Below are 69,660 nucleotides of genomic sequence, written 5' to 3'. Positions count from 1 at the left end.
GCAGGGAGCAACGGAGCTTTGGTGGAAGGGCTTAGTCTGGTTAATTATTCAATGATTTAAATGAAATAGCAAAGGGCATTTTATTGATTTGCATATAAAAGTTATGAAGCCCAATATATCCCAAACATGGGTAAATTAGTGGGCCGTAAAAGCCCAAGCATGCTGATTTCTAGGTGGCCAGGAGTTCTGGGCTGGGTAAAGGTCAGCAGGGAAGAAGGATGGACGCAGTCTGTTAATGGCCCGGAGACAGTGTGTGTAAAAATTTATCCCTTCCCATGCAGTGATCACTCCTCTCTGGTGGCATCTTAAACGAGCTCCTGTGTGTATAACGTTAATTTAGTCATAAAATAGAGGCGGCAGTTCAGGGGCCACCGAGCATTAAATCCACAGCATTGGAAGTACTTGCCGGTCTGCTTGCCGGGTCGGGGAAGAGAGGGGACATTCAGGCTGGGACTAGCCATTGTAACTGAGTAGAGCTCTGGGAACCTTCTGCTCGCCTACACAGTCACTGGTCCTGGGCACCACCTTGGGACCACTTTAAGGCTAAGTGCCTGAGGGTGAAGACTCTGCACATGAGGACACTCTGAGCAAGACAGCGCAGCCTGGACTGGCAAATTCTCAGTCTAGCCTTGTGTGTGATGGGTACAGGTGATGTCTCCTGGCTGGGTTATGAAGCACCCACAGCATGCTGGGAGAGAAAAGCTGGGAGCTTCCTGCCCTGTCCCACCTACAGCCCTGACTTGGGGAGATGGCTGGGACAGAGAAACAGGAAGGCAGAGGCACCCTTCACAGTACAAACTTGTTTCTCTAGGGGTGTGGTGCCTCATGAAGTCCTACAGCTGTCTGGGTGAGCAGAGCCCTTTATGCTGCAGGGGAGAGCCAGCCCGGAAGTTCTCTCCTGGTCCCCCGCACCCAGCTAGGTCCAGTGGGAATCTCCAGAGGCTCCTCGGTGCTGGATGTTATGGACCTGTGTGGGTTGGGCTCTTCCCTGACATAGCTGCCCTTCATGGATCCCTGGTGCTGTCACCTGGCTTCCCTGCCAGGGTGTGTGTGTGTGTGTGTGTGTGTGTGTGTGTGTGTGTGTGTGTGTGTGTATGCACCTCACCAGGCTCTACACGGCTGACATTGAGGACAGACAGCTGGGACTCTGTCTGATGTGGCCTGTCATTATGCTGAGGCCACTTCAGGAGGTTTCCCAGGGGCCTCGTGAGGGGAGCAGGGCTCCTGTGCAGAAAGACCCAGAAAACTCCTTCTGACTCTGGTGTGGGGACACAGAACCACCTGTTGCCCGTAGGTCTCACACGTCCAGCCTGGAGAGCTGAGATGTGTGTCCCTGGCTCAAGCCTTGAGGCAGCTGGAATGGGACCAACAGGCAGGATTGGGCCGGAAAGAGAGGGTAGATCTGGAGAGAATGGGGTACAGCTGGGTCAGCATGAAGAATTCTGGTAGGGTCCTTGGGTCCCAAGGGCAACAATTATAGGTCCACTCTGCCTAGCTGGCTGGAGTTCCTCCTTCTGGGCTGGAGACTTCCTACCCTCTGGTGCTGGTGTAGGTCATGTTACCTCATCCATCTAACCTTAGTTTCCTCTCTGTACCATGGAGATGAGGACCATCGGGACTATTGTGGACTTGGTGGGAGCTGTCTACTTCTCTGTCCAGCTGAGTGGGGGGGGCATGGTGGGCAGCTTGAGCTGGGGACATGGTACCGGCTTTTGTTCACCCAGAGAAGGATGCTGGCCAGTGGTTCATTCCAGGTCTTGGGAGGATGGGCAGAATGGGGTTAGTTCCTGTCCAGTCTGTAATTTGGGTACATATTATGGGGGAGATGAAGCCATGGTACCCCGTCTACTTTCAGGGCCCAGGCGCTTACCACGGCGTGGCTGAATAGGCAGAAGGAACGTGGACAGGGCTCCTGGTCGGCCATTCTCATCTCCCTCTACGCCCCAGCCCTATGCAGGACAACCTAGGCCAGAGGCTGGCCAGGGCTGGATCTCGGCCAGGCGGGCTCCCCTGGCTTCCTGAAGAGCCCGATGGGACAATTTGCAGCGGTGACTTTTCACCTGACGGCTGATGGATGTTGTCTATTACAGTCATTTAATCAGTGCCAGGGTCCCCAGAGCCTCTAACAGGCTGTGTGCGAGAAGATGAATTGGGCTGAATTTGTCAGGAACAGGGCAGGGGCTGGGGTGGGGGCCCTAAGCAGGGCCCTGCCAGCTGCAGTGGGAGGGGGACAGGCTGAGTCTGGGAGTCTGGGGGAAGGCTGTGTCCACCATGTAGAGGGGGACACATGAGGCGGCCGCAGGAGCCCAGGCCTTTCTGTAGCCGGCTCTGGAGCGGGGCTCTTTTGCACTGTGGGTCTTTCTTTTTGGCTCCCGAGGGCCCAGCACCACTTCAGCCTGTGTTTTGCTCTGGCTCTTGTGTTCTCAACTGTGGGCACCTCACCTCCAAGACAGGAACTGTTCCTGGGGGAATCACACACACTTCGTATGTGGATGAAATCGGATGTAGGGAAACTGGCAGGTTCATGAGACAGAGCCAGCCCAGGTGGCAGACCCACTGTGGGGCTCTGCACTGGAAGAGACTGTTAAATGCAACTCAGAAACGCAGCAAGGGATGCCCCAGTGCCTGAATACCCAGGGCACAGGCAAGGTGGGCACTTCGCCTTTTTCTTTTGTGGCCTCTCCCTGTCAAGCAGGACTACTTCACCCTGTGGACCCCCACCCCCACCCCTGGGATCATGCAGGAGTCTGGATCCACACACAAATTGCCTCTGGTGCCCCGAGGCTATGGAGGAAGGTGGGCACTGTCAGCGCTTTCCCGCAGAGGGTTTAGGGGATGAGAAAACCTGATCTCCCATGTGTGAACAAGACAAAGCCTCCGCATACTGCTCAGAAAATGTGCAGAGTTGGCTCCTACACAGCCCCTCTGTGGTCTCCTCAGCCCCTCCTGGGAGCCACCCAGGGACTGCCTCAGCAGCCAGAAGCTGACAGCTTTGGGGAAGGTGTCTTCTGTCCACAAAGGGTAGGCAACCACATTTGTCACCTGCCTTTCCTGATCTATGTTTGGCAAGGATTAAAAAGGGGTCAGTGGTGGTAAGAGCCCCAGGTGGGCTGGGCGATGGCGCACGCCTTTAATCGCAGCACTTGGGAGGCAGAGCCAGGTGGATCTCTGTGAGTTCGAGGCCAGCCTGGTCTACAGAGGAGATCCAGGACAGGCACCAAAACTACATGGAGAAGCCTTGTCTTGAAAAGCCAAGAGCCCCAGGAGGGTTTGGACACAATGAGTCTGACTCACTCTCCTGCCTGGGTCATGTGACTTTTCTTTTTAAGTCAACCTTTATAGAAACTCTTTACACATCCTAGATTCTAATTATTAGTCACATGCACACTGTATTAGTGGTATATTTTTGGCATTCAGGCATGTTGTAGTTTAGGTGAGACACATTCATCATGCTCCTTCTTCACTGCTGGAGGATTCTGTGGCTGAAGATATTGCTCTTCCAAGATGTCGAAAGCGAGTTCTCCTGTGCTTTCTTCTGCAGGTGGTGACGCTGTGGCTTTCTGGAAGTTCTTTACTCCATGTGAGGCTTGATACTCCACTTTCCTAAATGCAAAGAACATGCCAAGGCCATTCACTAAACAGAGTAACTTTGTTCCTGCTCTGTGCAACACCAGACTCACGGGCCACCTGCAGTTAAGTTTAAATTAATTTAATTAAGTACAATGTAAAATTCCACATCCGGAATCGGGCCAGTCATGTTTCAAGTCACGCAAATGATTACAACAATAGGTAAGGACAGGAACGACAGGGAAGCACAATTAGCCTGTTCAGCGGAATGGCGACATGGGTGGCCGCCTCAATTAGAGCAGGCAGGGAACAGTTGGAGAAATTTGCCACATGTCAAAAACACCAACTGTGGTTCATGGGGTAGGGGCACCTCTCATCAAACTCCAGTGAACATAGGAGCCACAGAGCAAGGTAATAACAGAACCCACAGGTGTGAATGAACAAGCCTGTGTAAGCAGTAGTGATCAAAGAGCTAGCCACACAGGAAGCTCACGAAGGCCTGGGCTGCTGAGCAGAAGCTGCTAGTTCAAGCATCGCTGTGGCAGATTTGGATGGAGTGGGTGGGGCGAGGTCTCCTGTACTATTACTTCTTGAGAGTGCAGTTTTGGTCAGCTGTCCCTCTGATGGACTCTGTCCACTGTGTCCCCATTTCTGCTGATACCTTATGGTCCCCTTGCTTCTCCTTCATGGGCTTATGCTAGTGGTATTTTCCCGCTTCTCGACTTGGATTCTGGACTTGAGATCGTCAGCAATGTATCCTCTACTGGATGTACCTCCCCATGGGAGGCCTTGCTTTCTTGTGGGGGGAAAAGAGGGGCTGGTGGGTGGGAGAGGATGAGAGGGCGGGAGGAAGGAAAAGGGGGATCTTTGATTGGTGTGTAAAATGAATGAAAAAATTTCTTAATAAAAAAATAAAACAACAGCGTGGCCCTGAAGCACATCGTAGGGTGCAGAGCAGTGAAAGGAGCGTGTGCTGACACATGTGCCTGGGAATTCTGCTACAGGATGATGTGTCTAAAGTGGCTTTGTTGTGGAATAGTAAAGATATGTTACATTCTTTTATTCTGTGGAATATTTGTTTAATGATGCAAAGATGTGTTGCATTATTTTATGTTGCATTTGTTTAACTCTGTAAAGCTATATGACTGTGCCTGTCTAAAACACCTGATGGTCCAATAAAGAGCTGAATGGCTAACAGCAAGTCAGGAGAGAAATAGGTGGAGCTTGCAGGCAGGGAGAATAAGTAGGAGGAGAAGGGAGAAGAGGGAGAGGAGGACACCAACAGCCAGCTACACAGTAACACAGCCAGCAATGGGGTAAGAAGGAGAGAAAGAAATATAGAATAGAAAAAGCTGAAAGCCCAGAGGCAAAAGGTAGATGGGGTAATTTAAGTTTAAAAAAAGATCACTAGAAACAAGCCAAGCTAAGGCCAGGCATTCATAAGAAAGAAAAGGCTCTATGTATTTATTTGGGAGCTGGGTGGTGAACCCCCAAAGAACAAAGAGCAAAGAGTAAAAGAAAAAAAACAACTACACAGCTTCTATTGGACTAGACCACTCCTACAGGTAGGTTCCTGAAGCAAGGCTATCACAGAGTAGACCATGGCTTAGCTGTTGTCTCTGGTGAGGATTTGGGGTGCCTGGCATTATAAGCAGCTGTCAAGGGGTGCTGTCTGCACTCAGTCATCTCAGTGGAGAGATGAACTTGCATAGAGTATATTGGGACGGGCACACAGTCACTGATGCAGACACACAGATCAACACGTGTGACGGGGGAGGGCCAATGAGATGGGTGGATTGTGCCAGTGTCTTCTATGTAGGATTTCCCCCAGCATGACGGGGTAAAGGGGTGTCTGCTCTCCTGTGTGTTTCTTTGCAACTTCCTGTGAATCCATGATGATTGAAAAATAAAGAGTGAAAACGTGTGGACACTGTCACACGCACAGATACATAGGCTCATACAGTCTTTGTGCTGAGTCAAGCTGCTGACCCTTCCAGTACTAACTGTTACGTGCTTCAGGCTCAACTCAGTCACAGGCTTCTGGTGTCACTGCATAAGTTTGTCACATGCCAGCCCCCACTGCTTCCTCCACAGAGGCCCCAAGAAGGTGTAGAGACCCTGAAGACAGTCCTACCTTGCAGCTTTCATTTCCAGTGTTTTTCTATTTTTGTGTATTTGTTTTGATGTTAACTTGTGTGTTCCATTAAAAACAACAACAACAACAACAACAACAACGATGACGACAAAACAACAACCTTTTGGTGATCTGTTAGTAATTCATTAAATTTGCAAGTCAAAGTAGTGGCTGGAGAGAAGGCTCAGCATTTAAGAGCACCCGGCCGCTCACACAAAGGAGTGCGTTCTGTGTTTTCAACTCCAGTTTCAGGGAATCCAATGCCCTCTTCTGGCCTCCGAGGCACTAGGGATGCATTTGGTGCACAGACACACATGCAGGCTGAACACTCATAAGCATAAAATAACAATAAATAAATCTTAAAGTAAAAGTCAAAGTAAATGGAACCAGCATCTCTAGGGTGCTTTTGTGGTAGCTAGTTTTTCAGGGGGACATTTTAAGGGTTTCTTCCTGTGCAATTGCTGTGTTTCTTTTCAAAAAAATTGATTCCTAAGCATTCCCCCTGCTTCATGGTTCTTTGGGATCTTCTGAAACATTGCTAGTGCTTTCTTTTCGAAGACTGCTGGCTTCTGGGCATTAATTCACACACTCACACCTCACGCACAGCCTGGGAGTGTGGAGCCCTTGCTGGCCCTGATCTCAGAGGCAGTGGGGGCATAGCCCGGCTATTAAGATACAGGCTCTGGGACGGTGTCTGCTGTCCCGTGGCATCTCCCTTTCCTTGTTTGTTTCTTATAGACAGATGCAAGTCAAGAAAGTGTCTGTAGATTCTTCTTTTCAGGATGTCTTCCTTTCTCACCAAAGATACTGAAACCATTGAGAGTTAGGTAGCATTCCCCTGGGAAACTGTCCTAGCCTGGTGCAATTTTGGTGGGAAAATTCCTTGAACTCTTTGTTCATTCTGTTTGTGTCTTGTCTCTTATTATTGGGTTGGTTTGGGTATAGGTATTTTCCTAGGAATTTTTCTCTTTGGTAACAAAGTACCATATACTGAATGATGTAGAGCATTGTGTGTCTCTGCAGTGAGTACTGAGCAATAATTCTCTATTTCTTGGGCCTCAAGGTGATGGGCCTCCCATAATGGCTTTCATCTTCTCTTTCCCCCAACCACCCTTATTCAGCTCCTGTTCCCTTTAAGATGGGGTAGTTGCCTGAGTCATGCCTTTTTGCTTTCTCTCTCTCTCTCTCTCTCTCTCTCTCTCTCTCTCTCTCTCTCTCTCTCTCTCTCTCCCTCTCTCTGTTGTTTCCCAGATAGGAATTCTATCTCTGTCTCTGCCCAGGTAGTGGCTTCTGCCTGGTTATGTCCTTCTCCCTGGCCCAGCAGAGCCACAAAGCCTCTGGTCTCTTCTGTGACCCTTGATATTTTCTTGTGATATTTTGGCTTCAGATCCTTTTGTGTGTGAGGTCAGCTCATCTCAGGATTATTCCCCAAAACCTGCATTGCCTGTGGCTGCAGGTGGGTGGTTTGGCCCTGGCAGCTGCTGGGAACTGGGGGAGTTGGGATTGAGGCCTTCGTACAGGACGCAGGATCGGGACATATAGCTAGCTCCCTTTGTGTGACTCTGTGACAGAGGCCGCGGGAGATGGGGAGAGGGATAGACGAGGACAGGCTGAGAGCTTCTAGGTGTCCAAAGAGGCGTGCTCCTAGTGGACTCTGCAGCTGCTGCCCTCACAGCTCTGAGGTCCAGATTCAAGGGAGACTTATGACAGATGTCATGGGTGTATGTAATCCTCACAGCGTGGCAGAGCATGGGGCCGTCTGCATAAATATTGCTTGCAAAAAGCAATTAACAGTTTAGTTACATGTGGGGAGGTTCTCATTTTCACTTTTCAGGGACAATTTCTTTGCCCATGTGCACAGATCCGATGTCTTGCAACTGACTGTCCTAGAGCAAGGCATTATAGTTTATGATTTAAAATATTTTTGGTTCCACTTTTGTTTCCTTAGATTTGGGAATTTTTTTTTTAAAAAAAGGAACAAAAGTAACCAAAATTAATTATATACATGTATGAAGTTAAATAATAATGATGATGATGATGATGATAATAATAATAATAATAGTACAGCAGGATGTGTGTGAGGTACAGGCTCATGATCCAAACACTCAGGAGACCATGGTAGGAGGACTGTAAGTTAGAGGTCAGCTTGGTATACATGGAGACCTCTCCAAAAGAAAGAAAAAGGAAAGGAGAATGAGAAGAGAAGGAGGAAGGAGAGAAGAAGGGAAGGGGAGGAAGAGGTGGAGAAGGGGAAGAGGAGTGGAGGGAGAGGAGGGGGGAGTCATTTCTTTGAGGGCAGAGCTTCTCCTAACTTGCATCCCTTTTCCCCCTTTCTCGGTCGCAGAGGAAGCTCATCCTATGGGAAAGCCCAGTGTTGGGGATCGAAAAGGCTTGGCTCAGAGCCCAGAGAATGAGGATGAGGGAGCCTTGCTCACAGTTCAGCTTCTCCACTCCAGGGCTGAGATTCATACCTGGGACAGGGCCGTGCTGGGCATGGGGGTTTCCTGACCCAATCAATAATGAAGGCAAATGGCTAATACAGATCTTCAGGTCCCTGTTGGGAGCGTGGGACTCTCCCAGGGCCACCAGTCCCACTGCTGTTTGCTTCTTTGAAGTTTGGGTTGAGCCATGTTATAGTTTCTGACAGAACATTTCTCTATGACCACCATGCCACATGCAGAGCTGACTGAAGGCAGAGAAGGGACAGGCAGGACATGAAGACAAAGACGCCAAGCCTTCTCATCCCATTCTAGTCACCTGTTGGACACTGTGGCAGTTTGAATGTAATTGGCCCCCATAATCTCATAGGGAGTGGCACTATTAGGAGGTGTGGCTTTGTTGGAGTGTGTACGACCTTGTTGGAGGAAGTGTGTCATTGTGGGGGCAGGCTCTGAGGATTCCTATGCTCAGCATACTGCCCAGTGTCTCAGTCAACTTCCTGTTACCTACAAGATGTAGGACTCTCAGCCATTCCTCCAGCACCACCTCTGCCTGCATGCCTCCATGCTCCCCACCATGATGATAATGGGCTGAACCTCTGGAACTGTAAGCTGCCACTTCAATTAAATGCTTTCCTTTATAAGAGTTGCCATGGTCATGGTGTCTCTTGACAGCAATAGAAACCTTAACTAAGACAGAGGACCTTCAGACAAAAACAGCCTTCAGGTCCCTGTAGAATAGCCTGGGCAACTTACCACAGCCTCGGTGAGATGCGTTCGCATGTGGGTGGTGCAGCTGTACCATCTTCAAGTCGGCTGAGAGCAAGGGAGCTGGAGCACTGGTTCAGGTTTCTGCTCTGGAACACTCCAAGTAACAGGAGTTCTTCACCTAGAGACAGTTCCCTGTCCTTTCTTCTGCCTCAGAGTTCTGACCGTCACAGGTGAGGCCACCTGGGCCCTGAGTGGAGAGGGCCACACTTGGTATGGGGGCTCCCTGGGTCAAGCAGCATGCTCAGGGGATTAAAGCCCAAGTTGAGCTCCTCCCAGTGAGGGTGGGTTGGGCCGATTTTCACACCCCTCAGCCCTGCAATCCCTGCCCCACCTCCCCTTCCTGACCGTGTTCAAGTCCCACACCTCCTAAAAGGCCTTTCTGTACAGGGCCACTGTGGTCATGGGCTGTCACCTGAATGTATTTACGTGAAGATTTTCTCAGGGGAGGTGGTGGGTCATACCTGTGCATGATGCTCTCCTCCCTGCTTGGGTCAGGTGAACAGGATCTGTTCAGGGGTGTTCTGTATGGTCCAGAGGATGATCTACAGTAGCTTTTGGATATGAATGGGTGAGTTTATTAAGTATATAGCAAGTAAAAGGATAGCTACCAAGTGATAGATAGAAAAACATCAAACTATGGACTCAAAACACCCAGTGGAAGTCTCCTGGGGAAGCCCTGTGGAGGCAGACGGCTGGAGATCCTGATTGAGTCCCAAGCAGCGTCATGTCCCCTCAGGTCAGGCTTCCAAGTAAAAGGACAAATAGCAACAAATAGAGATGATGTCATCAAATCGGATGCTCACAATATCCAGCACAAACCAAGTGGGGGTGTTGAGGCAATCAGCAGGAGTTTTTTCTTTCTTTCTTTCTTTTTTTTTTTTGTTTCGTTTTTCGAGACAGAGTTTCTCTGTGTAGTTTTGGTGCCTGTCCTGGAATTCGCTCTGTAGACCAGGCTGGCCTCGAACTCACAGAGATCCGCCTGGCTCTATCTCCCAAATGCTGGGATTAAAGGCGTGGGCCAGCCGGGCAGCAGGAGTTTTTGATTGAGTTTTCTCTCCATGGATACATTTTCCGCAGCTGAACTGGCTTCTTTCTTCCTGTGGGGAGTTTATATCATAAGATAAATAGTAGCAACTGCTTTTGGATGTTTCACCTTCCAGCTGTTCTCAGAGACACATTGTGTAGACTCTTGTGCTGTTTTATTGTTCTCTACTCCTTGTCACAGAGTTGGGGGGCAGCCATGCCCAGACAAAGAGCCTTGGAGGACACTTGACATGAGTATGCTTGGATTTGAAGTATGGGGGAGCAACCTTGCTATCACAGACAAATTCTCAGTGAGTTCAAACATCTCCCAAGTTTACCAGTGATAGACACCCTCTGAGAGGGTGACTTTCAGCTGAGTGGTGCTCAGCTACTGAGCAAAGTTCACATAGAAGAAGAAAGGCGGAGATCCCAGCAGGAGAAACAGGAGCAGAATCATGGAGCCACTGAGAACAAAGCAAGTGTGATTCAGTCCCCAGACTGAAGTGAGGCAGTTGGTGTCTCTGCTGGTGAGAGGGCTGGGGGCACAAAAGTCAAGAAGGGGCTGAAAAGATGGCTCAGCAGCAAGCAGTGCCTGCCGCTCTCCAGAGGATGAGTTTGGGTTTCAGAACCCGTGTCTTGTAACTCACAACTGCCTGTGACTCCAGATCCAGCGCCTCTATCAGGCCTCTATGGGCACCTGCATACGTGCGGCATATACTCATCTTATGCTATACATAAATAAAAATAGAATAAATCAAATTTAAAAAGCCTAAAAGAACAGAACATAAAGCCCTTCACAGGTGGGCTGGGGCAGAGTGGACAGACACATGGAGGGGCAAGCTGGAGACGGTGCCAGCATCCCAGTAGGAATGTGGCCCAGAGAACAAAGCGTTTGGGAATGCCACAGGCCTGCTGAAATGCAGAGGGTGATTTGAGCAATCCCCAGGCCCTTGAGACAAGGGCAAGGAGGAAGAGAAAATGGTACAAACAAGTTTTTATAGATTTTTCTCCAGAAAAAAAAAAAAAAAAAGCCTATGTGTCTGTCCCGCTGTCTCTATCCCCTGTTTCTGTCCCTCTGTCTCTGTCTATCTCTGTGTGTTTATCTCGTCTCTCCTGGCATGTGAATCCTTCTTCCACATTGTCATGTGGCAAGGAGGCCCTCACCAGAGGCAGCTGTTCAACACTGAACTTCATAGCGTCCCGAACTGTGAAAACTAAGTTTCCGCTGACTGGATTCCCAGCCGGTGTCTTCTGTTATAGCAGCAGAACTCTGTAAGCCTCACCACAGTGCTGAGGGCCAGGTGCTCCTCAGGGTTCTGAGATGAGGAGCCAGCACAGCGGTGTTTGTGCACTGCTGGACTAACACAGGCATTCACACGAAGGGTGTTAATCTACGACCAAGGATGTCTGCACCCGTCACCTTGACACTTTAGATAGCTTTGTGACAGACAGTCCTCTGTGCTCACTCCCTGCCTCTCAGTAGTGCATGATTCCCGTCCTAAGGATGGCCAGAATCTCTCCAGCCTCCTGGTTCTGGAACAGTCTAGCAATTTCCATTACTGGCTGCAACAAATGGAATAAACATCCGTGCTCATATGTTTCTACAAAATGGAGCTTACACGGGCAAGGTGGCCCCTCAGAGAGGCACAGGCAGGTCAAGGGAAGGCCTTCCAGCCCAGACTGTCAGTTTATCTCCAGACCATCTTGCTGGCCATGCCTAAGAGCCCCAGCTTCCTCAGGCTGGGATTGGACAGGGCCACCCTTGCACAGCGGCTTTTGTGTGCACGTCTCAATTGAACCAGAACAGACGCCTTTTGTATTCCAGGATGCACACTCGTTCCTCTCCCTTATCAACTTGCAGAACACACTGCACAGTCGAGTGATGGGACCGCCTGTTCAGACAAGTGTGTTTTCTCTCCGCCTATTGTTCATCCTCTGCTTCTAATCATAACGTATTCCATTTTACCACAGAGGGCTCAGGATTCTGTAGAGCCTAATCTTTTTGTCTTTTACTTTATGGCTCTTGGTTTTGCGTCTTGTGCGGCAGGGTCACCCACGTGTGACTTTACAAAGTGGTCCCATGACGTGTGAAATCTCATGGATGTCACTGGGTACACCAGACACCGGAACATACGAAGTTCATGCTTGTGGGTCTGAGTGGGGCAGCAGATACAGTTACGTGACTGACTGGGCTGCAGTTTCCTGATGTTTGGATAACATGATTCCAGCCAAGTCCAAGGCTGCTCCTGATGAGGAGAGCAGTGGATGAAGCCACATTCAGGCCCTGACTGATTTCCAATTCAAAAGTCTACTCCCCCACCTTGTTCCCGTGGCAGTGGCTGGTCTCGGTTACCCGGGTCTGTACACGGTGTGCCTCCCTCAGCCTGTCCAAATGTTTTTGGTGACTGTTGTTCCTCCAGGCCCCCATGCTACAGCCTGTTTCATAGCACCATCCCAAATCGGGTTTCTAGGAAACACCTGACTGATGTTTGTGGGCAGGGGAATTTGGGGTTGGACCAATGCTGGCGGGTCAGCTGGCAGGGCTACCTCCCTGGTGACAGAGTGACACTCTCAAATGCAATGAGACACAGCCATCACCTAATCAGGGACAAAAGACAGTTTCCATTTTAATGTCTGATAGTCCAGTTTCTGACTTTCATAGGGACCTCAGGTGGCAATGGCCAAATGCCCCCGGTGGCTGGTATGGATGAGTTCCTCAGAGAATGATTTCTTGGGATTGCTGCAGGTTAAGCAGCCTTTGTCTCCATTTGTCAGCTTCCACGGCCCTCAGACGGATCCCTCCCATTCACATGTCCCACAGCTTTGTGCGGGTTCTTTCATTTTTCATTTAAAAGTCTTTCCTGGTTCATGCAGTTCACAGGCAAAGTATTCCCTGATTATCAAGTTTCCTGCACGGGTTGTTATGAAGACCTCCGATGCCGTGCTCAGTCATGGATTTCCTCTTCTTTGGCATTTAAGGTCAGACTTGTCTTCATTGCTTCTATTTGCTCTCCCTGCTCTTTCCAAACTGTCCTGCTGAATCAGAGGTGAGTGTGGAGGATGCCATCCACATGTCTTCCTCCCTTATGGAGGCAAGTTCTTTCTGGGCAGATAGCTGAGGCTCAGTTGCGTGTCTTACTGTCCATCAAGACCATACAACTGCCATCGTAGCCTGCTTACTTACCATCCTGTCCCATACATGCCACTCTCAGATCTTGCGGTACATTTTCTAGTTAATTAGGCACTGAGGGAATGTCCCAACACTCACATGGCCATCGAGGAAGCATGCCACTCCATGAAGCACGGAAGAGGGTCCCCCAGAGTTTCTCTTCCTGGACATTCTACCTGCAGATGGGGCAGCCTCAGTGGCATGTCCCATAGGAGGGACAGTGCTACTACCGTGACAGCAGGAAAGCATGTCATTCCATGCCACATAGGGAAGGATGGTCACATCCCTTTCCATGGATGCTTAATCTTTGACAGCTTAGCTTCAGTTACATGTCACATCACTCATGGCAGGGACAGTGTGACTACTCCTTCCAATTCATTTATTTGGTTCTGTCAATCTCCATTGGGTGCCAAGTGTTTTGTGACTTTTCCTGGGGAGTCTGTTTCTATTCATGCCAGAGAGCAATAGACCAAAGAAGTGGTCTGCCCAAGTGTTGTTGGGGGTTTTTACTCTTTTTTACTTTTTTTGGGGGGGCCTGCCACCCAGCTCCCAAATAAACCACACATGGAGGCTTTTTCTTACTTATGAATGCCCAACCTTAGCTTGGCTTAGTTTCTATCCAGCTTTCCTTAATTAAATTATTCCGACTGCCTTTTACCTCTGGGCTTTTCTGTTTCTTTTACTTCTATGTATCTTACTCTTACTCCGTGGCTTGCTGTGAAGTTGGGTGGCTGGCCCCTGGAGTCATCTTCCTTTTCTGGCTGCTAGATCTCAGATCCCACCTCCCAGTTTTCTCCTTCTATATTTTCTCTCTGCCTGCTAGCCCTGTGTATCCTTTCTCCTGCCTTGCTATTGGCCAGTTCTTTATTAGACTATCAGGAGTTTTAGACAGGCACATTAATGCAGCTTTACAAATGCAACTATATGAAAGTAGCACACCTTAAAATAATATTCTGCTATACCCAAGTCCAACTTGATGAAGCCGTGAGTTTAATTGGGGTTACTTAGAGGAAGAATTGTTAATCACTTGCATATCCTTGGGGAGTGTAGAGAACTCTGAGTCTCCTAAGCCCATGAGCCTTCACTTTCCATGAGAGGATGTTAGCAGAATCAATCTTGGAAGAGTCATGTGCAGGTGATCACGATCAGTCTGATCCACAATGGCAATAGCCCTGAGAAGACAGAGCTCCCAAATGCCTCTCAGTGATTGAATCCACCAGTTTAGAACCAAGCCTTCAATATATGAGCCTTTTGGGAATACTTTATATTCAAACTGTATGGGGCCTTTGTAGATGTGACTGAGGTAAGGGCACTGAAAGGCCAAGGGTGGGGTATAGTAGGAGAGCATTGCCTGGCTCTGTAAGAAAACCTAGGGACTTTGAGGGTGGGAAACATCCTGGTGAACCCAATGTCGGCACAGACCACCTTTTCACCTGTAGAGGACCACCGAGGTGAGCCCAAGAGGGACCTGAGCAGGCATTGCTGGCTTCGAAGATGGAACTAGAGGGTCAGGGACCAAGTATCTAGAAATTGGAAAAGGTGAGGAAAATCCTCCCTTAAAACCCCCAGAAGGGAAGCATAACCCAGAGTTTCAATTCTGCACCTCCAGAGTATAAGAGAATAAGTCTGTGTTGTTCAAGATACTCAGTGTGTCATAATTTGTGGTGATAAAAAAAATGCATATTACTATCTCTGAGGAGCTTGGGAAACAGAGTCTACCCTATGGGAGGTAGAAATACCAGAATGGCCCAGACTGGGGATGAGGGGCCGAGGGCTCAGACACAGGATGTGCAATGGCTTTTGGGACATCCAACTGAAGCCTGTGTCCCACCAGGGTGGCTGCAGAGGCTCTGCTTACCAGAGCTGTGTGGCTACACCACAGAAAGATATCTGTGGTTGATATATTGTGCACCCCAATAAACTTATCTGGGGGTCAGAGAACAGAACAGCCACTAGATAGACACAGGGGCGAGGTGAGGTTAGCTGTGGCTTGTTCTGCTTCTCTGATCTTTCAGTATTCACCCCAAAACCTGGCTCCAGCTTTGTTTTTATTAATAAGATCTTTTCAGATTCGTGTTACAGACACCTGCACCACTGAGAAGCCCAATGGCTCCCCCTGTAGGTGCATGGTGGCAGCACTCAATTCTCAGATACAAAGTGGGCTCAGGTATCCCTAGGAGATAGAGTGTGAGAGGAGAGTCAGAATGAGAGAGAGCACAGAGAATAATGGAAACGGTCTGCCCAGCAGCATCTCTAACATGGCTACGGTCCCTCCATCCTCCTTATACAGGAGGAGCAGGATGATTCTGAGTGCAGACATTGTGACTTCTCATTTCTGGACATGAGCCAGCTTCAACCCAGAACCATGGGCTGGAGACAGGGAAGGACCAAAGAGGAAGGAGTGTGCCTGTTGAAGCTACCTCACAATGGATCCCTCCGGCCAGGTCTGCACTATGCACCACCACCACGTTGCTGCTTGTGACCTCTCAGTCTGTTTCCCAGGAAACACGACTCACTCGCTCATTTAGAGAAAGGCTATTGAATTTTTATGTTTGTCTTGTGTCCAAGCATCTTACAAAGTCTTCTTGGAAATTCTAATTATTGTAGTAGAGTAGCTTGAGAGTTCTTGGTGTAAAGTCACATGATCTTCCAATAAAGATAATTTCACTCGTTTCCATGGATACACTATGAATCTTATTTTCTTGTCTCCGTTCACTAGATAGATCCATCAAACAAATGGTCAACAATAGCTGTGACAATGAGCATTCCTGTCTTGTTTTTTATCTGAACAGGTACAAGCTTGATGTCTTAACGACAGACTATCATATCCTGGTACTTTCCTTCTGTTTTCACACAGGATTGAAGAATTGGAAAGGGATACTCAGTGGTACACAAGAGCTTTCCGATATGCCTTGACACAGAATGTAGGCCTTTCTCTTTACTTGTTGACAAACCTCCTACAGCTTAGCTCTTCTTGTATCTGTAGGATAAATTTTACTTATCCATATTTTCTTATTAACACATTGAGTTGAATTCAATTTACTTTTTTTTTTCAAATTGGCATCAAGATTTGTAAATGCAATTTACTATTACTTTATTTCCCACAGGGTTCTGATGAAGTTTTTCCAATAAAATAATATTGGCTTTACAAATGAATTGTGAGGGCTGGGTATGGTGGTGCCACATCTTTAATAATAGCACTCAGAAAGCAGAGGCAGATGGTCTCTATAAGTTCAAGAACAGTCTTGTCTACATAATGAGTTTTAGGCCATATAGGGAAACATAAAGAGACCCTATGTCAAAAAAAAAGAAAGAAAAGAAAAGAAAAAGAAAGAAAGAAAGGAGAATTGTAAAGTTTTCCATAGTTTCTATAGATTGAAACTATTTCAGTAATACGATGGTTGATTTTATAGATTAACTTAGTTGGACAAGACGCCCCGATATGTGGTTAAACATTATTCTGGAAGTTTTTGTGGGAATAGTTTTGGATAAAACTAACATTTAAATCAATTGTGTAGAGTCATTTTCCCTCCATGCTGTGAGTGGTCCTCATTATCAGTTAAAGGCCCGTATAGAACAAACCCGGTCTATTCGGGGCAAGAGGGAATTCTGAATCAGAATGACCTTGAACTTGAACCAAAGCATCAGCTCTCATCTTGGTCCCCAGTTTGACAGACAATCCTGCAAATTGTGAGCTTGCCAGTTTTCACAGCCATGTGAAATAATTCCTAAAATAGCACCCCTGCTCTGTCTTTGTCTCTGACGAAATAGGATACACATACATTGGCACCATATTGCACACATTTGTGCATATGTGCACCCTGTTGATCCTGTTGGCTCTGTCTCTCTGGAGAATCTGGACTGATACAAATATTAAGGGAATCTCTGATTTTTTTAAAATTAAAATTTTATTATTTTATTTTATGTGCCTATGTATTTTTGTCTGCACCTATGTCTGTGCGACACTTGTATGTTTTCTGGTGCTTGCAGAGGCTAGAAGATGATACCTGATCTTCTGGAGCTGGAGTCAGAGATGACTCCACCAAATCCCAGTGGGAGTTGGGAATTGAACCTGGGTCCTCTGGAAGAGCAACCGGTGCTCTTAATTACTGGACATCTCTCCAGCCCTGATTTTTTTTTAAAGTTTAAATGGAACTCATATCTGAGTGTCAGAGCTGCCCCTTTGGATGCTGCTATTTAATCATCCCTCTCATTTAATCGGTTTCCTTCTCAGTTGCCAGGGTCTTTTTATTTTGACCAAAGCCTTCAAGTACTTATGAATGGATAGGATTTCCACATGTGTTCAGGTTGGGGCAGGCTGAACTTCCCAAATGTTCCCTCTGGTTTGGATTGGAGGACGTCACGGTGGAAGAAACCCTGGATGAATTCTCTGAGAAAAGGGTAGCTGCTACAGACCTTGTGCCTGGTCTTGCTTATATGTACTCACGAGATTGCAAAATGAAATTTCTATGTGCAGAAGTGGATAACAAATGATAGTGAGTGTAAGGAGATATTTGACCTCCCAGTGATAAGCAGAAGACAAGTTACAAATCGATGAGCCGTCTTTCCCGTGTAAAACTAATCAAGTGGAAAGCCTTGCTTGGGAGAAGGGTCTGCAATGTGGGTATGTGGACTACAATACTGCCAGAGATGAGTTTGGTGATTCCTGCCAACACCACTTCAAAGGTTCATACCTCACAACCTAGCTATTCCTCTTCTAAGAGTTCCTTAGAGACTTGTGTATTGCCGGCATGCCACACAAACACAGACACCAGGATGTCACACAGCAGAGCTGGAAACAGCAAACCCTGCAGACACTCAGTGTCCCCCCAGAGAGGCATAGTCACACACATTATGGAATGTTACACAGTTGCTTGTGCAGACAGGGAATAATGCCTACTGCGCATGGTTGGATGAACAAATCACCTGTGGACACTGGCATAGAGTGAAGCTTTTTTAAAAAAATTGTGTGTGCTGGTGTGCAAAACGTCTGGATAAGCAGACATCACATTGTCATGAGTGGTGACGGTGTGGCAGGGTGGAGGGAAGAGGAGGGAACTTGGTATCTTTATATTACACATATTTCTTATTGAAGTGTAAACCAAGTGCATATTACTTTAGCAGTAAAACAAAAAGAATTTTTTAGTGCCTGTAGCCAAGAAGAAAAAAATGCTGATGTAATCTATATCCAGAAGGAGGGCTCTAGGTCTTGTTCATTCTGGGAATTGGACTAACGGTTACTTGGTCTTAAGGGAAACTAGAAAAGTCATTAATTCTATTAATTAATGCACCAGCAGTTCCATGTCAGCAAAGAGGTCTTAATGAGGTGCTCAGGGCAACCATTATTTATCTTACAAACACAGACTGGAGGGTCCCACTGTGGGGTTGAGGGCATGGCTCTCAGAGCACAGACAGCTCACAGGCCCACTCCAGCCAGAAATACCTGGACCATCCCTGCTTTCTGTCTCCATTCCTATTGACCTGCGTCTTTCGCTCTTCACCTCCTCCATACTCTTCACAAAGGCCTTGACAAAGAAGTCACCGCAGTCTGGACTGCATATTCGGCTCCACCCCTCTCCTCCTTAGCTACTAACTGCTGGTACCCTTACTGACAGAGTCGGGTCTCCCCAAGCTGACTTAGAGATGGTCATATCCTTGCCACGTTCCCATAGCACATCTCCATCTAGGCAGTCTGGCCTTGTCCAGTTTAGCGGGCAGCCAGCCTACGGGAGCTGTCCGCGGTGCTGACCGCAGGCGCGCCCCACGCTCGGCCGGTGCGCACGCGTCTGCGCGCAACGCCGGAGACCCGCGGGCGCCGTCACTGCGCAGCCTCCCACGCGGTTCGGGCCAGGCCTGTGCGGCGCCGGCGACTCGCGGCCCGGCTCCCGGCGCGGTCTCGTTCCCCGCGGCCTCCCTGGCCGCTCCTCACATCCTGGCACCGCCATGGCGCTCAACAATTTTCTCTTCGCGCAGTGCGTCTGCTACTTCCTGGCCTTTCTGTTCAGCTTCGTGGTGGTTGTGCCGCTGTCCGAGAACGGCCACGACTTTCGCGGCCGCTGCCTGCTCTTTACCGAGGGTATGTGGCTGAGCGCCAACATGACGATGCAGGGGCGGGAGCGCTTCACCGTGCAGGAGTGGGGTCCGCCGGCAGCCTGCCGCTTCAGCCTGCTCGCCAGCCTCCTGTCGCTGCTGCTGGCCGCTGCGCACGCATGGCGCACGCTCTTCTTCCTCTGCAAGGGACACGAGGGGTAAGTGGAGGCCTCTCAGCAGACCAGCACAGACAGACACAGCACTCATGCGCCTCGTGGCACCCTACCAGGCCTTCCCCTCCCGGGGGACATGAGTCCCTCCACCTCTCCTGCTGCAGAGGCCTGCAAGTGTCAACACTGAGCCTCACCACTTCCAAGCAGACTGCCCTTTGTCTACACACAGGCCCAGGGGCCATGAGGCTGTCTGTCCAACCCACATGACCTTCTTCTGTTCCTAGAGCGAGCATCACTCCAGCTTCCCGGCCCTGACCCCTTGGGGTACAGATGTTGCACTGTCATGGCCACAGGCCCGGGCTCTGTGACTCAGCTAGGCCACACTCGCTGGGAACCTGGGACCACTTGCAACAGTCTGGGGCCTACATCCCTCTCCTGTGGATGGGGGAAGAGACCACACTTTGGAAAGAGGGGGTAGTCTTCTATTCCTGCCACCCTATCTTGGGAAAAGATAACAGAGGATGTCTGGAGAGTTCCTTAAGCTCACACCTGGTACTCTGGCCTTGGCTGAAGGCATGGACAATGTGTGTGTGTGTGTGTGTGTGTGTGTGTGTGTGTGTGTGTGTGTGTAGGGGATGTGGGTGAGGATGGTCCTACTTTATGGTCCCAGTACTTCCAGATTTTCTCCATCCTTTCCTGCTTTGTCATTCTGCTGGAGTCAGTGGAATGTGGTTCACCTGGTGTCCTCAGCCAGCAGCAACCAAGAGTCCACTCTCTGTCCCTGCCTGAGGCTTCTTGGGCCCTGGAGTAACAGTGCTCCTGCATGCAGAGGGAATCCCCAGATCCAGCCCTTCCCACCTCACGCGTGTTTTTAGTAGCTCCCCTGCACCTTGCAGGGAGGTAGGTGATGAGCATAGGTGTCTGAGGATGGATGTGAGGGTGCAGGAGGTTGGGTGAAGGGGACTCTGGCAAGTACCACAGATAAGGAACTTGAAACAGTTACGTTCTCACCATACCAGAGGCTGGGAGTCTAGTATCAAAGTGTCGTGAGAGTTGGTGTGCAGATGTCCTTCCTACACGTCTACTCCTGGTGGCCCCAGCTCCGTGTGTTCCTCAGCATGGGGCTGGATCATTCCAGTCTCTGCCTCTGTCCTTGAATAAACTCTTGCCTCTTTCTCCTGAGGCAGCTATGTCTACGGGTACCAAGGTTAGGACTTCGGTGTGGCTTTGAGGTGATAGTTCAACTCACTATGCTAAGGTCTTTTCATGGGAGTCTACTGGAAACCAGGGTCCTAGGAGCCTCCAAGTGATGTGGACCAAACTCCTGCCTGTGAGGCTGGGCTTCTGTCTAGGGTGAGCCCATGTCAGCTGGAGCACAGAGCCCTGTCCCTCTTCAGGACCCCTCCTTGGCCCTCAGTCTTTCATAGTCCAGATGAACTTGAGAGCTCTTGTCACCAAACTGGGAGTCACCCCACTGTGTGCAGATTGGAGCAGGTGGTGGCACCATGAGACAGGAGACATGGCAGTGGTTGATGGGAAAATGGGGCCATGATTTGATGGCTCAGATGCATCCTCTGGCCTTCTGGGTTTCCTTGCAAGAGAGGCAGCCTCATGGTGCGTATCTTCTAGCCAGGTGGACCCGAGGGCAGCTCTCTAGAGAGGATGCAGATGTGTGGTCTGTGTGTGGGACAGTCAGAGGCTGAGATGAGGAAGTGAAGACCCTCGGGCTTGCAGGTTGGAATCTTGGTTACACAGGGTAGACTGTTCTGTACCAATTAGGCTGCAGACCCAGGACCACCAGGTTCTTCCTTTGTCACTGTAGGTGACATCTGCCCAGTGAGTGGCCATCGCAAACCCATCTTAGAGACGCAAAAGTGAGGCCTGGAGTTTCCAGCTCTCCAGGGCTCCTTCATTATGCTTGCCTTCCTGAGGAATGCCTCAGGCTGACTGATGTACCAGCAGATGCCGTGGCCTTCAGTCACACCCTCAGCTGAGGCCTGTGGCAGGATTTAGGGGACTGTAGGTGATGTGGCACACCATAACACTTTGGAGAGAACTAGCATGGTCTTGACCCACACCAGAGGCCAGGTCTGGGCCGTTCACACTCCCTCTTGTGGAACCATTGGGGTCCCTTGTCCTCTGCTTCAGTTCTTGGTGCTCACCTGTTTTTAACCAGGCATGACCTCTGTTCAGGCTTCTATAGACTAGCATGACTATGTCTAGCCTTGTCTTCTCCCGGGACATCTGACATATACAGTCCTGCTTGGCTACCAGGCATTATTGGCAAGGGCCATGTGGCAGTCTGGCACTGTCCTTCCCTGTCCCCTGTGCAATCCAGGTGGCAGTCAACCCCTGTGCTGTCAGTGCTCACCAGAGTCCAGTCTGTGGGACTAGGGGCACACACAGCTCTGGCGAGCCGTCCCAGGCCGTGTATACCCACCACACCCAGGGCGGTGAGGTAACTGCAGCACACCGTCTTAGTCTGTCCTCAGGCCAGCACAGAGCCTGGGCTGTCGGAGTTACCGCACAGTGGAGAGGAACAGAAAAACGTCTGGACCACGAGGCTTGCCATTTTGTGGCCACACTACCAGCCCTACCTATGATTATAGACTCACGGCCTGGCCAAGAGTTGAGTCAACCCTTCAGTTCCTCAGGAGGTTGGGTCTGCAGAGGCTGGCAATGGGTAAGGTGCCCCATGGAGAGAGAGTGGTGATTTCAGCACAACTACCAGTCAGACTGTGTAATGGCAGGTCGTTGGAGGGGACTCAGGAGACTCAAGGAGGCAGGGCAGGCACTAAGCTCATGTGGTAGACAGTGGCTTATAGGGCCACTGGATATACAGCCTGTGGAGGATAGATACAAGGCTTGCCGGTCCCTGGATTTAGAGGGCTTGTTTGGTTATGTTCCAGACACTCTCTGATTTTGAAATTAGGTGCCAGCCCCAAAGGCCACTGAGGTACCTCCCAGTCAGTTCTGAGGTGGAGTTTTTGCCCTGTAGCCTCTTCAGGGACTCTCTTGGTCGGTGCTGAGCATATGGGCCAGATGCTATGGCAGAGGAACCAGCCTTTCCTTACACAGGGTATGTCTGCCGTGCTAGGCAGGCTCTGGCTGCTCACGTATAGGGGTGGAGAGAGGCAGGGTCCAGGGTAGCATTGCAGAGGGTAGTGTACCATTTCAGTGAATGATCCCTAGCACCTGTGGTTTCAGTGATGGTCCCTCGGGGAGATGGGAGGGCCCAGGTGAGCTGTGTGCCTAAGGCTCTGCTCAAGAGCACCCTTTGAGCTGGGGTTGGTAACAGTCTGTGAGTGACGGACTGGGGAGCACTGCCTTAACATAACCCGTCTGCCTGCTCACACCTGTCGCTCAGCCTTCAAATTGCTCCCAGGGCTTCCCAGGATAGCTGTCGCCATGGAGACAGCACATCCAAGGCTGGGCACACTGAGATGCAGAGAGAGGAAGATGAGTTAACCCTGTGTGCGCTGTGCCTTTCCACCCACTGTCCTGTGTGGGCCTGTCCTTGGTGTGTGTGTTCAGGGACAGGGAAGGGTGGCATTCTAAATCCAGGAAACAGGACCCGGGTATGGCTTTGGGCACATCAAGTTCTTCAAATACCAAAAGGTCCAGCATGTTACATCAAAAACCAAAAACCAAACCAAACCTAGAAGAGCTAGAGACTTCTGGCTGGTGGTGACCCCGCTTGGTGGGCTGGCAGCTGGGCTCAGAGCTCCTGTGTCTCAGATGTGCTGTGCTAGTCTCACATCAAGGACATGGGCTAGCCAGATGCTGCAAGGTGTGCATGCCCTGCACTATCTAGAAATCTCAGAACTCTGCCTTACCCGCTGAGACGGACAGGACATGATGCAGGTTGTGGTCGGTCTCACCTTACTGCCCACACCGTGGCCAGCTCAGCCCTCAGAAAGGCCAGTGGGGGGGGCAACAGTTGGGAAGCAGCAATGTCAGGCACTGAGGACACTAATGATGAACAGGGACCGTGGGAAGACTGCAGGAGGCTGCAGGGGGAGGGACAGATGTTCCCTAAGAGGGATGCTGTCCAAAGTCCTCAGTTCTCAGCTGTCCCATGAGATGGATTTCTGTGCATGGACAGGCTTGTGTCCTTGCTTCTGCCCATGGGAGCTTGGCTCTGGCTGCCTTTGATCACCTTATTTTCCTTGGTGGGGGCAGCACAGCCACAGTGGGCCCTGGGGGAACACCTACTATCTTCTGCTCAGGCTACTGGAAGGGAGAGTTCCGTGGCTGAGGTGTCCTTTTCTCTTTGTGGGTGGGCATGGAAGTACCCCAGCTTCAGTCTCTAGGTATCTAGTTCCCCACTCTGTACACCCTAAGTTCCTGGCAATAATATCAACTTTGTGCCTGGGTACAGCTGCAGATGAGCTCATTGAGGGTCTGGGAGGGCAATGGGTCCTTCTCAGCCCAGTCTAGTCCAGGTCTGTCCTGGGACAGGATGGGGTGGCCAGTGAGCACTTCAGAGTGTATGGGCTGCTTGCTCACAATCCTTCACCTGCATGAGCTCCCCCAGTTTCCACAGTGATCCACAGGAGGGGGATCGTAGTACCCAACTCAGGGGGAGAAAGCAAGGCTCAGAGGAACAGGTTTATTTCATTTTACAGCTTTTAGTTCACCCATCATGAAGGCAAATAGGAACATGGAGGCAGAAACTGAAACAAAGGCAGAATGGAAGAACACTACTTATTGGCCTGGTACCCATGGCTTGCTCCATCTGATTTTTATACAACCCAGGACCATCTCCCCAGAGGTGGCATCATCCAGAGTAGGCTGAGATTCCTCTATCAATCATTAATCAAGAAATGCCGCACAGATTTGCCCACAGGCCAATTTGGTGGAGCCGTTTTCTCAACTGAGGTGCCCTCTTCCCAGATGACCCTAGCTTGGGTCAAGTTAACTAAAAACAAAATAACAACAACAACAACCCCTCCCCCCACAAAACTAGGCATCACAGGACCACAGTGACCTTGTCACTACTCCTGGTCAGGGGGACCTAGGGATCCTGGAGAAAGGGTCAGCCTTTTTTTTTTTTTTTCAGGGACACGCTAGCCTGAAGCTTCCCCTAGAAACTATCCCCCTTCCATTCTCCCCTGGAGCAAAGTGTATTGAGTCTTTGCTCTGATCCGTGCTGGGAGAGGAAGGCACCAAGTCCCTGCTCTGGTCCACACGAGAGCAGTGGACGTCAGGTCCTGCTGTGGTTCCTGGGTCAGACTTTGGGGAAGGATAGGGGGCAGCTAAAAGGAACACCAGTGTAGGTGTGGGGTGGGCAGGGCCAAGAACTGCCATGTGTGCCAGGAGGATCCATGGACAGGCACAGCGAATGAGCCCGGGGTAGGAGGCAGTGCACGTAGCTGCTCACAGGCAGTGGGGGTGCCACACAGGTCTTTGCCCACTGACACTTGATCTTCAGGGCCCTGGGTTGCGTAGCGACAGCAGGGATTCACTCCTTGCCTGCCCTTGATGCTGTGACTACCCTATAGTCATGTCTGGGGTTTGTTGCTGTCAGCCCAATAGTCACCAAGACTGGGTGTCCTTCACAGGAAGCCCCGTGTGATCCCGGGAGACATCAGGTGGGTCCACCTGCTGACAGCTGGGTGTCACCGGTGGTGAGTTGGTGACGTGACCTGAGTTACTCTTAGCTTATTAATCTTGAGTAGTCAGGGTTACACTGTTCCTATGCCTTGGCCCTCCACGTCCAGCACAGGGTTGGCATATGGTGAAGGAGGCTTGTGGAACGATGCATCAGTGAACAAGCCCGTCAGCAGCTCACATGGATGTCAGGCCAGAGCAGCTGCTCCTTACCATCTCATCTGCTGGTTTCCCACTGTGAGGCCACTTTGTCACTTAGTTTAGAATCTAAGCACAGCTGGCCTGCACCTAGTATCACGCCTACCACAGGCTGGAGGCATTGCAGTAAAGGGCAGGGTCCTGTACTGGCTGCTCTGCTCTGTGCTGTGGACCTTCCACAGTTTGGGTGACTCTGGAGAGTATGGTGGGGTGATACCTCCCACATGCCCTCTTTCTCTGGGTTAACAAGTGACTTGGAGTCAGGCTACTGCTGGCCCCCAGGCAGCAGAGGGGAAGGGAGGAGGGGTCTTCTCATCTTCTTGTACCCTTCTCTGCTTAGGCTTAGGGGCCTGGTGCTCATGCCTTGGGGTTTGGGGTTTCAAGCTATGTATTTGAGGGGACACAAACCCACAGCTGTGAGTGACTGTGTGAGTGGGTAGCCTTAGAAGGGGGTCTTGTGTTTTCAGTGTGTGTGCTGGCTCCTAGGCTTTGGGACTCATGATCTTGGGTTGTTGGCGTGGCCCTGATTTCCCAGGACAGCAGTGGTGTCGAGGCCCCGACTCTGGGTCTGTCAGAGAACAAGATGAGCCGCTTAGCATCGGGACATTTGCTGGGAAGTCGGTGGAGGAGAGGAGCAGGCCCTTGGAGCCCCACTGCCTCCCATCAGGGCCCCAGGTGCTCGCTAGCAGACCTGGGAATGTGTCCCCTTCCTGTGTCAAGGGGAGCTTCTGGGGTGGGACCCTGAGTGGCTTGCTTAGCACCCCTCTCTTGGTCTCACTGCAGCTCCTTCTTCTACGCCTTCCTGAACCTCCTGGTCAGTGCCTTTGTGGTCTTCCTGGTCTTCATTGCCAGCACCATCGTGAGTGTGGGCTTCACCATGTGGTGTGACACCATCACAGAGAAGGGCACCATTCACCGCAGGTATGCCTGGGCCCTGCTTTCTCAGCCACCTCCCTAGAAGACCTACCCCTTACCAGGATCCCAAGATGCTTTTCTCCCTGAATCCCATTCTGAGCCTGAGGCTTTGCCCACCTGTGACCCCCACCTGTTGCTCTGTCCCTAAGACCCGCCCGCTCAGCATCAAGCTCCTCTTTCTCTGGCCTGGTAGCCTACAGCATCACACATGGAAGGTCCCTGTGGGCCAGGAGGCATCATGCAGGACTTTGTAGTTGACATGGCCTGCTTCAGCTCCTGTTGCCGCTGTGTGGCAGTGGCAGTCTGTGGTTGGTGAGAAGAGGCTGCCCTCATGGTGCCCCATGACACTTGTGCAGGACCACTGTGCAGTGTGGCTCAGGGACATCACTTCCATCTTAGACTGGGGAACTGAGGGACTAGGCAGAGCAGCAGTGACCCCCGAGTGCCAGGCAGACAGTGACAAGGAAAGCTGAGGCTGCCTCCTGTGTTCAGGGCCAGTTGGAAAGATTTGCAGCTCCCCTTCCTGGAAGCCGTTGTTCCACCCAGTGAGGGGTCAAAGCTGACTCTCAGTGGAGTTTCTAAAGACATCTGTTTCTAGTCCCCTTTGGGGACTGCTCCCTCTGTCTTAGGGTCACTATTGCTGTGGTGAAACAAAGCAACTTGGGGAGGAAAGGGTTTATTCAGTTTACATTTCCACATCACAGTTCATCATCCAAGGAAGTCAGGACAGGAACTCAAACAAAGCAGGGACCTAAAGGCAGGAGCTGTTGCAGAGACCGTGGAGGGATGCTGCTTACTGGCTTGCTTTATTATAGAACCCAGGACCACCAGCCCAGGGATGGCACCACCCACAATGGGCTGGGCCCTCCTCCATCAATCACTAATTAAGAAAATGTCTTATAGGCCTGCCTGCAGCCTGATCTTATGGAAACATTTTCTCAATTGAGGTTCCCTCCTCTCAGATGACTAGCTTGTGTCAAGTTGACATGGTACACCCCTCACTGTTTGGGGGAAGTATTCTCTGCTCCCCAGCTAGCTGCTTGCTGCCTTTTGGCTCAGGGGCTTACAAGTCACCAGCCACTTGGCATCATGCTATTTTAGCTGCGAGAAGTTCCAGGACGTGGACTTGGAGCTCAACGTGGACAACTCTGCCTTCTACCATCAGTTTGCTATTGCCCAGGTAGGTGGTGTTCTAGGCAGGAAGAGAAGTGGCCATGTTGGGGATGGGGGTGGGGACCACAACAGAGAGAACCGACTCCTGATCCCAGGCAAGGAAATCCCAGATTCAGCTATGGTGGGGCCATTAGGGGAGGTGCAGGCTGGGGGAGCAGCAGGAGATCCCCCCCACTTCAGGGTGGGCTGGGAGAGCTGGATCTCTGAGCAGGGGTTGTAGGGGGTGGGCAAGAGAAGGCATGCGCAGACACGCAGAGTGAGCTCAGGAGCCAGAGGGTGGGAAGTGCTGAGTGGGTGGGAGGAAAGAGGGGGGCATGGGAGGGCAGGAGGTGCAGGAAATGGGGCATAGGGTCTGGGGTTGCCAGCAGGACAGGGTTTGGATTCTGGTGTGGCTCCAAGTGTTCAGAGAATGCTGGAGGGTCCCTGAGCCCCCTGGTGCTGTGTCTGAGGGTGAAATGAGAGACCTGCCCTAGGAAGATCTTGATCCCATCCTGTCCTCCCTTTCATGTGACTTTTAGACTATGGGGACACATTGGTCGTTGAGGGCCCTGGGGAAAGCTTTAGGATTTCCCTCTCCCCTGATTTCTACATTTGTGCCCCAGACAGGTAGTGCAGGCTAGGGGCACCTAGGTGGGGCTGAGCATGGACACCTGTCCTCTCCCACGCTGCATGGCGCTTTCCCCCTCCGTGGCTTCCTTCCATGCCCCAGTCTGGCTTCCGGAGGCTCTGCTTTGTCAAAGGCTGGACTGAGATGATTCTTGCCACTGATAAAAGCCTGTGGAAGTCCCAAAGTTCTTTGCTGAGATGAGCTGAAACGGTCAGAGAGACCTTCACGCAACTTTAGCTTAAGATGTTTTAGAACTAATTTGGACCAATTAGACAGAGGCATGCACAGTGTGAGGACAAACACGCTCAGATGAGAATCAGTTTGATGCAGTGCAGACCTGGAGTTGATTTCATTGTTTCTCCTTCAGCTGTTTGGAAACAGCTGATAAAGGTCAATTTATTCCCCTGACTGGAGGGGCTCCCTGATCTATAGGCACTCCATAGAGCCCAGTGGGTCGGGGTGGGAAGAGAGCATTGCCCGGGTCCCGCTTCTCCTCAGGGAACCTCATCAGTGCAGGTGAGAATGGCTGAGCACCACCAGCCTCTGCGCAAACCTGGGTTCTTGTGGGCAATGGACCTAACAGCCACTGCAGAGAGTAAGCCAAAGGAGGGTGTGCATGGGCTCGTACGTGCATGACCCCCTCTGGCCTTAGTGTGCCCTTCCCTTCCCTGCAGAGCTAGAGCTAGGAGGTGGGTACAGAGCACACTGGACAATGAGCCACCCACCACCACCACCACCACCACCACCACCACTGATGCTGCTCTATCTTCTCTGCAGTTTGGCCTGTGGGCCTCGTGGCTGGCCTGGCTGGCGATCACCACCCTGGCGTTCCTGAAGGTTTACCACAACTACCGCCAGGAAGACCTGTTGGACAGCCTGGTTCACGAGAAGGAGCTGCTGCTGGCCAGGCCAGCATCCCGCACCTCCTTCCAGGGGGAGAAGAGTGCTGTCATCTAGGCTGTGCGAGGGTGGCCCCCTTTCCCGAGGCCTGCCCCGAGGGGTGGCTGGGGCCCCACCCAGGCTGGCCAACGCAGTCCGCATGTGTCTCTTGGCTCTGCCCTCCATGAGCAGAGCGCTCGTGTTCCCGTGGAGAGCCCGACAGTGGTGGCACAGAGACCAGAGACTTGGGGATGGGGTGTCTTCTGGCTTCCTGTCCCGGCCTGGTTAGTGTGATCCATGCTCTGCCTCTGAGTGACCATTGGCCCATCCATGTGTGTAGATGGGAGTGTGACTGCAGAGCAGAGGTGATGATGCTGGGTTGGTGGCCTCGGCACTGCCACAGGCTCCGGCACACCCGAGTCCCTGCCCCTTCTGGAGGGGCTCTCTTTCCATCCCATAGCATCTTCAGCTAAGGCTCCTTAGAAGGTAATGTCACCCCTCCCCCAAAGCAGCAGGTGGAGGATCCTGGTAAGAACGTGGGACCCTGGGCTGGGCTCTGTCTCCTGCTCTGTGAGGATATCTGGGGCTGCTTGGCTGTGGCAGGAGAGCCCCACCCTCCGCCCTTTGAGGCTTTCTAGGTGGCATGGTTCTCTGTGTTCCAGGGGTGGGGCCCCCATGGTGGAAGAGGCCCAGCCCATCTGGATCTCAGTGAGTGCACTCAGTGTTCCTGGCCCTAGTCTGAAGTTGTGCTCCAACACTGTTCCTCCATTCCCAGGCAAGGCGATCCTGACCTGAGTCAGCTCACTGTCCACCATCGGTGGCTGGTGTGTTCCCACGTGGAAGGTGCTGGCTCCATAAAGATGTGGCCTCGGCTCCCTGTGAGGGCCTGAGGGGGATCACTTGGGCCCTAAGAACTGAAGCCAGCTAGCAAGGATGGTCAGGATGCTGTGTAAGGGGGTGCCTATCTAGGGAGGTCAGGGCCAGGCAGACTGACATTCCAGCCTTCTCTGGGGGCTTTGGCTTGTGGCCTGGCTGAGGTCTCCAGCCTTACCTGGTCTCCCCTCCAGACCCTCACACCAGCCCTAATCTGTGGGACACGGAACTCTGTCTAGCCCTGAGTCCCCTCTTTTGTCTCCCTAGGATTGGCTCCTTCCTCATCTTCTGCCCCACATCCCTACTAAGGCTGTAGCCACTTAGGACCCGGAGGAACAGGAGGCAGGCTGGGGCCCCTGGGACCTAGGGTCTGCCTCAGGTGTGGGCCTGACCTTGGCAGCTGTCTCTTGGGGATTGGGACCTGGCCAAGTCTGGAGAGGCCTTCATTCACCTAAAGATGCCTAGACTTTGCCAGATGTCAATGTCCCAGGGACTCCTGGGGAAGGGCCTCAGGCCTAGGAGCTCTGGCAGGACCTGTTGGCTGTAGCCATGGGCAGGGGTGTCTGTCCAGGAGAGGCCTCTCTGGATATATGGCAAAGAGGCAGGCAGAGGATGCAGCGTGGTCCCCAGGATGCCCCTGTTCCTCTCCAGCTTGTTTCAGGGCAACCCTTGTTTCTATCTTCCTGGTAAAGCTGATAGTGGTGAGTCTAAGCCTCCACGTGTCTGATTCTCAAGTCAAAATATCAAAATAAAGATGAAACATCCAAGATGCTGTGTGGATGAGCTGTTTGTGGCTTTGCCAACCAGCCAGTCCAGTCCGGGCCTCACTTCCCACCCCCTGACTCTCAGGCTTTAGCTGTTTGTTTATAATTTAAACGGTCTTGTCCTGTTTGGTTCCAGGTGCTCACGGGGCGGTCCTTCATGCCTGGGCGTTTAAGGAGTTTGACTCTTGTAGCCCCTCCTCCATTCCTACACCATCCCTCAGACATGAGTTTGGGGTTTGGTGACATCTCTTAGGCACATGTATCTCTGTGTATGTCTTTGAACATTTATTCTGGAACAAAATAGGAGTGGGGATGTAACACGGTGGCAGACCGTTTGCCTAGTGGTGCTGGGTTTGCACTGTGAAAGGAAACAAAGCAAACCGAAAACCCAGTTTAGCTAGGGCAGGGTTCTGTGGCCCCTACAGAGCTGGGCATGGTTTTTCTGTGGTGGGAAGCCCTGGTTCTCTGTTGTAAAACATGGGGTGACCAATCCCCTTCCTAGAGGGTATTCACTCTCAGAAGCAGGGACGGAAGGGTGACCTCAAGGTCTTCCATCTCATCTCTTAGTGTCTGTTTCCATCGCTGGAATAACAGGCCAGTAATGAGCCTGCCTTTTACCAGAGTGGGATGAGATGAGCGGGTCCTGGGGCAGCTGGGCTGGTGCAGGCAACAGTAGCCATGGTGATGGCTGATCCTGGTGAGTGGCTTCCCAGGCTGGTCCTCTCTAGACCACTCCTGGAAGCAGGGTTTCTCTCCACTGGCCCCCTCCCTGACTGTGCCCTCAAACTTTATAGCTGGAGACCACTGTGTGGAGTACCTGAAGGCCAGAGAGGGGCAGATGGCATCCCAGTGAGCTAGAAATCTGTGCACATCTTTCTGGGGAGGATGTGGTCCTGGAGGCATGGTGGGTTCCCCAAATTCTCATGAATGACAGCTGCAAAGGACCTGTGGGTTGTAGGTGTGGGTGGAGGGTATGCTCTGGTGTCTAGATGAGCATGCTTGGCCCTGAAGGGATTCCACAACAACTGTGTTACATCCCTCATTTCTGTAATAATCCTGAGGTGAAGAGGGTGTGGGTGTTTTAATATGGAATCTGTTCCTGCCCACATAAGTAGGGAGACACCTTAAGAGGACAACCACAAGCCTCCCTCTGGCTCCCAAACCCTGATCAGAAGTTTATTCCAGGGTGGTGCAGGGTCCCCCTGGTGGATCCTCCTGGTGTCTGACTGAGCCTCCTCTCTGTGTTCAGGGCTCCCCCTCCAGGCAGGTCTAGGGGGTCCTGAAGTTCAGTAAGATGTGCTTGTTTCCCTTGACCTTGCAATATGCACGACAGAACTATGTCTCCATGGGTTCAGGAGACAAGGCAGGCCTGATGGCCTTGGACTCGTCTGTGGCCCTGGGAAGTGGGACTGTTCTGAGATCTGCTGCCTGCAGAGTTGAACTCTGCCCTCACACCACAGATCTTGGTGTGAAGTGGTGGAGTCAGACCCAGCCTCAGATACCCACAGGGCTCCCGTGAACTGCAGAGGTTGGCCCCTGAGATCGTCTCCTGATGTATGACAGAAGCCCAGGCTAGCCTTCAAAGCAGCAGGAGTTTGGGGTTCGTCTTCCCAAACTGCCCCTCAGATGCAGGTGACCCTTACCCTCAAAGTTGTATGGCATGCGTGACAGCATCCAGACGTGACAGCATCCAGATGTGACAGCATCCAGGCGTGACAGCATCCAGGCCAGGGATCCCAAGACAAAGGACTGGCCGGAGCACAGGAGTTTCCAACCACGATGGCTGAGTTCTTTCTCTGGTACAACCGTAAAGCCCCAAGGTCCCAGCCTGTGCTGACTGGAGTAGGGGGTACTTGTAGCGTCAAGCCAGAGGCACCCCCTTTCCCACTTAATCCACTACAGCAGCCTTTGGAGCTCCTGGGTTTGTCAAGCACTGGCTAGCGGAGCTCTGTCTTGGGGCTAGTCTTAGTGCCTGGGCTACACCACCATGGCCCCCAAACCACCCTACCCGCCGCCCCCCCAACATCACCCTCCGGCGATGGTCAGAGGTGTAATTGCCGTTCAGCCACGTGTCAGAGCCGCAGGAGGCAGTGCCAACAGGCAAGGACTACATGCCACAGGCGCAAGACGAGGAGGAGGAGCCAGCCCCAGAGGTCCTCCAGGGCTACTGTGACACGATGGGCCTGGCCACAGTACAGGCCTAACACCACTCCAAGCAGAACACACAGAGTCAGCCACAGGAATAGGGAGCCACTGCAGGACGCTGGCTGCAGTAGAGAGCCACCGCGGGAAGCTGGTCGGCTGGGCACTGTAGGAGGGCTGTAGGTCAGTCCAGGCAGCTCCCCAGTGAGGCCCTGCAAGGCTCTCTCTCTCTCTGCTGGTGGGGCTGGTATGGAGGGAGACTTATGTCGCCCAGCTGTTGACCTGTGCTTGGCCATCAGGATGATGGTCAGGTAGGGTCCTGGTGTGAGTCTCATGGAATCTGTGGGGCATGGGCTCTTGTCCTTGCCTGCCTAAGGAAAACTGCACCCATTTAGGGATGCTGCTGCTCACTGACATGTCAGGGATCTGGGGAGTGGCCCTGTGGGGATGGGGTCACTTCTAGGGCGATCAGGGGAGACAGAGTCAGCATCTAGAGTGACTCGGGATGTGGGGACAGGGGTGTGGTTGAGGCTGTGTCTGGTTCTGCCCTGTGGAGGTGGAGGCCCAGGACCTGCTGGCAGATGGGGCCTCCTTCTCAGAACTCACCCTTGACGGCAGCTGTGGTGTCCTTGCGGGCAATGTCTGGGAAGGAGACCATGATGGTTTAGTTAGGAAAATGTCCTCAAGCTCTCCCACCCCACCATACAAAGGTACCGAGACAAGCCTCACTGGCCTGGCCTGTGAGATGAAATATCTAGAACCCAACCTAGAGAGAGGAGGTGATGGTCACAACGGCATTCTCCCCTGCTGGCTGCTGTCCCACTGACCATGGCTGAGCCTCATGACCCCATATTACAGGTTTACTGGGGCTCTGTCTGGGAGGACAGAATAAGGACCGGCTTTTCTTGATGGTCCCAGACCACGCCAGAGTTGCAAGAGCACCTGCCCACCCCACCCCACCCCACCCAGACCCTCGCACCAAAGCCCCTGGAGGCCCCTCTTACAGTGGACAGCCACCTCCAAGGGCTCTCGGAACCGCACGTGCCTTGAAGTTCTCTGTGGCTCAGCCCCATAGCACCCACATTCCTGCCGTCTGGGTCTCAGGATAGAGGGAGGGCACTTCCTGTCACCACCCTAGGGTGGGGATGGAGAACAAATGGTTGTGAGCCCTTTCCGTTCAAGCCTGGCACCCTGGGCTGTGGTGTGTGCTGATTCTTCTGTGCTTAATGGAGAGGACCTACTGTGGAGGACCAGAGAAGGACAAGGAGACCTCAGGACCAGCTATCCACCTTGCCCAGCTCCTCCAGTGTTGCTTCATGGAATGAAGCCTCAACAGTCATGAGTGGGTGAGCTCAGTGCCTGGAAGGCCCATGCTTCTTCCCAGGCTGTGCCCCCTGCCAATCCCAGGGGTTCTGAGGGAAATTCTTCACACCCGGAGGAATGGCAGCAGTAGACAAGGGTGCCAAGGATAACCCCACCAACTGAGGACGGCCTGTACAAAATCACACGATCCCTGGGAACACTGTCAGAGGCGGAGAGACTCAGGCACCGAGAGCCCAGTGGCCAGGGAGCGTGACTGGCAAGGGTTGGGTGCAGAGCCTGACAACTTCCCTGAACCATGTGCTTGGCTTGAGACACCCTGGGCTTCTGACACAGTTCCCTGGATAGGCGTTGCCAGAAAACTCAGACCTGGCTTTGCAGCCTCAGAGGTTGCTGGGCCCTCTTCTCTGAGAGAAAGTGTACCAGGCAATTGTTCAGACCCCTGTAGGGATTGTTAGGGGGAACCTGAGACATGGGGGAGGGTCCTTGGTTTAGAGGGCCAAGTCTGTACACTCCGTAGAGTGGGGCCCCAGCCAAGGTTGATTGATAGCTGTGGTCAGCTGGCAGGCTAAGGTCTGTCCTGTATGAATCTCCCCTGCCTTCCCTTAGGATGCACTTCAGGGTGTCTGGCAGGTGGAGGAAGGCAGCACTCGCATGCTGCACACCCAGAGGCTACCTTCCTGGCCTGCTCCAGTCACCCTGTGAACCTCAGCGGCTTCATCCATGACACGGGACAGCAGGCTGTTTGTGGGACAGCGCAGGGAAGCCAGGGCTGTTTCTAAGTTGTCCGTGGCAGGATACTGGACTCTGCACAGCTTGATGAGAAGCCCTGGGGGGCTGCCCTGCTCCACCCACAGCTGCCCGTGCTAAGGTTGGCCTGGCGTATCTCTGCCTCTTCCTTGGCCTGGCAGCAAGCGTCCCCGGTCTGGGCCCCTCCCGCTTGGAACCCCCTCTTGGGAGCCTCTTCCCTCTCTTGTTTACTCCTGGACGGGGCTGTGTCTCCACCCCTTCTCTTGCTCAGACATCCTTCACTAGCCAGCTCTGTAGGCAGCCATGGCTCTCTCCCCCTCCCCATCATCTCCACCCACCATCCTTCCCTGTCCCTCCAGCTTCTTCACTGATTGTCATACCTCCCTGTCCGTGCATGCTGATCCCATGCTGTGACCCCTGGACAGGCGCAGAGCAGAGCCCCCCCCCCCCAGACCTGTGTGATCCTCTTTGTGCCCTTGGCTGTGCTACACCACACCCGGTGTTTTGGCTAAACCAAACCTTTCACGATGGAGCCGTTTCCCTGTCTCCCACCAAGCTCCTGGTCATATGGCTTCCAGAGTTCCAGGGACAGAGGATCTCTTGAGAGCAAGGACAGGGACCCTGTCTGCCCTCCCGGCCCCTGCCTCTCTCCCAACTCACAGCAGCAGCCCGTATCTCTAGAGCTAGTGTTTCAGGCGGCATCGTGGCTTTACCCTCTCAGTCCGGGGAGGTTGTGAGCCCCACGTGGCCCCCTCATTCTCTCTGGTTGGTTGGCGTGTCCGCGGGTGGGAATCAGGGCGCAAGACTTGAGCTGCAGACCTCATTTACTGGAACATGGCCCTATGATAAGACAGACGTTATTTATTGCACAAGCCATGCTTATAGAGATAGAGATAAAGGGATGAGACAATTCCTCCTTGGAAACCAGGCTGTCTTCCTCAGCCCCCACCGTTCTCACAGACCCGCAAACACCAGCTTCCTTTGCAGGGATCGCAGTGCAGATAAATCCTGTGCCCCGCCAGCTGCAAAGCCTTACTGTCAGCAATTTCCTCTGCGAGCATAGTCTTCATAATTATCACCTTTGATGGCTGTGTAATATTCCTTTGGGTGCTGATGCCCTGAGATTTACAGCTGCCCACCCACCCACTGTCACGGGCTGCTCAGGAAGATGGTAGTTTATTGCAGGAGTTTGTAGTGCTCTGAGATCACGGATAAGGCTACATACAGTAAACGCTTCTGGCTTCTGTCAATTCGCTAAGCCCCCATCGCAGACACTGGGAGTGGATGACAATAGGGGCTTCTCATTGTCAGGGATCCCTCAGCAAGGAAAGGCTTTTCTGGAAGGTGTGCTGCCTCTTTGTGTTGGGAGGGATGGGGTACAATCCGGCCCAGCCCGTTTGTCTCTGTCCTTCTCTTTGTCTCCATATCTCTGCTCCTATTTGTCTCTGACTGTCTCTGCATGTGGGTTATTCTCAGCCTGTCTCCCTGCCAGTCTCCCTGTCTGCTGCTCTTTCTCTGATTCCATCTTTCTCCTGTCACATCTCACGTTTGGGTGTAGGGGTGTCCCTCTGCCTGTGGAGCCGGGCCCCTTGTCACACACACACACACACACACACACACACACACACACACACACACCCCACTCCCTACAACAGCCCACTGTGTGATTATTTTCCATAGCTTCAGCCATGCCTTCTGAGTCCTCTGGTCCTGTTTGGGTGCAGACCCTGATTGGAGCCTCGGGGTGGGGGATGGTTGGGGGAGCTAAGAGACTGCCATCCTCCTTCTCGGTAGGTAGAGACACTGAGGTCAGAGAGAAAGGACGTGTTCCTGGGCTACTGGCAGGGTGGTTCTCCTTCCTTTCCCCAGCTGGAAGGGACAGTGTGAGGCAACTTTCTTTCTCCATCCCACCTAGATTCTCCCGATCTCTGCCCTGGAGATGGGGGCAGATGCCTGTTTTCATGAGCTGTGGCTCTGGCTTTCATAGACTCCAGGGGCCTTGCCCTTGAGGACTGAGAGTCGATAAGAGTTAGGAGCTTGCCCTGACTCCAAGGAGGACCCCCTCAAGGTCTCCCCAGGAATGGCTGCTTTGAAGGTTGACCCAGGGGCCTCCATACAGTCTTCCATAGGAGATAATGGAGCAGCCGAGTCTTTATGCTCAGCGGGCGTAAGTACGGCAGGTGGCTGAAGCCCTGTTAATGTCTACCTGGATGTGTTTGCATGGCTCAATTACTTCAGAAGGGAGCACATTCTCCTATCACAGCATCAGATTTTATTGCAATAGGGTAGAGAAGGGGCTGGCCACAGGGAGCAGAGAAAAGAGGGAGGGGAAGGGAGGGGAGAGGAAGGGAGGGGAGGGGAGGGGAGGGGAGGGGAGGGGAGGGGAGTTCCTTAGGCTCCAGGCTCACTTTCAGGGAAGGGGCCCCTACTGTACCTTTCTGCCAGCACTCACTTTTTGGTCCTCTGCGGCCAGGTTCTGCTAGGGGATTGTGAGACAATATGTGTCAGTGTTTTTTAAAGGTTTACTTCACTTACTTTATGTGTGTGAGTGTTTTGCCTGTGTGTATGTATGTGTACCATGTATGTGCAGGTTGCCCACTGAAATCAGAGGAGGGTGTCAGATCCTAAGGATGGTGGTAAACCACCACATGGGTGCTGGGAACTGAATCCCTGCCCCCTGCAAGAGCAACAGATGCTCTTAACTACTGAGCCATCTCTCTAGACACACGTGTGTGTTTGTATACACATAACAGCATGTATGTTTGTGGGTGTGCATGTGCGTACATGGGGTTGTATGACATGAGTAGACACTTGTTTGTGTGAGCATGTGAATATTGACCTGTGGAGAATCCGTGTGTACACGTAAAAATGTAACTGTGTGGCTATTGTGTGCTAGCATGTGAGAATATGCATATGCATGTGATTTGTGTATACACAGGTATGTTTGCACATGCATGAATGTTCCTGAACCACATATGTGTGCATGTGTGTATGTGTGAGTGTGTTAGTATGTGGTGTGTGTGTGTGTGTTAGTATGTGGTGTGTGTTTGTGTATGAGTATGTGTTGTGTGTGCTGTATGAGTGTGTGTGTATGTGAATGTGTATAGGGTTTGTGTGTGTGGTGTGTTTCTGAGTGTGTGTGAGAGTGTATGTGTGGTATTGTGTGAGTGTGTGTGTGATGTATATGTGAGTGTGTGTGTGGTATGTGTGAATGTGTGTGGTGTGTGTGTGTGTGAGTGTGAGTGTTTGGTATATGTATGAGTATGGTGTGTGAATGTGTGAGTGTGGTGTGGTGTGTATGTGTGTGTGTGTGTGTGTGTGTGTATTTGGCTTGGATCCTTATCTCTGTGACCTCAATCAAATAGAGAGCTCTCAGGCTTTCACACTCCCATCAAGAGTCCAGAGGGGAGCATCTCTGGCTCACGTAGTGGACATAGTGGACACAGGCAAGCCTGCTGGTATCCCCTCCCGCTGGCCCCAGAGCAGAGGCCTTGGCCCCAGCAGGGACAGGCCGTAGCTCGTAACTTGAGTGCATTTGCTCAGAGGCTGGCTCGTGACAGATGGGTGATAAAGGGTGGAAAATAGTACCAGGAGCCTGGGGCCCGTGGAGTGCCATGGCTGTACCATGCTGGTTGGGGAGGGTTCGTATCTGGAGCTCTGTCCTTCGCTCAGGGAAACAACCCAGCAGCTGTCCCCTTAGAGTCAAGGCCCAGTTCCTCCAGTCCAGGGACAAGCATGGGAGCATGGTGCCCCTAAGAGTGGGGAATTCTGACCCAGGTAAAGAATGCCACCAGACAGGCTCAGAGCCAAGCTTGGACACTGCACCCTCGAGTCCAGGCAGGTGAACATGGTGTTTGCAGACAGCTGGAGCACAGTCACAGAGAGATGGGCTGCGTCCCAAAGTCAGCCCTGGTGGCCTGAACCAGAGGCTCTGGAGCTCCTGGTTCTTTACTAGCCCCAAATCTAGACAGTCTTCCAGGCTCTATCCAAAGGCCCCTCCTCCCTCTCCTTATCCTGGAGATTTGGGGAGTCAGCAGTGGCCCCACGCCCCATCCCTCTCTCCAGCCTGGGTATCTGTGCTTTGCGCCTGTCATCCCTTCACACACCTCCTCGGTCTGTGATGTGTTTTGGAGTCTCTGGAGGTGGGCAGTGTGCCGAGTGCAAGAGCTGGCACATGGGCAATTTCAGTGCCCTACCAGCCCTGCCATCCCCCCACAGGAAGGTCCTTCCTCACATCTGACCAGTGGCTGGCACTACGCTTGGCAGCCATGGCTGCCCTCTGCCCACCCTCACACTTTTGCTATGCTCGAGACCTGAAGAAGGGACAGGGTGTCCCCACCTCTGAGCAGAGCTTGATTTCCTGCTGTCTTGCTGCAAAATCACCTCTCTGGAGATTCCCCAGAGGGACTGGAGGTGGCCTGGCCTGCTGGGAAGCCCGAGCCTCTGGGGGGCTTTCCTTGCATGCACACAGACACAGGGGCTGTGTGCACTAATACACACACACACGCACACCCCCCCCACACACCACACACACCCCCACACACACACCGCGCACCACACACACTCTCACACTCACGCACACCAAGGCCTGCCCCACTTGGGTTCCTATGGCACTGTATTTGTCTTGTGTGTGGTGGCTCACCTGCCTTGTCCTGCGATCTGCTGCCGATCAGAGCCCACAGGAGGCAGGAACTGGAGCTGTTGCTCACAGAGCAGCTGAGAAGTTTCCATTACAGAGACATGGGGGCAGTGGCCTCAGCAGTCTTGAGGGCTGGCGGCCTGCTGGCCTCTAGTCAGCGGATCTCTAGCAGGGTTGTTATACTCAGGGCCTAGTGGCTCCCAAAAGAGTTGAATGCCATCCCAGGCACCTCAGCAGCTTGCCCACAGGTCTATGAAGGGGCACGGACAAGGCAGGGGTTGCTGTCTGCTGTTCCTCTTCCCAGCTAGAAAGGAAACAGGAAGCTGTGGACACCCCTGCCCCTTCACCTCCCTTTTGCAGGGCAGGAGGCAGAGTGCAGGCCAGGCAGGCGATGGGGTCCCTGGAAGGGCTGGTGTTACTAATCTGGTGCTCCAGCCAGGAATAGTCTGGAAGCTCTCCAGATACCAAACATTCCTAACTTAAGTGAAAGAGAGAGTTCTAAGGAAGGCTCCCAGCTAGGCTGGTCTCTGCTGGCTTTGCTCACGCACCCTTGGCCCGGAACCAAGGAGTAGGAGCAGGCACTGGACTCATGTCCCCCGAGGCCTTGTTCACGTGAGCTGTGGGGTCTGCACGGCTCAGTAGCATTTGGCTCATGAGGTTACCGAAGCACAGGTGATGGTGGTGTGTTGACGAGGTTAGGGGGAGCCTCAGAGTGAAGCAGGGTTGGTCTAGGCCCTGAGAGCCTCTGGTAGACAGTGTGGGACTCTCCCCTAAGCAGGGCCTAAACTGAGATGAGCCCTGGGGGCTGCGAGCCATGTGCCAGCTGCCTGGGTACCGGGCAAGTGAGAGACAGGCTCTGCAGCAGTGCCCAACAGAAGAGGTCATTGTTCTAAAGAGATGTGCCCATGCAGGGAGGCCTGACTGGCATGCTGACTCAGCCCCTGATGCCCTGGGAGCAGGCCCTGGTTCTGTGCGCTGTCTGATGCAGCACTTACTATCCTGTGTGGCTAGAGGACAGTGCTCCAGCATTTAGGTTTAAACAGGTCACCTCCCTACTCCTCCCAAAGATGGCCTGGCCTTGGTCAGGGGATGGGCTTGGGGCTACTGTGGCCCTAGGGCCAGGTGTAGCCGCCCAGAGCCTTGGAGCACCAAGTGCCTGGGTGTGAGGTACCTGGTGACTGAGCCTTCCCTCTGCTCCCTATGCATACAAGGACATATGACGTTCTGGGATTCCCAGCTGCTGTGTTTTGTCTGCAATGGTCCCCACTTTAGGAAGCCCCTCAGACCTTGCGGAAGGGAATGGTGGCCGCCCTGGAGTGTCCATGGTGACTTGTGTGATCTCTGCCCAGACCGCCTTTATCCCGTTGCCCACCACAGTTGGCTCCTTGCCTACATCTGTTGCTGGAAATCTTGATCCCAAGTGGGAAAGTCACACAGACCTGGTCCCCAGAGCTGGTTACTTACCTGGCTGCCTCCTGGGTCCACGAGGGCCAGAAATGACCATGCTCTGCAGGACGACTGTGGGGCGCAGTCCAGTAAGGACCTGGTGGGTTTCAGTCAGTAGTACTCCCTGTCCCCTCAAGAGGGAGGCCCTGGACAGTACCTGTAGGTCACATTGGTCTCCACAGAATTCCTTCTGATGGGGCTGCTTAACTGTATGCAGGGTGCAGTTATTGCGGGTCTGTGTTGCCTATCTGGGCCCTCATGCTGAACCGCAGAGCCATCCAGATAGCAAGGGCTGAGCTATGACTGCCTCCCCCTTTGACAGAAATTGCGACAACCCCGCAGAGCGGCCACTGGCTCCAGATCTGGGAGGTGCCATTTCCCAGGGCCCCAGTGGACAGCAGTCCAGGCCAGTAGACAAGGCCAGGGGTCAGCACCACTTGTCCTGCCCATCTTGGCCCCATTTGTTCCCATCAGGTCAATTCCAGGACTGTGAATCTCTTGAAAAACCTATATTGTGGAGTTAAGGGTAGTGTGGATGTGTGAGGGTGACATGGGGGCTGTGGAAATGTGGGGTGACTGTAGAATCCAGCCCCTGATAGGCTTTTACAGCAGAGCTTTGAGGTGGAGATGGGTCCTAGCCTGTCCCAGGCCTCCTGCTTCGTAAGGTGTCCTGCCCTGGGAGTACAGGGCCCAAGTTACAGATGGCAGGCATGTTGGCTAAACCCCAGTGGTATCCTGAGATGAAGGGCTAGCATTAGGCCAGAGAGGGGCATCTGGGGTGAGGGACTGCTTTTCCTAGGGTCTATCCTGGCCTGGCATAAAGGGCTCTCTGCTGCATCTGCCCTGGCTCACAGATGTTGAGCTTATCCCTCATTTGTGCATGAGAGACGTGGCTGTAAGGGATAAAACAATCTGCCCAAAACCACATAGCCAGGAGATGGTGGGCTGGCTCCGATGTGGTGGCCCCTGCTGAAGCCCCTATCAGCTCATGAATGGCTCTTAGATGGAATGAGAGGGAGGCCCTGGGACCAGAGTCTTTGAGTGTGCAGGCCTCTGCTGGGTTGAGGACTATCTGAGGTGTCTCCACCTTGTGTGGTTGCCTGTCAACCATGGCCTCTCTTCTGAAGGTGGGAATGACCAGACTCATGCACCGGACTGTCTCCCTGTGTTCACAGGCAGTGAACACTGAGAAGGATCCGGTGCTGCCTTCCTGGGAGGGCTTTGAAAGTCTCCAGCAGGAGGTGACCCATGAGACCAAGGTCGTGGGGGCTTTATAGTTTCAGCTCCTCTGGCCACACAGTAAGGCCTGTGACTACCACGGTGACCTTTGTTTTATCAGCCCTTGGCGGTGTTCCGGTCCTGCGCACTGCTGTGCCATGCTGGCCCAGCTGCCAAGGCTTTCTTGTGCAGATGGAAGGCAAAGGTCCCTTCCAGGAAGGCAGGGCAGGCGGAAAGAGCACAGGCCTTGGATAGCCACATGCTGGTTCCTGGGATGGGCAGCAGGTAGTGGTGATGGCAGTGTGGGACTCAAGGTGACAGGAGTTAGCCCATAGGTCTGGGGCAGGGTTGGGGGTGGGGCACAGGACCCTATCTGCTACAGCAGCGGAAGGGTCTCCCAGGTAGGAAATTTCCCACTGCCTCAGTCTAGTGGGTAGAGCTGGAGCCTGGAAGCCATTGCTGGTGCTAAGACACAGCCTGGGGATGCTGTCAGTGAAGTCAGGCTTCTATAGCTCCATAGCTTTGGGATTTGGTTCGGAGGTGCTCTCTGTTCCACTAGACTGCTGGGGTGAGGGGTTGTGACTCTGGACTACAGGGCCACTGGTGTCCCAGGACTTTCTGTTTGTAAGGGCAATGTTGTCTGTTACTTAATCACCCTCAGGGCTTCTGAAAGACTCTGAGGTGGCGTTTGTGCGCAAATGGTCTGTGGATAGGTGTGAGCATCAGGAAGCAGGACAGAGAGGCAAAGGATTGGGAGTGGCCCTCTTCAGGGAGGTGGGTGAGAAGGGATATTGACTGATTAGGTTTGATGGATCCCTCACTGGATACAGGGAAGAGCTTGGGTAGGAAGAGGTCAGGGCAGAGTTGACTCATGGGCTGGCTTGTTCCTATAGGGAAATGTGGGTGGGGGCACATGAGGAAGCAGGAGGGCTCCTGCTGAAGGCAGATGGTCCAAGGGGCTGACTGAGGATGAGACAGGGTGATGGTGCCTGCAGGACTTCTGGGTCAGACATTTATTGGCTAGGTATGTGAGCAGGCATGCCACGGTGTTCCTATTGCAACTAGAACAAATGCCGCTGATGAATTAGCCCTTCTTCCTTACTTCAGAGTTGAGCTGTGGGCTGAGAGCAAGATGCAGCAGGACCAGTACCTTCAAGGCTCTGGGGAAGGTCCCTCTATGTCCTTTCCCAGCTTGTAGAGATCCCTGCAGACCTGCTTGTGTCTTTCTCCCCAGCTTGGAAGCCAGGAATAGAAGAGGTCATCTGAACCACTTCATCCTTCTCATGGGTAAGGACCCACTGAAGCCTCTCCCCCAACATTCACGCCAGTCTCTTGATCTTAAAAACCCCAAGTCTCCAACAAGGCCAGTCCTGTCTGTAACCTTTGTTTTCTATCATCCAATAACCACATGTTCTGTACCTGTCTGGAGAATGAGCTGTTATAGCCATGAGTGAATGACTTCATTAAACATGTAGTAGGCAAAAGGCAAGTAACAGCAGGCGGCAGACAGAAGCAGCCAATAGGCAGCAAAGAATGGTCAAATCAGGACTTTACTGATTTGATTGAGAGAGTGAATGAAGATAAAAATCATTAAATCAGAGCTTACAACAGCCAGCGGAAGTTGACTGGAGAAACTGAGGCAGTTACCTGCTCTTTCCCACTGCAGGTGTTTCTGTACACTGTAATAAACAATGGTAGCCTCCTTGAAATATTTCACCTTCTAGCTGTTTGCTGTTTTTCCTCACTCATTCCCGATCCAGAGTCCAGGCTGACCCAGAACAGGGGGCTTTGGAAGAGACAAGAGAGAGACTACTCGCTCCCAGGTCCTCGTTAAACAAACTTAAACTGCACCTGGCAATACTAATACACTGTATGTTACACTGAGAATGTCTGGGCTCTGGGGAGTGAGGATGGAGATGTCTTTGGGACATTATTCCACTTTCTACAGGTTATACATGACGTTTCCACAGGCGCGAGATGAGTGAGTTTGGGATGTCCTAGGGATTAGAAAATGAGATCTGGGTAGAGACGGATGGAGGGTTGGGAGGCCGTGTACATGTATTGGGATTTTCATGGTATCCAAATGGAGGTGAGTTTGGGGTTACTCTGTGTGACAAGCTGAACAGTGGTACCCCAAAAAGATCTATGTGAGGTTTCTGGAGTCTATGAATGCAGCTCATCTGGGAGAGTTTTTGCAAGTATGCTGAGATAAGGACCTTGAGATGGGAAGGGGACATGGGACTGTGTATCCTGTGGACACTGAAGGTCATCACATAAGTCCTAAGAGGCAGGGGTCAGGGGTCAGATGCAGAAGAGGAGATGGGTGCAGACTGATGGCAGAGTCACAGGCCATGAATGTCAGTGGCCACCAGAAACCAAAGATGCAGGAAGGTCTTCCCATCGCTGGAAGCCCCTGAGCTACCATGGCCTGCCAACACCCTGGGTTTGGACATTCCCTTAGGTCTGAGGCTACATTGCTTGTTCTGTTGCATTGATGGAACCTGGATGCTCAGAGATAGAGGCACATGGAGATCCCGTGGGGTCCTGGGTGCTGTCGTATGAGGGGGTCAGGCTGGTGAGAAGAAACCAGAGATAGAGTTGACTACTGCATGTGGTATGCTGGGGCTCCAAGGCCAGACGGAGACTGGACGTGGCTGAGTGGGTAACAGGGGGGCTTGGCGCGGACTCGTCGGTAGATGGTGGGTGTGAGGTATGAGGGTAGGGACCACAGTGGAGAGAAGAAAAGATGACAAGGTGGGGTGAGAACAGGCTGTGGAATGCTAGGGCTGACACAGAACTCCAGTGAATATGGTAGTAGCCTGGGCTGGGTTCACAGGCCCAGGGGTCTTGTGGGGGCAGACTGGGGTAATTTTTCTAGACAACTGTCTGAGGGAAGAACTTCCAACAGTGAGACAGTGAGTCCTCCATCACTGGAGGTAAGCAAAGGTGCTTCTTGCCTCTTGCACTTCTCAAGGGTCTCACAGGCCTTTGGGACAGCATATTGTAGGGAGAGTGAGCAGTGGCAGAGAAAGCGTGTGCCACGTGGCATTCTGATGTCATGTGGGAGTGATGCTTCTCTGTCTTGCCAGAGTCACAGCCTTGCTATGGGGTTGACACATGCTAGTCTCTGGCTGAAGCAGGGACCTCTGACAGATAAACCTGGCCACCCTTCACGAGCCTAGACCCTCAGTAAGATGAGGATGCTGGGCAGTGTCCCTGGCCCCCAACAGGATGGGCTCCTGGGTGTCAGAGGCTGGTCCCCTTCAGTGGGACACTCGGAATGACCAGCCACAATGCCACCCGCAGCCGGGTAATGGGAACCTCTGGGCCCAATTGTACACTAACAAAAGCACCCTGGTTCCATTTTCCTAAATTATTCATGACCTCCAAGAGGCCGTAAAAGTCCTCAGCTCTCTCCAGGAACCATAATTACAATGATAAATTTTATTTATAAAGTCAGTCCGTCCCCACAAGCCTGCCGCCTGGGGTGCTGTACATAAGCCGTAACGGAGACAGGGACTGCCCAAAGCCGCTGTGACAGCTGTTTCTCCAGCAGAGACTTGGGGGCTGGCTGGAGTGGGCCCAGGGATGTTGGAGGGGCAGAGGCCTCAGTCTGCCACCTCCAGCCTGCTGAGGGTATAAGGCTCAGGAAGGGCAGTCTCAGGGTGTTCCAGCTGTCACGGCCATTGCAGAGCCAGGCTCCTTCCTGCCCACAGCCTGTTAGACGGGGTCCTGTGTGGGCTTTGCTGGCTTTCCATCCCCAAGGACCCATGGCAGGAAGATGGCTGTGCCTGTCCCAGGCAGAACCTTCACACGCAGTACATGTACTTCAAGTCTCGTACAGGGACATGAGCAGGTGCGCGTCCACACGTGAGCCATACTGTCCATCACAGAAGTCCTTGTGGGCGGGATAGAAACTGGGCCTTTGCATGTTTTCTCAGAGCCCCACTGAGCTCCAGCGGTGGCCGCACTGGCTGACAAAGACGAGGACTCTGAGGAGGTGGTGTCATGCTCAAGGCACAGCTGTGGCATCTGGCACAGCCACATCAGACCACACAGCTGCTGGAACAAGATATCGTAGAGCAGCGGTTGTCAATCTGTGGGTCTTGACCCCTTGGGGGATCTAAAGACCCTTTCACAGGGGTCCCCTAACACCATCAGAAAACACAGATTTTGCATTATAACCCATAACAGTAACAAAGTTACAGTTATGAAATAGCAATGAAAAGTTTTATGGTTGGGGGTCACCACTACATGAGGAACTGTATTAAAGGGTCATAGTGTTGGAAAGGTTGAGAACCGCTGGCCCAGAGCCTGGGGCGGGGCCCAAGATCACCTCTACTTTATTGTGTCGTGAGGTAGTCAATGCCCAGTGAGCTCAGCCGACCTTCCTCTGTGGGAACGCTTGCTTTGCTGCATATGGTACACGCTGAAATCCAGGAGGGGTGGGCAAATGGGCACCCAGTCTGTGCTACCATCACGGCAGCAGCCAAAAGCTCAGGATGGGATCTCTGGTGGCTCAGATGTGCCTTCTATGTGTGCTTCCTTCCTTGGACACTGGCTGGGTCCCTCACTGGGGTCCCTAGCCCGGGTGGGGGGGTACAAGTTCTCCCAACCCTTACACCATCCACAGGGGTAGCCTCACTGAGGCCTCACAAGGCAAGGCAGTATGAGAGACTCAACAGTAGCTATATGCAGGGAGGGAGGCGTGCCCAGATATTCTGAGAGCTGCTGGATTCAGAATCTGAGTTGCTCTTGACATTAGGGGATCAATAACAACACCATGGTTAGAGTGAGGGCTTAGAGCAAAGATTTTCAACCTTTCTGACACTGCGGCCCTTTAATATAGTTCCTCATGTCGTGCTGGCCCCCAACCATAAAATTATTTTCATTGCTATTTCATAACTGTAATTTTGCTGCTGTTAGGAATCATAATATAAACATCTGATATGCAGGATGGTCTTAGGCAACTCCTGTGAAAGGGTCGTTCAACTCCCAGAGGGGTCATGACCCATAGGTTGAGAATCACTGACTTAGCAGGTCAGTGGTAAATGAGCCCGGTGGTAAAACGTCTCTGGAGCAGGGCAGCGGTGGTACACGCCTTTAATCCCAGCACTCGGGAGGCAGAGCCAGGCGGATCTATGTGAGTTCGAGGCCAGCCTGGTCTACAGAATGAGATCCAGGACAGGCGCCAAAACTATACAGAGAAACCCTGTCTCGAAAAACTGAAAAAAAAAAAAAAGTCTCTGGAGTCAAACCCAGGCTCCTTGTGCATAACTGGGGTTATTTGCACTTAGGGCTGGGATAGCCTTCACATCAGTTCCCTGGCCCAGGAAATAAGAGCCACTGGGCATGATGAAAACCAGAGAGATGGCCAATTCCACCTTTGGCCAAAAAAGTAAGGCCATAGCCCATAAGGGACTTATAGAAATTAGGATCACTTCAAGACTCAAAGGATGCAGGCTTTGGTCTTACTGCATCCCTACTCTGCTCTACTGTGTGGGATCTTATGAACCAGATGGGTCCTAGCAGGTGGTGGTAGATCATCTAGTCCATGACAGATGGGGACGGATCACCCAGCCTGGACCAATGGCAGATCACAATGGATCACTTGGCTTGGCTCAAAGGCAGATGATGATGGATCACCCAGCCTGGACCAATGGCAGATCACAATGGATCACTTGGCTTAACTCAAAGGCGGATGATGATGGATCACCCAACCTGGACCAATGGCAGATCACAATGGATCACTTGGCTTGGCTCAAAGGCAGATGATGATGGATCACCCAGCCTGGACCAATGGCAGATCACAATGGATCACTTGGCTTAACTCAAAGGCGGATGATGATGGATCACCTGTCTTAGTCCAATGGCAAATGAGGAGGGATGACTCTGTCTAGCTTAGAGGCAAGTGGTAGTGTGTAACCTGGCCTAGCCTGGTGTCAGCCTCCACTGAAGCTGCTCTTGTGGGTGTGGTGCCCGATGGAATGAGTCTCTGTATCCTCTCCTGTGGGCTGTGTGTGCTCAGGATACAGCAGCAGAAGAGCCATATCTTTTGTTTTTCACTTGTGAGCGAGGGCAGTGAACACAGCCTTGCTGCCATCCACTCCTCTTCTTCTTCTTCTTCTTCTTCTTCTTCTTCTTCTTCTTCTTCTTCTTCTTCTTCTTCTTCTTCTTCTTCTGTCATTGTCCAGTCTCTGAGACAACTCCTGGTCTACACAGAGTAACACAGGTCAGCGATATTCATACCACAGTTGACCTGGCCAATGTTAGGTACCGTAGCAGAGTCAGAGCTGCGTGGTGTCTCTGATAGACCCTAGTGAGAGATGTGGAGCATGGTGCCTAGGAACCGTGTTCTGCTTTCCCACCGGAGATGGAAAGCTCTGGTCCACTGGGTCTGCCCATCACGGACCAAGACATGTTAGGACACCGGACTCCACCTAGGCAGAGGACATTATTCAGTCATATGAGCAGGTAGCTTAGGTTGCCATGAACCTAGGTTACCCTGTAGCACTAAAGCACTCAGTTGCTGCTGGAGCTGGTGACAAAGCCCCCGCCCAGTTTGCTGGTGAGAAAATCAGAAAAGCCTAACGTGACTGATGTCCCCTCAGAGCATAGCCGAGGGGCCCTCTCAGTGGCGAGGGGTAAGCACTGCCTTTGGTGTCCACCGTGTAGACGGCCTTACAGGAGAGTGGCACAAACTAACGGATGCTGGTGGTAGGCTCAGATGATGGCGCAGGGGCTGGAAGGAGCAGGGTCCATGGGGGATGGCTGCTGGACCTCAGCATGGACACAGAGCATGCGCCTTGAGTCTGCCTGCTGGAGAGTATAGGCTGGAGAGGGAGGAGGTGAGCCAGGCTGACAGAGGTCTTGGGACGTGGCGAGAAGGAAGATGTGTCCCTATGGCACTGTGTCTGCCTCTCCTTCCCCGTCCCACGCTTACCTCTCAACTGGAGAGGGAGGGCAGGGCCAGGGGTGGCTGGGAGCAGCACCTTTCACTCTGGCTTCCGGGGCTCCTGAGCCTGCAGGGTGGGTGGGTGGATAGCACACGTAAACCCTGCAGGAGGCCAGGGCAGGGGCAGCATAGGTGAGAGCTCACAGAAGGAGGGAGGGGCTGCTGGAACAGCCTAGAACGTCCTTCTGAGTTGAGGACCTCACAGACAAAGCTAGCTTTTCCTTGTCAGGTCTCATTTCTAATCTTGCTAGCAACAAAATTGATTGGCCGTGCCAGGAATTTTCATCTCAGCGCTGCTGCTCCTCGGCTTCTCCAGTCTCTCTGTCTGTTCACCTGTCTGCAGGAGAAAACCAGCCAGGCAAGTTCCACAGGAAAAGTAATTTAAAAACTGGCCTGTGCCAGACCCCTCCGAGGCCCTCTGGCGAAGGACAGCCGCAGCTGCCAGGAGGACTGTCTGCTTAGCATGGGTAGGAAATGCAGAACAAGCCTTAAAGGCTGGACAGGGAACAGTCAGGGTCAGAGCCAGGAGTGGCAGGGAGGATTTGGTCCCTGGCAGAAGGGGCAGCTGTGCAGGGCTTTAGGCTAGGGCATGGGGTGAGGCTGGGGGTGGGGACCCTGGGCTGGGCTTCTCTCTCTCTCTCTCTCTCTCTCTCTCTCTCTCTCTCTCTCTCTCTCTCTCTCCTTGGGTTAGTGTGTCCTTTCCCTTCTCTGCCTTTATGGATGGGGAAGGTGAAAGGGGAACGGGTCCAGGAGAGTAAGAATCTTATGCCTCGTGTGGGTGTGTGTGCACAACCAGGCAGAGCTGGGGGCTATGTTTGGGCCTTGTCTAATGCTCTACAGGCAATAGGCTCTGGCCCCCAATTTGCAGGTCTTGGGGACCTGTGGACAGTGGCTGTGCATAGTTAGTTATTCAGATTCATGATAATTAGCTGACAGATTTGCTAGAGGAAGGGACAGAGGCACCGTGAGGACACTCGCATGTGAGGAGAGATACTGGTCAGAAGTCATGTGTGGGTTGTCAGGGAAATCCCTCCCAGTCTAGCCCAGCCATGCCCATCTGACCTCGTCTCTCTGGCTTTACCCGGCTGTGTGCCCTCCGGTATCACCTCCATTGCCGCTGTGCAGTGTCCGGGGTAGCCCTGCTGCTCTCCTCTCAGACCCCCTCATCCTGCAAAGTTTGAGGAGGCTCAGTGGTTCCATGGACCAGGCAGCGCTGAGCAGAGGTGTCCCTGGGTCGGGAGAGGCAGACTGCCAGCTCCCGCCTGCCAGCTCCCGCCTGCCAGCTCCCGCCTGCCTTCTAGCTCTGGCCTTTCCACTCCACGGCACTTGCCCACTCCCCCAGCTCCATGCTGCCACCGTGCATTGGCCCCTGTACGGACGGACGCTGCTGTGTGAAGGCAATGCTTGCCGTGGAAACAGACTGCCCACTGCCCGCAGATCTGCTCTGGGGTGCAGGGAGGTGCCTCCACTGGTGACACAGAGTTACCCGCTTTCTCCGGTGCCCACCTTGCAGTCACCCCCCAACGGCTGACATGACCCATGGGGTCACGCTCACACGTGCCTGTGGCAGGAACAAAGCCCTCTCAGAGCACATGCAGGGGGAGCATGCCGGGTTTTGTCCCCATGCCAAAATAGCTGAGGAAATGACTTAGGGGGGAAGGATTTATTTTGGCCCGTGATTTCATAGGTTCAACCCATGCTGTGCTGGCTCCACTGTGAGGCAGAGTCCGGTCTGAACATGACAAAGGAGAGGCCATGATGGGGCAGAGTCACTCATGTCTCAGCAACTGGGAAAGGGCGGCGGCAGCGGGGGTGGGGTGGGTGTGGGTGGTGGGGGTGGAGGGGCATGGACGAAGACATCCTTCATGGTCCTCTTTCTCTAGCTAGGCTCTACTTGCTAATATTTCCACTTCCTCCAAATAAGCATCCCTCAGTAGTAAGTCACGGAGAAAGTCAGACGCCTAGGGATCCTGTTTTTCCCCATAGCCCCACCTCCGAGCTCTGCTTCATAAACCTACAGGGAAAACTTCATGTCCAAGCCCCAGGAAAGTGTCCTTTAACCCCCAAATACCAGGACACTGGGCTGGGTGAGTCCTGTGCCCCTGCCCGGTGGGAGTAGGGAGCCCCCAATGTGGACTTCAGTGTTCTGACTTTGTGCTCATGAATCCACATGGATCCTGCCTGTTAGGGTGAGAGGCTTCCTGGGCGCTATCCACACAAATTGTGGCCTCAGCAGCCCGAGAGCTGATGGGGCTAATTAAGTTCTAGACTTTATAGTTCTTGGAATCGGGAGTATCGTATAAAATCGCCACTCGATGGGAGCTGTGCCCTGTCTGTGCGGAGATGGCTGTAAACGCTTCCTGACAAGGCAGGCGAGGAGAGAAGGAGGGAGAGAAGGAGACAGCCTGGAGTACGTAGGGAGTTTATGGCTCTCCGCTTGAACAAATAATGGAGTCATTAAGAAAAATACTTTTTCAGAGCATTAAAATTAGAGGTGAATTGATTCTGTGGTAAATGGCTGGGTTTCCCTTTTGGGGAGTTATTTAGGGCTTTTAGGTGGTATTCTCCATGTAATAGTGTCTAAGAGCCTAGCTGTTGGGAAACTGTCAGCTTCCAGAGCTGGCTTGGCCCCCTGGGAGGCAGGACCACACTGTGGTGGTGGTGGTGGTGGTGGGGCTGTGGAGGGAGGAAGAGAAGCCTAGGAATCCTCTCTCAGGCCCTGCCAGGGATACAGGCTTCCTGCATGGACTGCTCACCAGCATGCAAGTGCCCAAGGTCCCACAGGACCCTGACAGATAAGGGGTGAGCCCAGAGAGGCTACTTCCTGAAGAGGTCTCTCACGTGTGGGTCTCTCACGTGCTTCTCCCTGGCAGTCGCCTTTCTCCCACTGATTTGTGCACTTCATTTTGCCAGAGTGAGCCTGGTACTTAAGAGGTAAGCATCCATGCCACAGCTTCCACAGCCGTGGCAGCCACATCAAGGTGGTGGTTGATCAGGTCTAAAGTGTGCAACGGGGGAATTCCCTGACTGTGAGCAAGGAACTCTGTGCGAGCTGAGTATACACCAATGCTGGGTGGGCTCGAGTCTGGACTTCTAGAAGGTTCCCAAGGAAACGAGCGTGGAGCAGGTAGCACTTTTGAGCAAAAGGTCAAGTCTGGAACTCCCTGGACATGGTTGCCTTGTAGGGATCCTTGGCAGGACCTGGGTAGGTGTATCTTCAGGGTAACCTTACCATGACCCCAAGCCATCAGATTCTGTCCATACTGATGGCAAACACTGATGAGTTCTGACCCAGCCGGTCTGTCCTTCCATAGACCAGGCAAGCACACAGGTTGCAAAGGCCTCTGAGAAACACCGTGGTGACCTGGCCTCCATCCACGCTATAATGGGTGCTGGTCAAGAGTCTCATTTTCTAGTCCCCCACCCTCAACCTCAAGCAGGTTGTTAGAAATAAAGGGCCCAGCGGAAGGCCATAGTGAATGTCCTGGTTCTCCACCACTATCAGCCCTGGCCACAGCTGGGAGGATGCTGTGGTGGGCCACCGCTTTCTGGACCCACGCAGAGTTTATCTGGAGCACATCTTCACTGAGTTATGGCTCATTTCTGCAGCGAGGGACGGCTCACTTTATTAGCCCCATATTGAAAGATGGTGCATTTTAATCTCTGTGGCGGTTGGGAAGGCCGCCTGATGGATTTCTCCCATCCTGTCTTTGTCTGTTCTCTTCTAAGGGAGTATTTCCCACACATGCCAGCATGAGGTGGCTTTTAAGGCAGGTGTGGATTCCAGGATCCTTGGGGGAGAGAATTGGAGATCAGGGAAGTAGAGTGAGGGGCTGCCTTGCCCCCTCCTTCCCTTACCAGCCCTGGTCACCCCTCTGGTTCCCAGTCTATCCTTATCTGCTCTATGGCCTGCTGTGGCACTCTCTTCCCCGAGCCCAGACACTCCTCTTACTCATCACCAACCTCCAGGCCCCCCTCCTCCGCTCACCCCGCAGCACTGAAGGACCTACTTTCCTCCAACCTTCTCTGTCCACTTCCTTTTCGGACATCTCTTCCCGTTAAGAGGCTTCCAGGAAGCACCTCAGCCCAGGGTCTGGCTCAGAAGAGGAGGCTATGGAGTTTGGGAAATGCTGAGGACTGCATGCTCAAGTGTCTTTGTTGTGGGAGCCCATCTGTTCTCAGCTGGGGTAGAAGCAAAGAACCAGTGTGTGTGTGTGTGGAGGTGGGCAGCCAGGCACCTTAACACATGGCTGCTGTTCCACAGCTGGCTCTGTGGTCTCCAGTGCCTGACCCAAGTCCCATCACAGGCCGTCTTAAGCACAGCTCCCCTCCCACCCCAGGAGAGCCCATGCTCCCCTCAGACTGTCCTCTTCCTCCCGTTCTTATCCGAAGGCTGCTGGTACTTCAGAGCACAGTGGTCCCTCTCTGGAGACCGGCCCCCAGCTGGCCCCTTAACGGTGCTCTGGCCCTGGTCTGACAGGTAAGCATGCCTGGAAGATTTCTGTCTGTGGTCAGGGGGTCCAGGTTGTTTGCAGTCAGAGTGGATGCAGGGGGAGGACTAGGGTGCTTTCCCTTCTCAGCGGCCACACAGAGTGGCTTCCGGAAGGAGGAGCTTGTTTTGGGGATTGTGAGACCCTTGAACACCCTCTAGTTCACACCTTGAGGGGCCCTGGACACCAGGACCTTCACACTTCGCACACCTGCAGTGGTGATGGCAACCCTCCTGACGTGGCAAAGGAATGCCTTTGGGATGGTCCTTAGCGTTCTAGGAAGGAGGAGGGGCCACACGTACCCTGAAGATGCTGTTGGCTCCCGGGAAACAGAGACCAGTTTCATGGGCCCCGTGGCCCCACAGGCCTGTCTACAACACTCACAGGCACCACCTCCAAACAGCCACTGGCTGAACTGTTGACTGGGGTAAGACTCCAGGAGGCTCAGCAGTCACCCTGAGACATGCCCCACATTCAGTGTCCTTCTGTCCCTCTCTCCTGGGACATCTCGGACTCACGTCTTGAGGTGAGGAACAGCCCTCAGTCCCCAGTGGCTCCCTGGGTTGGACTTCTCGTCACCTGGTGCTCCTCCTGTCCATCTGCCCAGATCTGCCGCCCTGCAGCTGGGGTGCACCAAGGAGGCGAAGATGTGTGCAAGTAGTCTGTGGGGATGTCCTTAGCATCTGGGACGGAGCCATGCCGTCTGTGGTGAGTGGCTCCTCAGCAGGGTCTCTGCTACTCAGGCTGCCACAGCTCTGCCTGTGGCTGCTTCAGGGCATGTACAACTGTACCTGCCTTTCACATGGTATCTCCCAGCACTACTGGGCCCTGCAGTGTGGGATCCAGGCCCAGAGATGCCGGCAGACAGGTCAGGCAATGCTCAGGGCAAGACTATGGCCAGGAACTGACCTGAACCCTATTGTTACCACCGCGATACCTGTGAGGCCCTGAGGGAAAGGGCCTGTCACAGGTCTGTGCTGTGTCAGCTAGCGTGGTTTTTGGTTTGGGCTGTATCACATGATCAGGGGCCCCAACACCCTGCTTTCCCATGATCCTCTCAGGGATAGGCTTCTCCTGACTGCAGGAGCTGTAGTGGGTACTGGGTGCACGGTCACCTGAAGGTCAGCCCCAGCCTGTGACTGCCGTCTGCCCGCATCTGCATTCTCGTCTGTGAGCACCTGAGGCCCAGGAGAGAATCTGATGCATGGCTGACCTGGTTCCAGATGGTCTGGCTTCAGGTCGTATGGGTTCCTGAGGTGGGCCAGGCTGGACACTGGCCATGTTTTCCATGGGCCTGTCCTGAACACAGTCCAAAGGTACACGTGGCACCTCATTGCCCGGGCCCTTAGCTGCTTGTCCACTCACACGCTGGCTGGCCTCTCAGCTGTGTTCCTGTCCTCCTTTTGAGTTAGTCAGCTGAAGCAGGAAGTCAGGGTGACGCAGAGCTGCCCTGGCCAGGGGGAGCTGGGACCACAGCAAGCGCTGGCATCAGGACTCCCAACTTTTTAAGGGCCTCTGGTCCTGGCTGCCTGAATATAGGAGTGTCAATAACTACAGCCCCAGGCCCCATCCTTAACACTTCAATAGACAGCAAAAGCAATGAGGTTGGAGGGAGGTGGCGAGTGGTGCCTCGTAAAGGCCTCTCATTTTCCCCAGACCCGCACAGGAGGAGGCAGCCAGCATGCGAGATGCTTCCGTTTAAGACCAATGTTGATTAGAATTTTTATAAGTTTTTTTTATAAGAGTAATAACAGCTCTTTGGAGACAATAATGTGGCTCAGGAAGGGTTTTAAAGAGCTTCAGGAATGAGGATGTGATTAGCAATCAGGAGCTGCTCTGCCTGGGCCGGCTGATGTCTTGCATTTGTGTTTATTGCCATTTGCCCTCTGGGGATGGAGCTCCTGTGACAATCAGGACTCCTCAAGAGCGAAGGCGCTTTTGCGCCAGAAGCCAGCCCGGTGACTGGGTTCCTCAGTTTCCCCAAATGCTGATCTCTGCAAAAGTCTGCAAGGCCAGTCAGGATGGTGGTCCTGCCTAGCCAGGGGACGGACAGGCTTGGTACTGCCTGACTCGTGAGGATATGGCCACCAGGTGGCGTAGGAGGACTGGCCAGAGAAGGTCAGGATGCACCCTTACCTGGGCTGGCTCTGGGAGATTGTCCCATAGTTGGTGTGGCTATTCTAGGCCATTTGACGGTCCAGGAGCCCTTATGTCCAAAGGGAACCCTGCAGGGGCAATGTGTTGCTCAGAGGCAGGACCACCAAGAGCGACTTTCAGGTTAGGAAGGAACCACACAGGTGCCTGGATGAAGGCACCCTACAAACTCACAGGTGCCGTACTAGGTGGTGGGAGTTACAGCCTTGTGGGGTCGGGAATAGTTTGGTGTTATGTGCTTCCTCAGAGACTTGGGCCCTGCTCTGGGGTACCAGTAACCCTCCGGCCTCATCCAAATGCCCTTACCTGGTTGGGACCTAAAGTGAATGGTATCCAGTCAGGGCCTTCCTAGCAGGGGGCTGCAGACACTTTTCGGCCCCATGGGCCCCTAGTGACCAGGGTTCTGGTTGTCGACCCGTGGTTCCCAGTGTCAAAGAAAGCTGTTGGCCTGGGTTACCCCCAAGTCCATCTTTGTTAGACTGGGCCCTCCTTTCCCATCACTTCCCGGGGGTCAGGTGGGCACTTCTGCAGTTTTAGATGCAGAACCAAAGATGACCTGCACTTGCATAACTAAGTAACTGGGCTGGATCCTCCTCTGGTCAGAACAGTGGGGTCTGGAGAAAACACCAGCCTCGGTGTCACCGTCTGTGTGACCATGAACATCACCACTCTGAGCCTGTGTCAGGGACTTTTGGCTCAGTCCGGAACTGGTCCTAGATCCCAGCACACATGGATTCTTGATCTCACCTCATAGCACTCAGATCTCAGCTTCATATTTGAATCCTGGTTTTTGTCTACATGAGCCCTAGTGCCAGCTCTAACTGAGCCCTGATCCCAGCCCACATGGATCTCCAGACGTCACCCGTAGAACCTGGCTCTGGGCTGTGATCTGAGAGTCTGTTTGGAGAGACAAGTATTGTGGGGCAGCACATCTTTCTACTAAAGGAGATGGAGATCTTTAAAAATGTCTAGGGGAAGCCTTTAACTTCCTCCTGGACGTGGGGCCAATGACCTGTGACTTGCAGGGAGAGAATATACCTTGAGGAAGCGCTGGGCTCTTGCCTGGGTGTTTGAATCCCGCCATTAGCATGTCCCCTCCCCATGCCAAGTGTTGCCTGCCCACAAGGATGTCTGGGAAGGTGGGGGAGTCCAGACTCAGAAGAGAGCTGTGCTGTGGGTTGTGTCTTTGTCACAGGAGGAGGTGGGCGTTAGTGTGAGCCCTAGGAACAGGAAGACATCTGCAGGACACTCTGAGCCTCAGCATGGCCAGGTTAACCATCCACTGCCAGCATCCTCACCTCCAACTCCACAAGCAGCCCCGAGATGATGACAGCATTGTTACACTGTCGACCCCATCTCAGTTCATTCTTCCCCCACCCCACCCACGATCCTGCATAACCACGCCGCTGACTGTGTGTGAATGTGGGGGAGTTCTGAAAAATTACCTGCCACCAGCGCTTGTTTAAATCCCGGGTGATTTATGAGTGTGGACAGTTTTAAGGCCACCATGGAGCAGGTCCTCAGCCAGACTGCTGAACTGACAGTTTCCAAAGTGAGCGCAAAGGCACTGGTGGCCGCTTGCTACCACTGGCTCCTGCAACCCAGCCCCTGCCCACTGCAGCCACATGGTCAGGCCAAGCCACATGCAAAGAACGTGCAGGGGCCTGAGGGTGTCCCCACAGAGCAGTCAGCCTTGGGAAGGTGGAGCAGGTGACCCAGATGTGACCCTACAGCGCTGAGTGACAGGTTTGGGTAGGGTCAAAGGACAGGGTTACCCTAAGGCTCAGATCATACCAAGTCCAACAAGGCTGATTTGGTAGGACCCCTGGTACATGCTCACACAGACCTCCCTGGGATGGGCTCAGTATAATCATGGACTTAAGCCTACCCTACCCAAACTTTAATCCTGAACAAACCTGATCCCTATCCCTACATCTAGCCATACATATAACCTTAAACCTAGTATAAGCCCATTTCTACTCATAAGCCTAACCAAAATTTAACCCTACACCTTGATCTATACCTAGCCTGAAATCTAACCCCAGTCATAAGACTAATCCTAGCACCGGCCCTAGCCCTTCCCATAACTGTAATCCCAACCGCCCTAGCCTCAACCCTTGTTCTAGGCCGATCCTAGGACTAGTCACAGCACTAGGTCTGGCCCTGACCCTAACCTTAGTCCTATCCCTAACCCTAGACCTATCTGTAGTATTTAGACTTTTCTCTGGCCAGGATGCCCTGCATGAATCTTTCCCCGCCTCAGGCTCAGGACAAGGAGCCCTAGGGGCACTTCCCAGCTGGGCCTCATGGATGAGACCCAAGAAGGCACCAATGTGGGGACCCTTTTGGGTTTCCATGTGGCCATGTGCATGTGAAGATGCATACTTACATATGAGTGGCACTGTTGTGTGCACATGTCTGCAATACTTGTGATATCACACGTATATACAAGTCAGCTCTTGTATTTATGGGTGTGGAACGTGTGTGTATGCTTGTGTATAAATGAAGATGTGTGTGCAAATGTGTAGGAATATGTACATGCATATGTGTGTGTGTGTGTGCTCACACAAACACAGGTATGTGTGCATGTGTGAATATGCTTGTGTGGTCATATGTGCATGCATATGTGTGCGTGAGTATATGTCTGCATGTGTATGCATATATGCATGTGCGTATATATGTATTTGTGTGTAGGAGGGCAAAACTGGCCCCTCTGCAACGGAGAATGCAAGCTGCCTATATGTATGAGGTTGGCCGTCACTTGGGTATCTCTGTGTCTCATGCCTCCCATGGCCGTGGTGGCATTGAGCGGTGTTCGGTGAGTGGCCAGCCACTCCCATCACCATTTTGGACCCATTGTGGATGTTACTTGGGAATGCCTGAGGAAGGTACCTGGAAGTTGATCTCTAGCTGCGCCAAGTTAGGAGCTCTGTTGCTGGGTGTTGGTGGCGGAGGTGGGGGGAAGCCCTCTGGCCAGGAAGCTGGGTGGGTAGAGCAGGATGGCTCAGTTGCTTAGCACCCTAGGGATGCCTCCTGCCCAGCTCTCTCTTCTTTAAGTGTCAAGGACAAGTCAATGAATGTTGGTGATCTAGAAAAGAAAGGGGCTGTTGGGGGGGGGAGGGTAGGAGTGGGACCCAGGGACAGCTGGGACCCCCTGCTGCACGTAGGCCTGGCCTCTAGATTGTGAGTCTAGACCACGGGTATAAATGGGGATTCAGCTCCCACAGGACAGAGTGGGACAAGTGTGACCCTGCAGTGGGTCCTCATGATACCAGGGGACAAGGAGGGTCCTGGAGTATGGCTGGCACAGGGTTCTGGCTATCCTTAGAGCCAGGGCCACAGACTCCAGGGTAGCTTGGGGACAGCTTTAATAAATAAGGCATTCAACAGCCTAGAGTGCTCCTGGCTTCCTTTTAATGTCAATGATGAGGACACAACCTGGACAGAGCACCCAAATTTCTAGAGGAGAGACCTGGAACTTGGGCCTGGAAGATTTTGGGGTCTTCTTGGTTTTGTATTAGGGCAGAGAGCAGGGAGAAAGACTGAGACCCAGCCATTGAACGTGGACATCTGGGGTGAGGGTAGAAGACTGGGGTGGGGGTGGGGAGGCATTGGGCTAGCTGCCCCAGGTTAACTAGCATCTGAGAGCTCACACTGCAGCAGCCCTGGATGGGATGAGCTGGGCTGTGTGGGTTCATGGCCTGGGAGGCAGCACCAGCTAGGCAGTATGGCAGCCCTTGTACAGTGGTCTCAAGATCAGCACCCCCATGTGCCTGGACCCTGAGGGCCACAACTGCTGCCCTGCACAAAAATCAGCAGTGGGTCACAAGTGCAAACCCACAGCTAGTGAATATTTAACATCTCCTAACAAAAGCGCATGCATAATTAACCAGGCGGCAGAGGCGCTGGAATAATTTGTCTTCTTAAAGGGGATTTGGTAATTTGTTAAGCTGTTTTGAAATCTGCAGTCTAGCTGCGGGAGCTGCTCTGATTTCTAAATTAATTTGTGTGATTTAGAAAGTGTGAGCCTCCTGGTTCTGTAGGGGCTGCTGGCGGCAGGGCAGCCTCCGCTGGGCTAGCTCTCAGGTTTGCTGTTGACTGACCAAATGATTGATGCCTGTGTTTATGGAGAACCCTGCTAGGGTCTGTCCTGTGCACCCCCTTTTGGCTGCCACGCTGGTTTCCATTTGCAGGGCCCAGCGGCTCCCACTTCCCGGGGGGTTCTTGTATATGCAGATGCTGGGGGGTGTGGCCTGGCTCCTCCCTTTCCTACCTTGTCACATACTTCTTGCTGTGCTGACTGAGTGCCTCTTGGGCATGAAAGGGTGTGCCTGCCCACCTTTGTGCCCTGTAAGTACCAGGCTGAGGCTGGTTGGCCCATCTATGAGTTAAGGACCAAGCGGAGAGTATCTACAAAGTGAATATTGACTTAGGGACTGTCTTACCTAGGGTTTCAATTGCTGTGATGAAACACCATGACCAAATGCAAGCTGGGGAGGAAAGGGTTTATTTGGCTTACACTTCAGCATTGCTGTTCATCACTGGAGGAAGTCAGGACAGGAACTCAAACAGGGCAGGACCCCGGAGGCAGGAGCTGGTGCAGAGGCCATGAAAGGGAGCTGCTTACTGGCTTGCTCCCCAATGCTTGCTCAGTCCACCTTCTTATAGAACCCAGGACCAACAGCCCAGGGATGACACCACTCACCATGGGCTGGGCCCTCCCCCATTGGTTACTAATTGAGAAAGTGCCTTACAGCTGGAGCTCGAGGAGACATTCCTCAGCTGAGGCTCCTTCCTCTGCTGACTCTAGCTTGTGTCAAGTTGACACACAAAACCAGCCATTACAGGGAGTCACTGCGGGTAACTAGGAGAAACCTCCCCATTCCTAGCTTTAGGGCAGGACCGTGAACACCGGCTGTGGCCAGTGAAGAGGAACCTGTACCACATCCTGGAAGTTCCATCGTCATGAGCCTGTGTCTCCAAAGGCCATGCTGCTGCTTCATCAGCTGCAGGATGGTGGGAGGTATATCTTTGTTTCTTTCCTTGTTGGGATAAAGCATTCTGACAAAAGCAAGGTAAGGGAGAAAGGGCTTACTCGAGCTCATAGCTGAAGGTCAGTCCATCATAGTGGAAGTCAAGGCCGCAGGAGCGTGAAGCCGTGGTGGTATTACATCCATGGAGACGTGGTCAGGAGAGGGGACAATTAATGCATACTTAGCTCCCCTTCCTGACTCTCAGCAGTCCAGGACGCCAGTCAGGGAATGACCCTACCCAAACTAAGATGAGTGTTCCCACATTAACGAACACAATCAACATAATACCCTACAGGTAACGAGCCTGGGCTCATCTGTTAGAAGCCTAGGAGTCCACTTTCCCAGCTAAGAGTGGACTCATCTGCCCTGCTCAGCTCCTATGCTAAACCTGGTTTTTCTCCCATGCTGAGCCTGGGTCCATGTCCTGTGTTGAGTTTGAGTCTGTCTCTCTTGCCAAGTCTCATGACAGTCCAAGTGAGAGGGGCCCCTGTTCATTCCCAGGCACAGCTGTAGAGAGCCAGGGTTTGTCTTTTGGGGTTGTGGTAGCTACTTAGGAGACTTCTGGATGTGAAGCACAGAGAGTTGGGTAACTCTCACCACCAAGTCTAGCTATGGGAACAGATTTTATGGTCTACTCTACACAGGCCTGGGACCCCAGATCTTTGAACGCTTGCTTGTTGTGGTGCTGCAAGCCACAAGAATCTGAAACAGAGATTCAGCTGTATATGATACAGCTGTCCCTAGAAAGATCAAGGAATCCTCCTAGAGGAGAAGTCAAATATCAAGAAATATTTAATGTTATTCAGCTTTTAATATATCAGCTGTTTCCTGCTATTAATTTCTTGTGCATTCATACTCCTAGGCCATACAGCAAACAGCATAAGCTTCTCAGACCCACTGTTCACCTGAACTAGGTAACACCTGTCTCCTAGGCCTAGGAGATAGGGGATATGTAGATGCATAGCTTTGTTTCTTGTGCAAGTGAAGCTCAGACCATCCCTTTCCTTCAGGCCTAGTGGCATTCCAGAGCTACTGACTGAGAACAAAAGGTTTTTGGGTTTTTTTTCATAACCAGGTGCCAGAAGACTGGAGCAGAGTTCCTCACTCTGGGTTAGGGTTGGCTGAGGAGTAAGGAGCAAGGAAAAGTTTTTGCAGATGGTAGGTGGATTTGAATCAGGGCAAGAGAGTGGGAGAAGGAGGAAAGATGGGGGACAGAGGAATGGAGGATGAAGATGAGATCAATAGCAGAAGAGCTTAGTTAGGGCTATGAGAAGACAGAAAAAAGCAGGGACAGAAAGGAACTGAGTGTCAGAACAGAACTGTGTAGATAAAATTTTGTCTTAGAGAAATAAAGTGGATGGACAAAAGGGCCTGGTGTACTTAGATTATTTTCCCTCAGATACCCCCACACCAGCCATAGCGTCTTCCCCAGGACCCTGGGGGGAATCTTCTAAGGGTAGGTCCCTGGAAAATTCTGATATCATGGAATATTATTTTACCTAGGTAAAGATGTATCGCGTTTGTTTATGCTGTGGAATATTACTTTAACTGTGTAAAGATGTGTTACATTTGTTTATGCTGTGGAACATTACTTTAACTGTGTAAAGATGTGTTACATTTGTTTATGCTGTGGAATATTATTTTAACTGTGTAAAGATGTGTTACATTTGTTTATGCTGTGGAATATTATTTTAACTGTGTAAAGATGTGTTACTTTTGTTTCACCTTGCCTGCCTAAGGCACCTGATTGGTTTAATAAAGAGCTGAAAGGCCAATAGCTAGGCAGAGAAAAGATGGGCGGGGCTGGCAGGCAGAGCGAATAGGAGGAGAAATCTAGGCTTGGGAGAAGAAGGAGAAGAGAAAAGAAGAAGAGTGTGAAGAGAAAGAGGAACATGACTGGGGTCAGAAGTCAGGTAGCTGCCAGACAGACAGAGAAAGACAGCAGCAAAGTAAGACATACAGAAAGAAAGAAGGTAAAAGGCTCTGAGGCAAAACGTTAGATAAAGAGAAACAGGTTAAGTTATAAGAGCTAGCAACAAACAAACCTAAGCTAGGCCGAGCACTCAAAACTAAGTCTCCATGTCATGATTTGGGAGCTGGTTGGTAGCCCCCAAAAGAAAGCCTAGTACACCAGCCCAAAGTCATCTCTGTGTATGTTTGTCCCTAATGGAGATATGGGCATCCTTGGTCTCTGTACCATGGCCCTGACAGAGTTCTTGGAATATCAGGACCACCTGCCACCTGGCCTCTTCCAGGCAAGACACCAGGAGTCGAGAGGACGAGGGCAAGCTCCCAAATTCTTCTGCTAATGGAAGGAGTGTGGGAATGGATCTCCCAGGGAAGTTACGGCTAGTTCTGAGGTGGGGTGGGGGTGAGATTCTAGGGGAGCTAAAAAGCCAGGAATCCCCTCTGTAGGGTGAGTGACCAGCCAAGGTGAGTAAAAGTGATCATGTCCTATTGTGGTCTGGCCCCTGATGCTGGGCAGGGCAAGGAGGCTGTGTCTGGACTTCCACAGACCCTGGACTCCCACAGACCCTGGACTCCCACAGGCCCCGGACTCCCACAGACCCCAGGCTCCCGCAGACTCCGGGCTCCCGCAGACCCCGGACTCCCACAGACCCCGGGCTCCCGCAGACCTCAGGCTCCCGCAGACCTCGGGCTCCCGCAGACCCTGGACTCCCACAGACCCCGGGCTCCTGTGGCCATACTCACTTCGTGTCTCCTCCTCCTCCATTGTCTTATTATGCTCCCTGTGGCCTGTGGCCATGACTTAACGTAGGCTTTCTTATTAGCTGGGTTAGGAACCTTTGAGGGAAGGTCTTTAAGTTTCTTTCTCTCCTTGAAAGGCCTGACCACTTGCTGGCTGCCAAGAGCCCTTAGGGTCAAGAGTCAGAGGGCCAAGACCAGGCCAATGACCACTTCCTCCAGACTCTGAGATGAGGCACCTGCAGAGACTGGACAGGTGCATCGGGAACAGTGGCCAGGGCCGGTAAGTGGAGCCCCAGCCTGTGTGCGGCACCCACTGCTCCTGAGATGACCTCCTCATCCTGCCCAGAGCTCAGAATTTCCTGTAGGGGCTGGGAGAGTAGATGAGGAATGAAGGCTGGTAAGTCTTTGAAGGCTCATCCTCTAGTCAAGCCAGGCAGAGGCACCAGCTATGACAGTCTGTAGCTTTGAAATTACGCCTCAGATGGGTCCTTCCCCACTACCATAGACCTTTCCCATCACCAAGCATGCCCTTTTCAGGCCCTGGGATTCAAAGCCAGCCTCACGGGTCCTGGTCAGACTTTGCCTGTGCTGATAATCATGAGGGGTGCGGGGACCTCAGGGAGAGGCCTCTCCAGCTGAGCATGTCTGAAGCAGCCCAGCCAGGCAGACCATGGACAACACAACACCCTGGCTTTCTAAGAACAGAATTGGCCACTTGCTGCTGGAACACGGAAGGACTGGGTTCAAGGCAGAGCTGTGAGCCCAGGTCAGGATGCAGTTCCCTGGGGGAAAGGTGGAGGTTATCAGATCCTGGGAGTCTCCCTCTTTACAGCTGTGCACAGGAGGGGAAACTGAGGTTAGGAGAGATTTGCCCAGGGCTTCCAGGAAATGGAGTGGGGGCTTGGGTCGTCATGGGCTGCCACTTGGCCCTCTGCTACCCACTAGGCAAACCCTCCCTGTTCCAGTAAGGGGGTTTCTCCCTCAGAGCCTCTTCACCAGGGCGGCCAAGCCTCTAACCCCCCTTTGTTCCGCCCTCAGAGCCCTCCACGGCACTTTCTCCACGGCTGGGTGAGCCCTGAAATTCTCTTTCCATTAAAAATAAATGCCCCATTTTATCTGCCTGGAATGGCTCTACTCTGATTGTCTTTTCCATGAGGCTGTATATGGAGAACTATAAAATCATAATACAACTATTAATCCCCTGTATCTGCTTGTACCTAATTTTTATTAAAAATATCCTGTGCTCCAGCTGCCTTGTAAATTACAGTGAGGAGGGGGAGGGAGACGTGAACGGGGTGAGGCTTGGTCAGAGCCCTAGGCTGGACCCAGGTGATCTGGAATGGCTCCAGGACTGTCTTGGTTGGGCACAACTCTGGTTCTTGGGCCTCACAGTGCCTGTCCCCCTGCCCAGCATGATTCTCCAGCTCCGAGGGGTCAGATAGGTGTGGAACCCAGGGGCTTGGGGTTCTTGTAGGCTCAGTCTGATGCAAAGGGGTCCCTCTTAGGCTGGGGCCTGGCAGAAAGCTATTGTGTCATGTGACTCACAGTGGGCAGTCTGTTCTGTAAGAGGGTTCATGGTAGGCAGGGACAGGTGCACATGTCTTAGAGGTTCACAGCCTAGTCAGACAGGACCTGGGCTTCTTTTAGTTTAAGTCCTGTGTGGTTTACTATGTAGGGGCAGGGGGTGCCATGGTGGCTTGGATGACCAGGCCACCCAAGACCACCAGCAGCATGGGGAAGCAGTCCCTGGGAGTCCAGACCTTGGCTGCAGGGACAGAGGGGCTGCTGGGAACAGAGGTCCTGAATGCCCTGCTCTGCACTCTTACCTCTGACTCAGGAGATCAGAAACAGTGGCCTCCAGGAAGGAGGCTGCTGACCCCCACTGAGCATGCCTGTCTTCAAAAGCAAAATCAAATGCAACGTCTTCACGTAGTTACACCACAATGCACACAGGACTCAAGTCATAGCCAAGTCCCTGGTCAGGGGAGACTGCAGCTGTGTGGCCCCATTCTCAGTCATGCCCCCGGAGCGAAGTCACATGCTCTGGTACTCTCCACTGGAAGCCACACTTCCAGTCCACACCGACTGAGGTTCATTTGTTTCGTTTTGCTTTTGACCAGAGGTGCTTTTGAGGGTATCTAACTTGTGTTGTAATTTCAATTGGCTCGGGGTGTCCCGCCAGTTCTGCGTCGGTGGGTTCAACGAGGATGGAAAGCCTGAAAAAATACTGCATTTGAAGGAACACCTGCAAACTTTTCTCACTGTTGTTATCTCCCACCGGCACAGTGGGAAAACCTAGGACATAGTGCGGGCATCAGGCCGGGTGTGCTAGTGCGTGGAGGCACACGAGTCCTCACAGAGGGTAGGTGTGTGTGTAGACACCTGCCTGAGGACACTTGAGCATCTGAGGTCTCTGGGGATCTTAGACTGCCCCCAGGAAGTTCAGAGCAGGGGCTACATGCAAGGTCTCAGTTTGGGTCCAAAGCCTGATGCACCAGGCAAGTATACCATGCTGTGGGCATCTGCCTCTGCAGAACCCTGGTCACTTCATCAGGCTTTAAAACCTTTCTCTTTAGGTGACAGGTGCACACTGTTAGGTTTCAAACCTGGGACAAATGGCTGTGGTGCCTATTTAACATATCAAAGCGGACTCATCCCTCAGTTTCCACCTGTTACAGGGCCCTCCTGGCTGGCATACTGTGTTCCCTACCCTGAACTTCTGCAGCCCAGGGGCTGGGCTGCCCTTCCCCCAGACGCCCTTCCCTATATAACCCAACCATTTTGGTTACCCTGTCCTCTTTTGGGCCTCCTGGCTACTGCACCTGACTCCCCCCCCCCCCCCCCCCAGCCCATGCTCTTTACATGGCTCCGCTCAGTCTGGTCATGTCCTCTCTGGACTCTCCCAGATGTCCCTGCCTCTGGCCATGCTCTCCCTTTTATCTACAATAAAGTTTCTTCTCCACTGTACCTAGGACCAGTCATGTCCCTTCCTCTCTATTTTGTTTTTTCATTCACCTGGTGCAGAAACCTGGGACTAGTCATGTTCCTTTCCTTTCTTATTTCTTTTTTTCATTTACGTAACATATAGATGGCTTTCACAACTGGCTTTTTCCTGAGACCTGCATTTGTAACAGTGTCCCAGCCACACATAGGAACCTGACTGGCTCTCCAGCCTCACCATGGCCTGCTCTACCTGGGAGACCCTTTGTGACTACTACTGGCCCGGCTGACGATGGCCCAGGAGTGATGAAGCCCACTGCGTTCTTCTTTGCCTTTAGCTGGACCTTGCTTTGTGGAAGGTTGTCCTGGTCAGCAGGTGACAGTTCAGCTCTGCCCTGGAAGCCCCCGGAATGCTCTTTACAGTGGAAGGAGGAGCTTGCTGTCAGGTCTGAGTGAAAGGGTCATCTTAACTTTTGTGCCCCTCAAGACTGCCAGCCTAGTGGCCTCCCCACATCTAGGATCAATCCCTCAGGACTCCCTCCGAGTGCAAACTTCTGAAATGAGTCCTCAAGAACAGGTGCTGAGTCCAGACAGGCTTTTCTGCCCAGATTGTCACCCCCTCCATGTATGCTTTCTCCAGGCTCCTGTAGAGGGGGCTCCCACTGTTTCCGATGCTGCGTGGGGGTGGGGGTGGGTGGAATGCCGGAGGTCTCCCTTGCTTTCTCTCTGTAACTTTCTCTCACTTCCTTGGCCTCAGGGCCTTGCCTGGGTTCCTAGAGAGAGGCTGTGTGTGTGTGTGTGGGGGGGTAGCCTTTTGGAGTGTGGGGGCATTTGGGCTCCCTCGAAACTGCAACTTCTTGAAGGCTTTCAGCTGTGGGGTATGGCCCCCTGCAAATCCCCTGAGGCCTTGTGCCTGCTTCTCCTAGACTCACATAGGGACATAAAAAGTGATTTCCCGCAGAAGCGGAGCCTTTAATCGACATTTGCCTTTTATGAACAGTTTTATTACAAAGTAGATTTCCTGCAGCCTTCTCCATCAGCCGACCCACAAGGCCCCAATGGCTGCCTGTGTCAGTAGGGTTTCTAATTGCAGGGGAGGGGACCAGGGTAAGCTCCTTCTGCCAAGACTGGCCCATCTCTGCCTCAGGAATCCCCTGGGTTCTGACCTCCTGGACGGGTCCTCATGACAGGCAGCCTGTGACACCATATTACTCTGAGAACAAGAAGATGCGGGGTGTGTGTGTGTGTGTGTGTGTGTGTGTGTGTGTGTGTGTGTGTGTGTGTGAGCTGTGGCCTCAGGCAGCATCAGTGTGTCTTACTGCAAGTCAGGACCTTCCTGGGATACCTGTGCATGCCAAGGTCCTAGCTGCCTGTGGCCCCTCCTGCTCACAGTGACATTATCACAGACAAGGAAGTCTTGGAGGCTCAGCAATTCTCTGGAAGTCCCCAGGGGTGTGTGGTAGTGTGGATAGGATTGTCTCACTCCAGCACCTGAATCCATGGCTCTGAGGGTCAGCTGCCAGCTGTAGAGCCCTGGCCTGTCTGTAGATCTGGGGCAGAGAAGCTCAGAATCAGTGAGATGGGGTCAAGATGGCCTTGAGGAAGGGAGGGTTCTCAGGTCTGGCCTTGGATGGTGTCTTAGTCGGATCTGTCAATGTGACAAGATATCCAAGGTGCCATCGGGAAGAATGGTTCATTTGTCTCAGTTTCAGAGACCTCAGTCCTGCTCTTGGGCCTGTGGTGGCACAAGGCACTGTGATGGGAAACTCTCTACCTCAGGGAGGAGGGGACAAGAAGGGATAGGGATCTCAGTAAGACGACCTGACTTCCTCCTGCATGGCCCCACTTTTGAAATGTTACACCACCTCCTTATCATCACACATGTGGCTGGCAAAACCTTTGTCATGAAGGCCTTAGGAGAACATTCCAGAGCTAGCTGTAGTAGATGGTCAGCTGGGCTGAGGAGTCCTGGCTGTAGTCTGGGCCATGGTCTTATTGACTAATGTCACCAAATGTCCTCCCTGGAACCCTGTTTGGGCAGAGTCCCTAAACAGACCTGCATATGACCAGAAATGGATGGGGACATATGGTGGCCCCTCGTTTCTGAGACTTATCTGCAAAACTTTTCTCCTGTGGGATGGACCTTCTCCAGAGCTGGGCAGGCATCAGCTAGACTCAAGGTCCGCAGGGAAGGCAGGAGAATCGCTGAGGGCGGCAAGCTGGGGGCTGACTTACAGCTCAGCCCTGACTAGAACCTTCCACAGCATGGAGCAAAGCCCCTGCCTCCATCTGACCCTCCTTTTCTACCACCACAGAAGTCACCTCTTATTCCCTGCTCCCTGGGAGGAGGGCTTAGGTTCCCCTTGAAGGCTATATGTCCTAGAGGTTAGAGGGACCCAGAGAAAGAGGCTGAAAGCACAGCTTAGAGAGGGAAATGGGGACAAGTGGGGACCCAGACGGGCACCTGGCCTCCTGATAAGGCGGTGACCGAAGAGGCCTTGCCCTCAGAGCCTGTTGTATTGGCTGATCTGACTTCACCTTCACACTCATCCTTCATTTCCTCACTCTTTTGGGTCACTCTTTCAATAGTTGCTGGGCCTTGCAGACTCCTGCTGAGATGCTGGGGTCAGAGAAACACAGAGCTTGATCAGAGTGACCAGGCTGCCCAGACACCAGGGACAGCGGCTGACAGATCACATCTGATGGATCATTCCAGGGGAAAATCAAAAGACAACCTAGTAAGTGCAAGGGAAGAAAGATACTTTGGAGAAGCCTCTGACACTGAAGTCCAGAGGGGCCCCCTAAGCCTGAGAGTAGAGTGAGCTGAAAGAGTGTTTCATTGGGAAAACAAACTATTAAAATCACAGCATGCATTCCCCCATAAATGCTGACAAATCAACCTGGAGGTGCAGTTATAACCTAGCTCTTGGAACTGGAGAGATGGCCTGGAGATTAAGAGCACTGGCCACTCTTCAGAGGCCCCTGCTTCGATTCCCAGCGCCGACATGGCAGCTTGCAACTATCTGTTCACTTCAGTTCCAGGTCCAGAGCCCTCTTCTGGCTTCTGTTGGCATTGCATGGTGTACATATGTACATGTAGGCAAAACACCCACACACATAGAATAAATATAAATCTTACACAAAACCCAAACTTCTACCTATTGTAAAATAAAACCTACTTTATCTCACTTTTTAAGATACAGAGCTGATTAAATCTTTTGCCTCCAACATGTTGATTTCTGTAGCTGAAGTTTTCCTGTGTCCACCTGGCTCTGCAGCCACTCAGACCCAAATAAACACACAGATGCTTATATTAATTAAAACTGTTTGGCCTAATGGCTCAGGATTTTTGCTAGCTAGATCTTACATCTTAAATTAACCTATTTCTATAAATCTATACCCAGCCACGTGGCTCGTGGCTTGTTGGTATCTTGACATCTTGCTTCCTCTGTCTCTGGCTGGTGACTCCTGACTCAGCCTTCCTGTTACCAGAATTCTCCTCTCTGCTTATCCTGCCTATACTATACTTCCTGCCTG

The 69,660-nt window shown here is 52.5% G+C and overlaps 2 protein-coding genes and 1 long non-coding RNA gene across 3 annotated transcripts; 2 read left to right on the top strand and 1 right to left on the bottom strand.

Moving 5' to 3' along the window:
• The first annotated feature begins 18,954 nt into the window (after positions 1 to 18,954).
• Tmem179 (transmembrane protein 179) lies at positions 18,955 to 30,172 on the top strand. The gene is made up of 4 exons (XM_059279376.1): positions 18,955 to 19,350; positions 25,900 to 26,037; positions 27,133 to 27,211; positions 28,589 to 30,172. Exons 1-4 carry the CDS (start codon positions 19,046 to 19,048, stop codon positions 28,766 to 28,768), a joined length of 702 nt encoding a protein of 233 aa, XP_059135359.1. The 5' UTR covers positions 18,955 to 19,045; the 3' UTR covers positions 28,769 to 30,172.
• Positions 30,173 to 32,347: 2,175 nt separating this feature from the next.
• On the bottom strand, positions 32,348 to 39,994 carry C14H14orf180 (chromosome 14 C14orf180 homolog). Its single transcript, XM_059279724.1, has 6 exons — positions 39,182 to 39,994; positions 36,974 to 37,018; positions 35,253 to 35,379; positions 33,474 to 33,603; positions 33,076 to 33,111; positions 32,348 to 32,635 (listed from the first exon to the last, which is right to left on the bottom strand). The coding sequence occupies exons 3-6, from the start codon at positions 35,361 to 35,363 to the stop codon at positions 32,400 to 32,402; spliced, it is 513 nt and encodes a 170-aa protein (XP_059135707.1). The 5' UTR covers positions 35,364 to 35,379; positions 36,974 to 37,018; positions 39,182 to 39,994; the 3' UTR covers positions 32,348 to 32,399.
• A 1,912-nt stretch (positions 39,995 to 41,906) lies between these two features.
• Positions 41,907 to 43,551, top strand: LOC131924155 (uncharacterized). Its single transcript, XR_009382802.1, has 2 exons — positions 41,907 to 42,127; positions 43,034 to 43,551. It is a non-coding gene; the product is annotated as an uncharacterized LOC131924155 (long non-coding RNA).
• Positions 43,552 to 69,660: the final 26,109 nt, after the last annotated feature.

This window comes from Peromyscus eremicus, chromosome 14, assembly GCF_949786415.1.
Source record: "Peromyscus eremicus chromosome 14, PerEre_H2_v1, whole genome shotgun sequence".
Lineage (NCBI taxonomy): Eukaryota > Metazoa > Chordata > Mammalia > Rodentia > Cricetidae > Peromyscus > Peromyscus eremicus.
The sequence above is the reverse complement of the archived record's forward strand: the minus strand, read 5'-3'. Positions and strand labels throughout refer to the sequence as shown.

What these genes read in the sequence shown, in the direction of transcription:
- Tmem179 (XM_059279376.1), top strand. Translation starts at nt 19,046, where the DNA reads ATGGCGCTCAACAATTTTCTCTTCGCGCAGTGCGTCTGCTACTTCCTG. An exon ending in CTCTGCAAGGGACACGAGGG is followed by an intron (nt 19,351 to 25,899) that starts GTAAGTGGAGGC and finishes GTCTCACTGCAG; the next exon opens with CTCCTTCTTCTACGCCTTCC. An exon ending in AAGGGCACCATTCACCGCAG is followed by an intron (nt 26,038 to 27,132) that starts GTATGCCTGGGC and finishes ATGCTATTTTAG; the next exon opens with CTGCGAGAAGTTCCAGGACG.
- C14H14orf180 (XM_059279724.1), bottom strand. Translation starts at nt 35,363, where the DNA reads ATGAGGTCTGCAGCTCAAGTCTTGCGCCCTGATTCCCACCCGCGGACA. An exon ending in AACCTCCCCGGACTGAGAGG is followed by an intron (nt 33,604 to 35,252) that starts GTAAAGCCACGA and finishes TCCCCACCCTAG; the next exon opens with GGTGGTGACAGGAAGTGCCC. An exon ending in CTTGGAGGTGGCTGTCCACT is followed by an intron (nt 33,112 to 33,473) that starts GTAAGAGGGGCC and finishes TCTCCTTCCCAG; the next exon opens with ACATTGCCCGCAAGGACACC.